This window comes from Hemiscyllium ocellatum, chromosome 5 (genome assembly GCF_020745735.1).
Source record: "Hemiscyllium ocellatum isolate sHemOce1 chromosome 5, sHemOce1.pat.X.cur, whole genome shotgun sequence".
Taxonomy (NCBI): Eukaryota; Metazoa; Chordata; class Chondrichthyes; order Orectolobiformes; family Hemiscylliidae; genus Hemiscyllium; species Hemiscyllium ocellatum.
In genome coordinates, this window is record NC_083405.1 from 61019487 (window position 1) to 61080870 (window position 61384).

General features: G+C 40.8%; 1 protein-coding gene across 1 annotated transcript; it reads right to left on the bottom strand.

Annotated features, from left to right (window-relative positions):
• Window positions 1-1147: 1147 nt before the first annotated feature.
• Window positions 1148-41033, bottom strand: LOC132816051 (uncharacterized). Its single transcript, XM_060825466.1, has 13 exons — window positions 39234-41033; window positions 38155-38380; window positions 36399-36529; window positions 36105-36264; window positions 32486-32625; window positions 31322-31456; window positions 24754-24911; window positions 20507-20633; window positions 18317-18502; window positions 7503-7652; window positions 5866-6020; window positions 4103-4229; window positions 1148-1627 (listed from the first exon to the last, which is right to left on the bottom strand). The coding sequence occupies exons 1-13, from the start codon at window positions 41017-41019 to the stop codon at window positions 1431-1433; spliced, it is 3678 nt and encodes a 1225-aa protein (XP_060681449.1). The 5' UTR covers window positions 41020-41033; the 3' UTR covers window positions 1148-1430.
• Between the last annotated feature and the right edge of the window lie 20351 nt (window positions 41034-61384).

Below are 61384 nucleotides of genomic sequence, written 5' to 3' on the forward strand. Positions count from 1 at the left end.
GTTGTGGTTGCTGGAAATCTGTCAGCTCCAGGATGTGTCTGGAGGGGTTCCTCAGTGTAGTGTCCTAGGCCCAGCCATCTTCAGCTGCTTCATCAGTGACCTTCCCTCCATGTTTTTAGGAACAATAAGTCTCTCCAAGGCCCACTGCCTGGAACTGTTAGTGGCCACCTTGGCCAGGCCGTGGAGCAGAGTCACGAGATAGCCCTTTGACTTGCCTGCCCCTTCCCACACCAAATGCCTGTAGATCAGGAGTGAGGGGCTGAAGTGTAACCAAAACTTTAGTAGCAGCCCCTTCAAATAAACTAAAAATGTGCTGCAAATGGAAACATTCTACATAGACCTGAAACACTCCAGGTTACAAAATCTACACGAGCAATTTATAGTGAATGTGAATCTGGATAAGGGCCTGAATAACATTTATGATAGAGATCATTCATACCTTTTTTGTGGAGCTGAAAAAGACAGCAAGTTAAAAATTCCCTGCTGATACATAATTTTTTTTCCAAAATGTTTAGATTCATAAAGCCCAGGGTTACAAGAAATTAAAACTTCACAAAGAGGGTCTACTTAATGAGTTTTGAGAATCCTTGTCCATCCTAGGACAAGCTAAACAGAGACACACACCAGACTTCCTAAAAGCATTGCAGTCCAACCTTCCTCTACCAACAAACACGTTGACTTGGATCCTGTTTACCACCCCCTGAGACAAAGAAAGGGAAATGATTTCATCACAGGAAATGACATCACCAACCCAAGGAAACCTAAACACAAATAGAAAGCCATGCCGCCAGCAATGATGTTACCTACTATGGTGATGAAACATCTGAAAATGAACCTTCCAGCTCAGTGAGCAAACCTACATAAAAGAGGGTATACCTGTCAAGAACAATTGAACAAAATCTGGCTGTTTACTGTAGAGAAGAGGAGACCAATGAGAGACCTCATGAGGTGTTTAACATCACAAAAAGATTCAACTGTTGGTATAGTAAAATATTTTCACCCACTGCTGAGATCAAAATTAGGGCCAAACTAAAATGTAAACATTAGTAAATTCAATAGGAATTTGGGAAAAATCATATTTGACTAAAGTGTGGTAAGATTGTAATATATGCACTCACATAAAATAGTTGAGGCAAACAGCACAGAGGAAGAAAATAATATAAGGAAATGTTAACAGGATTAGATGAGATGAGATAGGCAGCAGTCAGCCTGAATGACATCTTTATATGGTTTGCAAACACTACAAAGGCCACTAAATTTCATGAAGACATGCACACACATCTAATAAAGTTCAAGCCCATACTGGATCAATCATTATTTTCAAACCCTTATGTAAAGTCTATTTCTCTCTTGTCAGGGAACAAAGGTTCTGACAGATTAACTGTCTTTGGTGGACCATAGCAATGCTTTCACAAAGATTAGTAGATCTTCTATCTCCCAGCCTGTCCTTTGCACATGAGCTTTCCTATAGTATAAAAGGCCATCTCTAATGGTGCGCCTTTGGTATCGCCAAAGTGTACAGCTTGGATAGGCAGTGATGATTTATCACGTAGGATTCCTTCATCTGTTCTCCAAATGTGGTCATTGCTGTCACAATTGCAGAGCTTTCCTGGGACAGAACAGGATCCTAGAAGATCAATAAAAGAGGTTGATAACCATCAATTCATATAATGCTTTATATATTTTAACTGAAATATCTGGAACAGCTATATCTGAACACAGGTATAACCAGAGTTGAGTTCTTTTGTTGTTGACTTCACTCCATAACTTCATCACCCTTTTAGCGTAGTTTTTGGAAGTTTGTTCATCAACGTCTGTCTTAAATATAATTAATTTGCTCAGAACCCAGTCCTTCACTATGACTTCAACTTGGCTTCATGCTTCATTATTTTCAATCTCTCCATTCTATCAACTCAGGCATACCATAATATCTTTCTGCTTTACCAACAATAGCAAAGATGAAGTTAAAACACTCTGGAATTCTTTCAACTCCCCGGACTTGTGTTTTTCCCTGTCTCCTTACCATTAAAAATTTCTGCTAAATTTACTTCATTGAGAACATTTTCATTCATAGAATCTTCGATTCCCTGCAGTGTGCAAGCAGGCCATTCAGCCCATCAAGTCCACACTGACTCTCTGAAGAGCATCCCATCCTATCCTTGTAACTCTGCATTTACCATGACCAATCCACCTGACCTGCACATCTTTGGATTGTGGGAGGGAAACAGAGCACCCAGAGGAAACCCACACAGACATGGAGAGAATATGCAATTCAAAATTTGGGAGAAAGTTTGTAACTCGGGTGCTCGTTGTTGTGGTTCTGTTCGCCGAGCTGGGAATTTGTGTTGCAAACATTTTGTCCCCTGTCTCGGTGACATCCTCAGTGCTTGGGAGCCTCCTGTGAAGTGCTTCTGTGATCTTTCCTCTGAGGATGTCACCGAGACAGGGGACGAAACGTTTGCAACACACGTTCCCAGCTGGGCGAACAGAACCACAACAACGAGCACCTGAGCTACAAATCTTCTCCCAAAGATTCAAGCCACTACAAATGCCGGAGGAAATATCACAGAAGCGCTTCACAGGAGGCTCCCAAGCACTGAGGATGTTACCCAGACAGGAGATGAATATTTGCAACACAAATTCCCAGCTCGGCGAACAGAACTACAAGAACATGCAATCTCCGCACAGTCACCCAAAGCTGGAATCAAACCCAAGTCCCTGCTGCTGTGAGGTGGCAGTGCTAACCACTGACCCACTATATTGCCCGTTACTTCTAGTTTACTACACCTTCCTCTGCCATCACACTCACTCACAAACTTTTTCATAAATAAATAGCCTTCTTTTGAGCAGGCCTGTGTTTCACCGGAAGGGATTTTGTTACATATTTTGGTGTCATGCTGTTTCCAATACATTTTTTGTAACTGCAGGCAAATTGTAAATCAGAACAATTAAGGTCATGACTCATCTCAAACTTTGAATAGTCATGTTATCGTTTCATATTTTTAATATATAACATCAAGCCGAATTTAATTTCCCAAAGATCACATAGTAATTCTATGTAAACCTGTAGATGAGCAGGCTTTCTACAATGGAGTAATGAGTTTTACAAAGGCATTTACTATTTTAAGATCTTTAACCCAAGTTAGAAGTGATGTTCTTCAGGAGATAATTTAATTACTGTTCAAAGGTGGAACATTAATATAATAGGTGAATATTTAGAGTAGATGCAGTATGTTATGCTCAAAGTGAAATAGTATTCTCACTATTTTTCTGAACTATTTCTTGTTGAACTTAATGGAGTAATGGTCATAGCAAGTATGGGAGATTCTGAGGAAGGATCAGTCAACACAAAACATTAACTCTGATTTCTCCCCACAGACGCTGCTGGACCTACTGAACTTTTCCAACAATTTCTATTTTTTGTCCCTGCCTTAGATATTAAACCCCTACAGTATGGAAACAGGCCATTTGGCCCAACAAGTCCACATGAACCCTCTGAAGAGCATCCCTCCCAGACCCATCACCTTAACTGGTAATCCTACATTTCCCATGACTAATGCACATAGCTGACACTTCCCTGTACACATTATGGGCAATTTAACACAGCCAATTCACCTAACCAGCACATCTTTGGACCGTGGGAGGAAACCCACGCAAACACAGAGTAACACCACACAGATAGTGGTCTAAGGCTAGAATTGAACCTGGAACTCTGACACTGTGAGACAGCAGTACTAAACCACTCAACCACCATGCCATGCCACTTTAACTGAGTAAAGTGTTTTATTAGGTATAGATTGGTTCATCTTTAATTTGTAACAAATTAATCAAGTTATTGCAACATTTATATCACATGAGTCTGAATAAAACAGGTTTTAAACTTCATTTATTAAATCTAAATTAGTGAAATTATGATCATCAAAAATATTCTGCTCCCCGTACTGAACCAGTAAAAATGGTAACATTTTAACCTACCTTCATAAAGATGTTACACACCATTTTAAAACTTACAGTGGGTTTTATTTTTAATCCTGAAAATCAATAATCCATAGTCCAGAACACAGCCCTAATTAAAGCTGATGGTTTGGAGTTTCTCAAATACCTGTCATTCCACAAGCACAGCGACCACTCTCTGGACTCGCACCTCCCCAGTAGAACATTCTTCTTCCATCCCAGGATGTCCACCAGCCCCAGGCTGCTTGAATGAAGCGAATATGGCGACAGTCCAGCTATGGACACAATAGCACATTCTGAACAGGAGCAACATAAAATCATAAAGCACTTATTCCTGCAACCCTACTCAGGTTTATTTTTACTGAATTATATGCTCTTTTGAGAAGTTTTTGATGCATTTAGAACAGCTAGAGATTCTACCATGCTGTCTCACCAATTATCCCAGAAGACCCCTCTGATACACACACATTATTATCAGGTTGTAAGTTTGGTCACTGAGCTGGTAGGTTTGTTGTCAGATGTTTCATCACCATGCTCGGTAACATTATCAGTGAGCCTCCGGTGAAGCAGTGGTGTTCTTTCCCACTTGCTATTTATGTGTCTTAGTCTATTGTGGTGGATAGTATCATTTCTGGTTCTGTTTCTGAGAGGTTGGTAAATGGGGTCGAAATCAATGTGTTTGTTAATGGAGTTCGGGCTTGAATGCCAGGCCTGTAGGAATTCCCATGCATGTTTTTGTTTAGTCAGTCCCAGGATGGATGTATTGTCCCAGTCGAACTGGTGTCCCTCTTTGTTTGTGTGTGTGGATACCAGTGATAGTTGGTCATGTTTTTTGGTGGTTAGTTGGTGCTCATGTATCCTGGTGGCTAGTTCCCTGCCTGTCTGTCCAATGTAATGTTTGTTGCAGCCCTTGCAGGGTATTTTGTATATAATGTTTGTTCTGCTGGTTGTGGGTACGGGGACCTTTAAATTAATCAGTGGTTGCTTTAGTGTAGTGGTCGGTTTGTGGGCTACCATGATGCCTTGGGGCCGAAGCAGTCTGGTGGTCATTTCTGAAATGTTTTTGATGTATGGTAGGGTAACTAGAGTCTCCGGGTGTGTTGTGTCTTGCTAGGCAAAAGTGAGGACTGCAGATGCTGGAAATTAGAGTCAAGGTCAGAGTGATGCTCAGAGAGCCAAAAGGAATACAGGGAGAATGCTGGTAAGTGGAGTTGAAATGCCCATCAGCCATGATTGAATGGTGGAGTTGACTCGATGGGCTGAATGGCCTTACTTCCACTCCTATTGTCTTATGGTCTTATGGAAAGGCACAGCAGGTCAGGCAGCATCCAGAGAAGGAAAATCGACGTTTCGGGCACGAGTCTTCATCAGGAATCAGAAAAAGTGTTGTGTCTTCCTGTTTAGATCTGTTGTGGGGCCTTGTTTATTCAGCTCTATAATCTGTCAGTGAGTTCAGTTTTATTTAACCACAAAGGGATTTATTTTGGGAGGAGACAGGAAATGGAGAGTTTATTTCCATCATGTTGGATTGTACGTGTGCTACACAGTATCTTCATTTATTTAATGAATTCAAATAATAAAGCCTTTTTTTTTAATTTCACAAAAACAAAGGTGGTCAGAGGCAAGGCACTAACAGGTTGAATGAAAGGGAAAACTGGAAAGCTGAATGAATGGACGATCAGTCACTGTGGGTCCACGGTGCTATTGGAAATTATCAGGACAGGCCAACAATGGAATTAACCCTCAAATAGACTTAGATTTTGGACTGAAGTAACAATAAGCATAGGGTTTAGAAAAAAATTGCAATGTATAGGAGATGAAAGAACATAAATTTTGCAAAACTGTTGAGAAAGCTTAAAAATCTGCACTGATAATAAACTGTGTTCTTTATGAATTTTCCAGTGCTCTGACCTTGACATACTGCTCACAGGATTCAGAAATGCTTGTGAGAGCATTCAGCTGATTCAGCTCTGCTTCATATTTTATCTCTTTTGTGTAGCAGCCAGGATCCTCACAGGGAGCTACTCTTGTGCGTCTTTCACTGTCATGGCTCACGATGGTTATACCTGCATCAGACACATGGCAGTCAGTGTTTTTTTTTAAAACTCTTATGTAAACACCTTGTTATAATTTGTGGCCAATATTTTCTTCTTAGTTGCTGTTGAATTTGTGGCAAATTAATATGTTTTGGTGTTAAAGCATAATTCATATTTTCTTCTGAATCCCATTGTTTTATTATCATGCGATGAAGCAGAATAAATTTGCAATTGATTTAGCAACTTCAACCCCAGTTAACTGCCATTATGAGAAGGGATGCAACAAGACATTCTTTGTAATTTCAGCATGACAATTATTTTTCTAATTATTGAAATAGAATGTGCATAATGTGGTATAAATTATTAGATGGAAACATTGCTTCATTTATCAGGATACCCTTCTGGTGAGTTTCATCATTTTTATCACGAGGGCTGTGAATTAAAATCCTGCTCACAATGCCATCTTTTGGAATGAGATGGGTATGAAAGGGTTAACACAGTTTTGTTCTGGTACTTGACAAGTTATCAGTTGAATGTTAATACAGCTTCGATCATTCAATTTAACTGCTGCATTTGTGTATCACAATGCTGCCTGTGTAGCATTCTACTAATCACCACATCATTCAGACTGGTCGTAAAATCAGAGATGGGAAATTGTGGATTGAATTTAGATTGAGATGATTTTGGACCAGTTCAATATCCTAGAAATTTGCCAAGTTTTGATTGTAAAACTTGCAAAATTTGGACCAGTTGGGCCTATAAACTAATGTCCCTTTAGTTAATGATTCTGGACAGTAGTTTATCTGATTCTGCTATTCAGCGGGTTACCAATAAACTGAATGGCAACTGAGGACAGCAGCAGCCTTCCTGCCCTGCTACACTCTCCACAACAACCCACCTTTGACGGTCCCTATCCCCACCACCACTCATCATCATAAGTGGGATTTTAATTGGAAGTCACCTACAGATGTATATGACATGAGTAGAGCCCAAAATGTCAGTTTAAAACCCTGAAGAAATTCCAACATTCCCGAAAAATTTCAAGCACATTCTGCCTTTGGAATACATCTCTAAAAAGTTAACCTAAAGTTAGAATAAATGTGCTCTTAACAATGCCTGTAAAATTCTGATTCAATTATCTTAATCGAAACATGTTAAAATTTGTGTTTACTTTAAAGTTTACCATGGAGATTCCATCATTTAGCTGATATCGTTCTCTGACAATGTGACTGTGAAGGATAAACAGGATGTGTGCAAATAGGCAGGTGGAACTGGTTTCGTATGGAATTAGGGCCGGCACAGATTGGTTAGGCCACAGGGTCTGTTTCCATGCAGTATGACTCAATGAATGGCTGCGACTACGTTGTGTCTTAAATGTATTTCTGTGGTTTTGAATTTATTCATTCATGAGTCTTTCAATTACTTTAATAACAGCTCATTTGATTTTCGGCTTTTGTTCAGATCAAGAATAACTAGCGACAGTCACTTGTCATTTTGACAGAATCTAATTACCTGTTGATTGGTCAGAGGCCAAATCACAGAAAACTTCAAATGGTGCAACTCCCCTTCCAGCACCATCTGGGTCAATGACATAACGACGTGATTCCTGGAACCCTGCCTTTTTCAGTGCAGTACAGGACTCCAGCACCGAAACCTGGGAACCTATAAACCACAGGTAAATCACACAGCCAGTGTTAAATTGACTGCATGTAGAAAATATACATGGATAGCATCACCTCAAGGACAAAGGACTTGCCACATATGGTTTGCACTTTCACTCTGGTTTGTATGACTTTCAGCAATAACAATTCAACAACAACTTGATTTTTTTTAAATTAAAAGAAAGTCTCAAGTTATTTCACAAATAGGGTTGAAAGAGATAGATGTCAAACACAGGAGGAAGAGATTAGGGACTGAGGTAGGTTAGTGGGGAATTTGCATTTGTTCTGGGAGGTGGGTTTTAAGAAATTTCTTGCTAAGGAGGAACTTGTAGCAATTATAACCTCAACATCTGAGGGAGGGCTCTGTGACGAATGTTGTAGTGAAAGAGTGTGGGGGGATATTCCAAAAGTCCCAAGTAAAAGGGATAGAGGGAAGGAAATAGGTCTGAAAGAGATTATGGGATCGAATTAGGAAAAGCAAAAGGAAATTTTGCCAAGTACTTTCCAATCCTTTTATTAATTATTTAAACCTCCATTTCTGTATATTCATCAGTGCCGTGTAAAGTAGATCAAATCTTTTTTCAGCCTCCTGTTCTATGATTGAGATTGTGTTAGCTTACTGTTGTGAATTGGTGCCCTGCTAAATCTTCAATGCCTATAAGGTTAAAATTAAGCATTTTCCACTGGAATCTCCACACCATCAGAATTCATGCTTAATCCTAGCTACGGATTCAGAGCCCTTCACTGCACAGTCTCCAATGCTTAGTTATCCTTCATATAATTGATTGATTATACATTGTCTCCCACATGGGACTGAGCCAATGCATTATACAAACTCTATCACTGAGACATATATATACTACTGGTTTAGTTATACATCCCAAGATCCTACTTAACTCTATTCACTGCTGCTTTACAATGTTTTGTGGGCTTCAGCAATTTATCTACCAATGTCTGCAAATCCTTTTCTTGCATTTTTACTGTAAAATAAGACCTTGTGGTGCCACTGCTTATTAACTTCACAGCTAAAAAGATTGACGTCATTTCAGTGAAACTAGTCCTCGCTGAACAGTTTTCTCCTTCCCAAGGAATGGTCCGAATGTATCGTGGTTCCACACGCACCATCCTTTAAGCCTCACAATCTTTTTTTGTCTCTCCCACCCAGCTCAGAGTGTGGCACTTCTAGCAATTCTAAGATTACTACCTTGGGAATCTAAGGGCTATTCCTTTCTCTTTGAAACTGAATTTCAAAGGCTTGAGCCTGCTCTTTCATAATTACTTCCTATGTTAACCAACGCCTGTGGCTATTTTCACAATCCTTTAAGAAATGTTTCTCTACCTACTTATTAAATCTTGAGGCAAAGTACCATAGGGAACTCCTGACATGAATGCAAAAGAAAAATTAGCTATCTCTCAATTAATAGGATCTGTATAATGATGACCTTCCTATTTTTTTCTACTTCATTAACAATGTGTTTTTCTCTCAATATGCCCTGATGTCTGCTTCATAGCTATTCAGTATCTGGCAATAGCATTGAAAGTTTGGGAATGCCAAAGTTTTGAACTCTGTTTCTTCAGCTGTGACCTATTTAGTTAATTTTTCAATCTGTGGAATAGTGGTAACATGGAATGTGTGGAATTTAACTCTGCACTTTGGAAGTTGTACCCCTGATTATAAATGTCAGTACACACCTGCCCCCGTCCTGGTGATTTTCCTACAAACACTTTTGACTGACTGGTCCTTAACTGAATCAAGGCAGGTCTCTCAGTACCTTCTGGGAAGGAAGTCCCTCCTCTGAGATCTAATGAACAATCAAATGGCTGGCAGATCCCACCAGTGCCACCATGAGTGATGGTCACTACTGCATCCAATTCCCAATATGATCATTCTTGGAGCCAGTAACCAAGGTAACTGGAGGGGCTTCGTGAGGGCCAGACTATGGCTGGAGATAGGGTCTAGTATGGGAAACTGCGGTAGATAAGTCACAGAAGGAGGGAAAGATCTTGAGGAGATTGGCCTCCAAGAGATTTCACTCACCTCCAAAACAGTACTGAAAGGGCCAGACAGCAGACTTGATGCCAGCCTCTGCCTGCTGTGCATAACACTGCAGCAGGAATAGGGGAGGGTAGGTAGGTGCCAAGAAACATGCCCATAGTATTGAGTCCAATTTTTTTAAAACCACAACCACTGCCAACCTGCTCCGGGGAGAGTATAAAATTCAAGCTCAAAAGTTGCACTTTGCAGACATCAACTCGTCATTAAAATGTCGGTAACACAATTCTCTGATAATTCCGACAAATGTAACGTTCACCATGCACAGGATTACATGTGCTGTTCTCATTAGTCAATTATTTCCAAATGATGAATCCATCTTTTATATGCAATAGTTGACTCACCAATCATTACTAGTCTTGATCAAGCTTTCCCAGAGTAGTACGACTAAAGAAACAATGAGGAAAAAGAACATGCTTGTATTTTAGACTAGATTAAATTCCCTACAGTGTGGAGACAGGCCCTTGTTGTCACAAAAGTACCAAAGAGATAGTAAAGGCAATTAAGCCCAAGCCTGGCTTCCAGAAGTTAGAAACAATTTAAGGAATTGACCTGGGAACAGACAGTCTCCCTCTAACTTTAGTCCCAGAATTATACTTCAAAAAAAATTAAATTACAGTAATCACAGATGTTATTCTGTAATGTTTATTGTGAGCAAAGGAAGGCAATTCAGAATTAATAATTTCTTCAAATAGAAGTGATCTTTGTTTAAAATCTCCTTTTAGTAAGGTCATTGTAATACCATGTATTATGAAAGGATGAAATGTTTTCCTTGGCTAAAGATGTTTCCAATTTGTAACTAATCAGGCAACTTACCTAAACATCTGCAGTTCATAAAATCTGTCACTAAATCTACAAAAAGTATTGAACAGGTCATGCAAGTGGGAGTAAAACAATGTTTGTTTCAATTGCACCCAAGATGGTTTTTTTAACTATGGAAAGCTAAGTGACAGCTGGATTTCTTGTACTGCAAGAAATCTGTCAGGAAGCCTCCTGCTTTGTAACGGGCTGCTATCAAATCAGAGGCACCACCATCTACAAGGTTTACACAATATTAAAACTAACATATAATCTTAGCACTTTATGCATAAATCATTTCAACTTTTTTTGAGTTTTCAAAACATTCAAACATCGTAACTGTATTCCCCTCACACTGCATTTTTACAACTAAGATGTAAGGGCTGCTCGCAATGAAGCTGCTCACACGCCCGATGTAAGTGCAGCTGGAGTGCTGGGGATTGGTGGAAAGTTGGGCAAGAACAAGGTACCAAGATCTCTCCACAGACGCATCTTGGAGAACATTCACTGAGAGGCCAGCACAATCCTTTTGCCTATTGATATTCCCATAGGTTGAATCTCCAATCTACCCGAGAATTTCAGCCCAGGAAAGAAATCAACTTCCAGGTCTTTGCTAAAATAGATGTAAACATGTGGCCTATAGGAACATCTAGGGTAAAGTCATTGTCTGATCCAATTTTTATTTATGGTCAGCACTTTGATTCTTGCGCATTACAAGCAGGGATTTCAACTTTTATAGGGGACCCGCCATTGGTCTACTGAATGTTAATTTATGTATCTAATGTTGTGTATCATCCAAATCCATGCCTCACCCCAATGAGATCTTGGGACCAGCACATGCTGTTGAAGGTATATGAAGTTGAAATGGTGGAGGTAGTTCAAGGGAAACTAACCAATTTTCTGGCCTCTGCATTGGAATACCACCAACCCCTGGCAATGCCAGAAAATGGTAAAGATACACACAGCCCCTTTGTAGCCCCTATGTCAAGCTGCATCCCTCTACCCACAACCTCCCATCTTGGAGCTTTATGATTTCAATGCCAACTTATGTCAATCCATGTTCCCCTCACCATTTGCCCTTACAACAATCAGTTCATCCAATCCTAAAATCTACCATGGACAGACCTCAAAATCCTGTTGGATGCAGAGTGCAGGAGGACATGGCAGGAGCAGCATCAGGCATACGGAAAAAGGGGGTATCATCCTGGTGAAATTACCAAACAGGATGACTTGCACTCCAAACAGCACAAGCAGCAAATGGTAGAGCTAACTGAGTTCAAAACCAAAGAGTCAGGTTAGTGCTCTGCAGTGCTGCCACATCCAGATGAGAATAATTGTGGAGAATTAAACAACGCATTGTAGGAGGGGGCTCCACAAATACTTCCATCTCAATGATGGAAGAGTTCAACACACCAGTATAAAAGAGAAGGCTGAAGCATTTGCGGCAATCTTCAGCCAGAACGGCCAAGTAGGTGATCCATCTTGGTCTCTTCTAGTGATTCCCCAGCATCACATACCAAGTTCAGCCAACTGATTCACTCCACATGATACCAAGAAACAGTTGGAGGCACTGTATACTGAAATGGCTATGGGCCCCTGACAACATTCTGGCAATAGTACTGGAATATCTGTGCTCCAGAACTTGACGCACCCCTGGCTAATCTGTTCCAGTACAGTTACAACACTGACATTTACCCGACAATGTGGAAAACTGGCCAGGTATGTCCTGTATACAAAATGAAAACAAATCCAACCCGGCCAATTATCGCCCGATCAGTCTGCTCTCGATCATGAGAAAAGTGATGGAAGGTCTCATCAACAGTGCATCAAGCAGCAGCTGCTCAGCAATAACCTGCTCAGTGACGCCCAGTTTGGATTCCACCAGGGCCACTCAGCTCCTGACTAACATTTATGCTACTCAGGTGCCAGGCAATAACCATAAGAGGAGATAATCTAGCCATCATCCCCTAACATTTGATCACCTTACCATGGCTAAATTCACCATAATCAAAATCCCATGGGTTATCATTGAACAGAAACTCTATTGGAGGCAGTTCAGAGAAGGTTCACTGGATTAATTCCAAAGATTATAGAGATTGAGCAGTTTAAGCCTGTACCAGATAGAATATTGAAGCAGGAGAGGAAATTTAATTTAAGTATCTAAAACGCTAATCAGGGACATAGAGTCATAGAGATATACAGCACGGAAACAGATCCAACTCATCCATGCTGACCAGATATCCCAACCCAATCTAATCCCACCTGCCAGCACCCGGCTCATATCCCTCCAAACCCTTCCTATTCACATACCCATCCAAATGCCTCTTAAATGTTGCAATTTGTACCAGCCTCCACCACATCTTCTGGCAGCTTATTCCATACCACCCAATGCGTGAAAGAGTTGCCCCTTAGGTCTCTTTTATATCTTTCCCCTCTCACTGTAAACCTATACCCTCTAGTTCTGGACATTCCCACTCCAGGCAAAAGACTTTGCCTATTTATCCTATCCATGCCCCTCATGATTTTATAAAGCTCTATAAGGTCACCCCTCAGCCTCCGATGCTCCAGGGAAAACAGCCCTAGCCTATTCAACCTCTCCCCATAGCTCAAATCCGCTAACATCCTTGGCAACATCCTTGCAAATCTTTTCTGAACCCTTTCACGTTTCACAACATCCTTCCGATAGGAAGGGGAGCAGAGTTGCATGCAATATTCCAAAGTGTTTAGATTAGAGTGGTGCTGGAAAAGCACAGCAGGTCAGGCAGCATCCGAGAAGCAGGAAAATCGATGTTTCGGGCAAAATCCCTTCAACAAAGCCCTGATGAAGGGATTTTGCCCGAAACATTGATTTTCCTGCTCCTCGGATGCTGCCAGATCTGCTGTGCTTTTCCAGCACTACTCTAATCTGAACTCTGGCTTCCAGCATCTGCAGCCCACACTTTTGTCTATATTCCAAAAATGGCCCAACCAATGTCCTGTACAGATGCAACATGACCTTCCAACTCCTATACTCAATACTCTGACCAATAAAAGAAAGCATACCAAACGCCTTCTTCACTATACTATCTACCTGCAATTCTACTTTCAAGGAGCTATGAACCTGCACTCCAAGGTCTTTTTGTTCAGCAACATTCCCCAGGACCTTACCGTTAAGTGTATAAGTCCTGCTAACATTTGCTTTCCCAAAATGCAGCACCTTGCATTTATCTGAATTAAACTCCATCTGCCACTTCTCAGCCCACGGACCCAACTGTTTAAGATCCCATTGTAATCTTGAGGTAACCTTCTTCGCTGTCCACTATACCTCCAATTTTGGTGTCATCTCCAAAAATACTAACTACACCTCATGCTCACATCCAAATCATTCATATAAATGATGAAAAGTAGTGGACCCAGCACCGAGCTATGTGGTACTCCACTGGTCACAGGCTTCCACCTGAAAAACAACCCTCCTACACCACCCTCTGTCTTCTACCTTTGAGCCAGTTTAATATTCAAATGGCTAGTTCTCCTGTATTCTGTGAGATCTAAGCTTGCTAACCAGTCTCCCGGGGAACCTTGTCGAACGCTTTACTGAAGTCAATATTGATCATGTCTACTGCTCTGCCTTCATCAATCCACTTCGTTACTACTTCAAAAAACTCATTCAAGTTTGTGAGACATAATTTCCCACGCACAAAGCCACGTTGATTATTCCAAATCAGTCCTTGCCTTTCCAAATACATATACATCCTGTCTCATGAAGATTGGTGGAGTTGTCGATAGTGAGGAGGCTGTTGTCAACTGCAAAAGGACTTAGATATGATGCAGAGTGGGCTGAGGAGTGGCAGATGGAATTCAACCCTGTCAAATGTGAGGTTGTCCATTTTGGAAAGACAAATAAGAATGCGGAATACAGGGTTAACGGTAGGGTTCTTAGTAAGGTGGAGGAACAGAGGGATCTTGGGGTCTATGTTCATAGATCTTTGAAAGTTGCCACTCAGGTGGATAGAGCTTGTAAGAAGGCCTATGGTGTATTAGCGTTCATTAGCAGAGGGACTGAATTCAAGAGTCGTGAGGTGATGTTGCAGCTGTACAGGACCTTGGTAAGGCCACATTTGGAGTACTGTGTGCAGTTCTGGTCGCCTCACTTTAGGAAAGATGTGGAAGCTTTGGACAGGGTGCAGAGGAGATTTACCAGGATGTTGCCTGGAATGGAGAATAGGTCGTACGAGGAGAGGTTGAGAGTGCTAGGCCTTTTCTCATTGGAACGGCGAAGGATGAGGGGTGACTCGATAGAGGTTTAGAAGATGATCAGAGGAATAGATAGAGTAGGCAGTCAGAGAATTTTCCCCAGGTACAACAGAGTGTTACAAGGGGACATAAATTTAAGGTGAAGGGTGGAAGGTATGGGGGGATATCAGGGGTAGGTTCTTTACCCAAAGAGTGGTGGGGGCATGGAATACGCTGCCTGTGGGAGTGGCAGAGTCAGAATCATTGGTGAAAATGTGTTGCTGGTTAAAGCACAGCAGGTCAGGCAGCATCAAAGGAACAGGAAATTCGATGTTTCGGGCATAAGCCCTTCATCAGGAATGAGGAGAGTGTGCCAGGCAGGCCAAGCTAAAAGGTAGGGAGGAGGGACTTGGGGGAGGGGTGATGGAGATGTGATAGGTGGAAGGAGGTCAAGGTGAGGGTGATAGGCTGGAGTGGGGTGGGGGCGGAGAGGTCAGGAAGAAGATTGCAGGTTAGGAGGGCGGTGCTGAGTTCGAGGGAATCGACTGAGACAAGGTGGGGGGAGGGGAAATGAGGAAACTGGAGATATCTGAGTTCAATTGGTGACCTTAAGCAGCAGTTGGATAGGTACATGGATTGGTGCTTAAGCTAGGACAAATGTTTGGCACAACATTGTGGGCCGAAGGGCCTGTTCTGTGTTCTATGTTCTATTTCCTCCAACAACTTGCCCACCACCGACATCAGGCTCACTGGTCTATAATTCCCTGGCTTGTCCTTATCACCTTTCCTAAATAGTTGCACCACGTTAGCCAACTTCCAGTCTTCCGGCACCTCACTTGTGACTAGTGATGATATAAATATCTCAGCAAGGAGCCCAGCAATCACTTCTCTACCTTCCCACAGAGTTCTAGTGTATACCTGATCATGTCCTGGTGATTTTTATGCGTTTCAAGACATCCAGCACTTTCTCCTCTGTAATATAGGCATTTTTCAAGATGTCATCATCTATTTCCCTACATTCTATATCTTCCATGTCCTGTTCCACAGTAAACACTGATGCAAAATACTCGTTTAGTATCTTCCCCATCTCTTCTGGCTCCACACAAAGACGGCTTTGCAGATCTTTAAGGAACTCTTTATCTCTCAAGTTACCCTTTTGTCCTTAATGTATTTGCTATCTCATGTCCCCTTTTTGCCCTCCTGATTTCCCTCTTAATTATACTCCTACTGCCTTTATACTCTTCTAAGGATTCACTCAATCTATCTTGTACATATGCTTCCTTCTTTTCCTTAAACAAGCCCTCAATTTCTTCAGTCATCCAGCATTCCCTATACCTACCAGCCTTTCTTTTCACCCTAACAGGAATATACTGTCTCTGGATTCTCGTTATCTCATTTCTGAAGGCTTCCCATTTTCCAGCCATCCCTTTACCTGCGAACATCTGCCCCCAATCAGCTTTTGAAAGTTCCTGCCTAATACCATCAAAATTAGCCTTCTTCCAATTTAGAACTTCAACTTTTAGATCTGGTCTCTCCTTTTCCACCATTATTTTGAAACTAATAGAATTATAGCCTCTGGCTCCAAAGTGCTCCCCCACTGACACCTCAGTTACCTGCCCTGCTTTATTTCCCAAGAGTACGTCAAGTTTTCTCTAGTAGGTACATCCACATACTGAACCAGAAAAGTATCTTGTACACACTTAACAAATTCCTCTCCATCTAAACCCTTAACACTCTGGCAATCCCAGTCTATGTTTGGAAAGTTAAAATCCCCTACCCTATTATTCTTACAGATAACTGAGATCTCCTTACCAATCTTGAAAAAAATAGATACAAATTAGGTGTTTCTGCCTGTGGGGCAATCTCGAACAAGAGGTCATAGTTTTAGACTACATGGTTGGGGGGCGGGGGTGAAGGGGGTACAGATTTAAAACAGAAATGAAGAGGAATCACTTCTCTTGAAGGTCCTGAGTCACTACCCCAGGTTGTGGTGAACAATAGGACAGTGAATAAATTCATGTAGGAGATAGGGAGATTTTAAAATTAGTAGTGGGTTGAAAGGTTATGGGAAGCAGACAAAGATATGGAGTTAAGGCTGAGATGAGATCAACCATGATTGTATTAAGTGATGGAGCAGGTTTGAGGGGGTGAATAGCCTACTCATGTTCCTAGTTCTTGTGTTCTTATAGAAATACTGTGGCTATAAGAGCAGGCCAGAAACTAGGAATTCTGTGGCGAGCAAACTGTATCCACAATGTGGTCAACAATAGACAAATTATTTCCCCAATGCTGCCCTCCATCGACAAGATACAACTTTGGAGTATAATGGAGTACTCTCCACTTGCCTGGATGGGTAGAGTTTAAATAAATGGTAAATACATGGAATAAGCTGCCAGGTGAAGTGGCTTGGGTGGGTACAATTAAAACATATAAAAGGCATTAGGACAGGTGCATGGATAGGAAAGGTATAAGAGGGATATGGACCAAAAGCAGGCAAATGTCAGCATGGATGAGCCTGCTTTTGTGCTCTATGACTCTATTGCACTCAAAAAGCTTGACGCCATCCAAGACAAAATATCCCACTTGATTGGCATCCTATCCACCATTTTCAAATTCATATCAACACTCAGTAGCAGCAGCATGTACAATTTACAAGATGCACAGCAGAAATTCATCAAGGTTTCTTATAAAGCACCTTCCAAACCCACGACCATTTCCATTCAGAAGGACAAATGCAGTAGATACATAGGAACATCATCACCTGAAACATCCTCGCCAAGCCTCTCATCATCTTGTCTTGGATGTTCCTTCACTGTTACTGGGTCAAAGTCCTGAAACTCTATCCCTGAGGGCATTGTGGGTTAACCCACAATACGTGGACTGCAGCAGTTTAGGAAGTAGCTTACCATTAGCTTCTCCAGAGCAGTTAGAGATGGGCAGTAAATACTGACCAAAGCAGTGATGCTGTTATCCCATGAATGCACGAGAAAACATTCTCCAACCCAGCCATGCCCAATAAAATTGGAAAGTGCCATGCCTGCAGAAAAACTTGTGACTTTACTTTCTTGTGAAATGAGGGATTCCCAATTGAATGTGTCAGAAGAGTTTCTGAAAGGTTTTCCTCAACTTCAATGATGCACGAGCAAAGCTGTTAATGTTGACATTTTTCACCCATACTATACAGTCAAGAATTGGCCAATTATCAAACTCTTTGAGTTTTGACTAAGTGCAAAGCGACAGAGAGTTGAAATTCTGTTTCTTTAGCTTCTCCTGGCTATATCCCAGTATACTAATTCATTTTACAGTGACCTGCCTAGGGAGACTGGAATTTCTCAGATCCTAAGGCAACCTGTGGGATTCAAACTGAAGTTGCATTCTTGATTTGATGTTACAGTATTTTTTAACAGGATTTTATGGTCACAGAAATCCTGTTCAGTTGGTTATCAATACCTGTGCTATTCTGTTACCTCCATTTCCTCTACTAATCAGATACTGATCTGGTTGTATTGTTTTGCAATCCAGTTGAATTTTAAACTGCTTCATCATTCTTTAAGCATTAGTTACGAATTGAGATTCCCATTTGCTTTCAGGCATTCTCTTACTCTGTCCATAACAATGAAATGGGCCGATTTTGTGAAAAGCCATCTCGACAGGTGCATCTCTTGTATCTCCAAATCTCACTTCACGTACAGGAAGAATGGCTTTGTCTGTCAAATATCCTTTGTCTTGTCTCCAAACTCCATCATTTGCATCACAGTTGCATGTGGAAAGACCCAGGGCACAGTTGCCTGTGAAAAAAAATTTGCTAGATTTTTTTAGCGCCACATCATAATGAAACAATTTGCCACTTAATAAGATTTAGCATTTTAAAATATATGTAAGTCTACGTGGGTGTCCTAACATGAGCTCTAAACATAAACTACAGTCCTAAACATAAACTACAATTAACCATTCGGATGCTCACCAACCAGAAGAGTAAATGTAATACAATCCAGTTGATGTGTTGTTTCTAGCTTTTACATGGCTTGAAACAGCTTCAAATGATTATATTTCTTTCAACTGCTGGGGCTTGAAAGCTATTCCAGTTAGATTCCAGCATATCTTTTTCAATCAGAACTCTTATTTCTGACTGTGGACATTTCCAGGGCTTTAGGAAAGCTTGCCAGCAATATGAAGTTGGGGGAGTGGACCGGGAAACTTTAAAAAACTCAATATTTCAAGAAATTCTCCAATTACAGATTTGAATTGTGTCTGAGGGTCAAGAATACACCACACATCACCTTTTCAGCACCATTTGGAACATGAATACAAAAGCAAAGGGGAGCGATGTATTAAATTTATAACATCGGAACAAGTTGTAAAGAATGAAGATGACAGCAATTTGCATTTTCATCATGAATTTGACATAAATAACATTTCCCAAGGTGCTTGGAAACAATACATGGCAGTAAGATGCATAAGGAGACATTAGGTCAGATGACCACAAGTTTTGTTAAAGAGGTAGATTTTCAGGATGGTCTTAAAGGAGGAAATTTTAATAAAGAGGCAGAGAGGTGTACAGAGGGAATGCCAGAGTGTGAGACCTGAGCAGCTGAAGATATTGCCAGCAATGGTGGAACAATTGAAATTGGGATGTTCAAGAGTCCAGAAATTGTTGAGTACAGATATCTTGGAGGATTGTGGGGCTGGGGGATTTTAGAGAGATGGGGAGGGATGAGGCTATGGAGGGATTTGAAAACAAGTTGAGAATTTCAGAATGAAGACATTACTGTAATGGGAGCCATTGTAGGTCTACAGCCACAAAGGTGACAGGGTAATACATCCACAGCAGAGTTTTGGATGACATCATGGACATTATGTTGAGGTTGCACAGGAATTGGTGAAGCCTCTTCTGGAATACTGTGTCCAGTTCTGGTCACCCTATTAGAGGAAGGATATTATCAAGCTGGAGAGGGTTCAGAAGTGATTTACCAGGATGTTGCCATGAATTGAGAAGCTGGATTGGCTGAGCATAGGAGGTGACCTTGTAGAGGTTTATAAAATAATGAGGTGTGTGAATATGATATGGTAGTTGTCTTTTCCCTCAGTGGGGCATTCCAAGATTAGGGAGCATATTTTAAGGTGAGAGGAGAAAAAAATTAAAAAGACATGAGAGCCAATATTTTTACAAAGTGGTTCATGTTTGGAATGAATTTCCAGAGGAATTAGTGAATGTGGCTACAGTTACAATGCTTAAAAGATATTTAGAAATATATATGACTAAGAACTGTTTGGAGGAATATGGACCAAATGCAGGCAGGTGGCACTAGTTTAGTTTGGGAGTATGGTTGGCATGGACTGTATGACTAATTGACTCTATGACCTCAAGTCTACATAAGATAGAGTGTGGGACACCAATCATGAGTGTGTTGAACGACTCATGTCTAGATGTAACATAGATTGTAATGCGGGGACCATCAGTAGATACACAGAGAAGTGAACTAATGACATGCAGGTGGAAAGTGATGGTCCTAGTGATGGTGTGCATATATAATTGAAAAGTCATCCCCAGTAAAATACTGTACAATGTTTGTGAAGAGTCTGGTTTAATCTCAGGCTATTGCCTGGGAGATATGGACATCAGTATGATAGAGCTTGGAGGGGGCTCGTTTCAATCTTCCCAACATTTAATTAGAGGAAGGATGAAGAAACAGAAGACTGACTGGCATTTATTTTAAAAAAGGGAGTGTTTCAGGTTCAGTAACAAAAGAGAATTCATCTGTTTTTAATCATTAATGTGCAGTGGTTCTTACCATTCTCCCCACAGGCACACTTTCCACTGTCAGTTGAAGCTCCACCCCAGGAATTTATTTTACGCCCATCACGAGACACCCACCAACCCCAGTGCTGCTTAAGGAAACGGATATGGCGACATTCCAACTAAGCAATACAAGAAATAAAGTATTGTTAATTGGCTATGTTTCTATGAACGTTGCAGAAGTTAATATGAGCTGTTCCCATTTGTTACTTTCTCTATCTGTGCTCTTGTACAGTTTATATTACTATCCCTGATCCATCGCTGGCCTATTGAGAGTCAAATCTAGAAAACAGATCTACACCATCATTCTTTAACTCTTCAAGTACCGGTGTGGTCAAGTTTCCTACAAGAGACAATTGTACATTGTAAGTAAATGCTTTTAATACATTAAAGATTGGCACATCTATGTTCAGAACCTGTCAATCATTGCTACATTTCCCATTTGATGTTGCTTTACATTTAATTACATAGTGTGTTTTGTCTTTCCTTTCCACCTCTTGAATGGAATGGAAATAGAGAAACAGAAGAATGAATCGGCGGACTTCATTTTTTAAAAGATTAACACATAACGTATTTCATCAGGTAGAATTAGAAAACAGTACGAGTAAAGCATTCTTTGTTAAAATGGGAAAAATTCAGGCAGAATGTGACAGCCTACCTAGCTGCACCATCCTTCCAAGCAGGTGAGCTTGCTGGAGGGTGTGTAAAATTCAGGTGGGAGACCTGGACAAGATGTGCCTGGCATCGATCTAACTCCATGATTATTTTACCAGCACTGGAGTAGCTGACAGGCAGTGCACAAAATCTTGAGTCATTGATGGTAACCATTTAATGGTTTGCCTGCCTTAGGACTCGGTGGGAGCTTCCACCTGTTTGGGAACCCTGTATCCCAAGGAGGGAACTCCTTCTAGTGGAAAAAATTACCTTGTTCAAATTTGCATGCCACCTTGGCCTCCCCTCCACCCTGGCTGACTGGTCCTGGTGAGGCTGCCCCATTAATGTTGAACTCCAAGCCTCAGCAACAAACTTACCTGAGGTGTGACTGCAGTTCTAGCAGTCACCACTGTTTCTGGTTTAGGGTGTAGGTTTGCTCGCTGAGCTGTAGGTTTGATATCCAGACGTTTCATTACCTGGCTAGGTAACATCATCTGTGGCGACCTCCAAGTGAAGCGAAGCTGTTGTCTCCTGCTTTCTATTTATATCTTTCTCCTGGATGGGGTTCCTGGGGTTTGTGGTGATGCCACTTCCTGTTCATTTTCTGAGGGGTTGACAGATGGCATCCAGATCTATGTGCTTGTTTATGGCGTTGTGGTTGGAGTGCCAGGCCTCTAGGAACTCTCTGGCGTGTCTTTGCTTAGCCTGTCCCAGGATAGATGTGTTGTCCCAGTCGAAATGGTGTTATTTTTCATCCATGTGTAGGGCTATGAGGGAGAGGGGGTCTTTTCTTTTTGTGGCTAGCTGGTGTTCATGTATTCTGGTGGCTAACTTTCTTCCTGTTTGTCCTACGTAGAGTTTCTGGCAGTCCTTGCATAGAATTTTATAGATGACGTTAGTTTTGTCCATGGGATGTACTGGGTCCATGGTTGTACAGGATTCATAGCAGAAACGGTAATGCAAAGACTAGAACAAACAGCCCTACCAATCATCAAACCAAAAATCTGGGTTCGCTATGTAGATGGCACTTTTGTCATCACAAAATGAAACAAGATAGAAGAGACACTTAACATCATCAACAACACCCTCACAGGCATAAAGTTCACCAAGGAGGAAGAAACTGACAACAAACTCGCATTCCTGAACGTCACAGTCGAAAGAAAGGACAACAGAGAACTACAAACCTGCAAATACAGAAAACCGACAAACACTGACCACATACTCAACTACACCAGCAACCAACCCAACACACACAAACAAAGCTGTATCAGAACACTATTCCAACGAGCCACCATGCACTGCAGCAGACGAACTTCAAAAAACAGAGGAGAACCACCTATTCAAGAAGAATGGATACTCAAAAAACACAGTGTGCAGATTCCTCAAGAACAAACCACGACAAGCAGACAGAACACAGCCAGAAACCCTAACTATCTTACCATATATCAAAGAAGTTTCAGAAATGACAGCCAGACTACTGAGACCCCTCGGAATCCTAGTAGCACACAAACCCACCAACACTCTCAAACAAAAACTAACAAACTTAAAAGATCCAGTACAACCCATGGACAAAACCAACGTCATCTATAAAATTCCATGCATGGACTGCCAAAAACACTACGTAGGACAAACAGGAAGAAAGTTAGCCACCAGAATACATGAAAAAAGTTAACTACCAGCTAGCCACAAATGAAAACAAACGGATGAAAAAAAACACCATTTCGACTGGGACAACACATCTATCCTGGGACAGGCTAAGCAAAGACATGCCAGAGAATTCCTAGAGGCCTGGCACTCCAACCACAATGCCATAAACAAGCACATAGATCTAGATGCCATCTATCAACCTCTCAGAAAATGAACAGGAAATGACATCACCACAAATCCCAGGAACCCCATCCAGGAGAAAGATATAAATAGAAAGCAGGAGACAACAGCTTCACTTCACTTGGAGGTCGCCACTGATGGTGTTACCTAGCCAAGTAATGAAACGTCTGGATATCAAACCTACAGCTCAGCGAGCAAACCTACACCCTAAACCTCAACCTGAGCTACAAACCTTCACAAACCTTGCACTGTTTCTGGTGGCACTGTTGGGACTAGTGAGCTGCCAGTCATCTGATTTGCCAGCAAGTTTGGAACCTCCCAAATGGGGGCGAAAGCAACTCACTCAGCCACCAAATCTCTATGACCACAAAAATTGTGTGTGGCTTTCCAGTGAGTGGGGCCATTGTATAAAGTTTGGCCCAATATTATAGCACCAAAGTGATTCCTGATTTTAACACTTCTTTTATTAATGAAATCACAAATCATAAGCTGGAAATGAAAGCTACCAGCCTAGGGACACTTTTTTTTTTATCCTTGCTTGGGATTTGGATGTCACTGGCAAGGCCAGCATTTACGATTCATCCTTAAGTCTCCCTGAACTAAGTGGGTTGCTAGGCCAGCTCAAAGTCAGCCATATTGCTGTGGTCTGGAGCCATCTGTACGTCAGACCAGGTAAGGACAGTAGATTTCCTTCCCTTCAGGACATTAATGAATCAGATGAGATCTTTAGAAAGTCAATGATAGTTCATTGTCAACATTACATGGACTGCCTTTATATTGTAAATTTGATTACTGGGTTTAAATTCTACCAGCTGCCATGGTAATTGTTTCGACTGCTGTGATATTCAGTGATATTACTGTTAGACCAGCACCTTAATCATCTTCCTGATCTGACAAGTGTCTAAAAGTTAACATTTCTTAAAAAAAAAATTTAATGGAGGGTCAGAGTGGATCATCCTGATGGTTGAAAGCATGTCAATCAATGCCGGAGTCAAGGAAGTGGTGATTGATTTGAAAAGTCAAGTCTCAATAATTGACTGATTTCAAACAGCTCACACAAATATATGAATTAGGTATAGTTTGAGATCATTCAGCCCCTCTGAGCCTGTTCTATCATTTAATAAAATAAATGTTGATCTGATTGTGGCCTCAAGTCTACTGTCCTACCCATTCTTGATACTGTTTTACTCACTTGTTAGTCAACAATCTACCTATCTCTAAAGTTTCCCATATCTTTAAAGTATTAATAACCCTGCTTCCACACTTCTCGAGGGAGCAGAATTCCAAAGACAGGGTAAAAAATTGATCCTCGTTTCTGTCCTAAATAGCAAGCTATTATTTTTTAGCTGTGTTCCCTAGTTCTAACACTTCAGTAAAAAAAGTTGTTGCCTGAGTGACAGAATCTAAATGTAAGTAAGACAAAAGAATAACTAAATTGATGATTGTGGAAAAACATCAATATATTATCATTCAATAATGTTATTGTAAATCAGAGATAAGGAAAAATGAAGCAAGTTGAAAATTGATAAGGGTAGACTTTCATTTTCGCTCTTTATGTGACAATCTGCTTTGACAGGGGACACACAGGTATCTATTGGACTTTTTACACTAGCTTCACAATTATTCCTTTCTAAGTATAATTTTTTTTTCATTTTGCAGAACAACTAAAATACTTCAACGAGAAAAGAATCTAGCATGTTCATTTTTTTTTGCATTACCTATGACTAAGAAAATGATTACCATGATGTATCAGTTACTTACACTGATATATTGCTTACAGTACTTTGATGTCTCAGTTAAAGCCTTAAGTTGATCTAAAGATATCTGATTGTAATGTATAGTTCGAGAATAGCACCCAGCATCTTCACAGGGAGATACACGGATTCGATCCTCTGAATCGTGACCGATTATGGTAATGCCTTAAAAAAAATTGTAATTTTCACTAAGCAGCTTGTTCACTTAAATATGAAATTGTTAGTCTATTAGTGTTCAACTCAGACTAGTATGAATTTGTGTTCATTACTGAATTAATTCTTAAAGATTAAGATGATGCATTCACTTCCACACAAATATCTGATACATTATTTTTGACTGAACAGTTCCATCAGATTCCCCATCATTTCAGTGTTTTTGTACAGAAATTCTTACTGAAGTATAAATTTTGAAATGAAGCATCCCTCACTGGTACTCGTCCCAGTAAATACACAGCTTGTAAATCACCTCCCTTTGTTGCAGCAGGGAATAGCAGAACCAGAAATGTGAATCATTTTTCTTTCAAATGTAACTGAACAAAACTTGAAAAAAACTTGAAGGGAAGTACTCATTGAAACAAAAACTGTTTGTGGTGTACAACTGGTTGTGGTGTACTCTTGTGGGAGACAAGGGAGTGAGTTACTGGGGCCCCAAAGAAAATTTTATTTGCCTGGGGAGGTGCCAGAGCACGGGAGGTGAGCTAATTTGCAAGGGTGGTAGAGTGAGACCAGAGAACCATTGACCAGTGATTTTAATATCAACGTTAGGGAAATTATTGAAGAAAATAATGAAGGAGAAAATTAATCTCCATTTACAGGGATAATCAGCTTAGTTGGGACAGAGGGAGGTCATGCCCAACAAATCTGTTCGAATGCTTTGAAGAGATAAGGGTATGCAGTTGGTGTAATTTATATGGATTCCAGCAAAGCCTTTGAAAAAGTCCCACATGGGAGACTGATAAAGAAAGTAAAATCACATAGGATCCAGGGTAACGATAAAATCGATCCAAGATTGGCTTAATGACAGGAGACTGAGGGTGGTGGTAGAAGGCTTTTTGTGTGACTGGAGCCCAGTGTGCAGTGACAAACCACAGGGATCGGTGCTGGGTGCCTTACTGTTTGTGATAATCATACAAGATGGAGATAAGAATATGAGGGGATGATAGGTAAATTAGCGGATGACACAAAGATTGGCTGGGTGTTCGACAGTGAAGAGGAAGGTGTTACGTTACAGGAGGATATTAACAGAGTGATCAGATGGGCAGATCAGTGGCAAATGGAATTTAACCGTGACAAATGTGAGGTGATGCACTTTGAAAGATGGAACAAGACAACAAAGTCCTCAATGAATGGCAGGACAGTAGGAAGTTCAGAGGAGCAGAGAGGGATCTTGTGATGTTTGTCGACAAAACCCTGGAGGTGGCAGGACAGATTAATAGGGAAATCAAGATGACAGAGAGGACACTTGCTTTATCAGTCATGGCAAAGACTTTAAGAGCAAGAAAATCCTGTTGGGGCTGAACAAAAACTTTGGTTAGGCCACAGCCGGAGTACTGTGGGCAGTTCTGGTCACCAGACTATAGGCAGGATGTAAATGTACTGGACAGGGTGCGAAGGAAATTGAACAGGATGTTAGATGGACTGGGGCATTTTAGCTATGGGAGAGGCTGGAGAAGTTCACATCTTTTTCAGAGCAGAGAAGGTTGAGGGGGGAAACTTGATAATATTATGAGGGGCACAAACAGGATGAACAAAGTGTCAATAACAGGTTGCATAGATTTAAAGTGATAGGTGGGAGGGTTAGAGGAGATTTGAGGAAAATCCTTTTTACCCAGAGCGTTGTAAGGTCTGTAATGCCTGGGAGAGCAGTTGGCACAGCAACATCGCAACCTTTACGAAGTATCTGGAGGAGCGTTTGAAGTGGCTATGGACCTAGTGCAGGCAAGGGGTACGTGTGTAGGTTGTACTATATTATTGGTGGTACAGACCTGATGAATCAAAGGGCCTCTTTCACACTTCACAAGTGTGTATAACATGCAAATTGGCTAAAAGCTGACAGGGGACAGATGTTCACAGGTAAAGGGACGGCTGGAAAATGGTAAGCTTTCAGAAACAGTAGTTTCTGAAAAATACTGAGTCCAGAGACAGTATATTCCTGTCAGGGTGAAAGGAAAGGCTGTAGGTGTAGGGAATGCTGAATGATTAGATTACTTACTTGCAATGTGGAAACAGGCCCTTCGGACCAACAAGTCCACACCGACCCTCTGAACAGCAACCCACCCAGACCCATTCCTCTACATTTACCCCTTCACCTAACACTACAGGCAATTTAGCATGGCCAATTCATCTAACCTGCACATCTGTGGACTGTGGGAGGAAACCCACGCAGACACGGGGAAAACATACAAACTCCACACAGACAGTTGCCCGAGCTGGGAATTGAACCCAAGTCTCTGGTGCTGTGAGGTAGCTGTGCTAACCATTGTGCCACCGTGTCACCCATATAACAAAAGAAATTGAGGGTTTGGTTAAGAAAAAGAAGGAAGCATATGTCAGGTATAGACAGGATAGATTGACTGAATCCTTAAAGGAGTATAAAGGCAGTAGGAGTATACTTAAGAGGGAAATCAGGAGGACAAAAAGGGGACATGAGATAACCTTGGCGGATCGAGTTAAGGAGAATCCAGAGGGTTTTTACAAATATATTAAGGACAAAAGGGTAACTAGGGAGAGAATAGGGCCCCTCAAAGATCAGCAAGGCGGCCTTTATGTGAAGCAGCAGGAGATGGGGGAGATATTAAACGAGTATTTTGCATGAGTGTTTACTGTAGAAGAGGACATGGAAGATATAGAAAGCAAGGAAATAGACAATGACGTTTTGAAAAGTGTCCACATTACAGAGGAGGAAGTGCTGGATGTATTGAAATGCATAAAAGTGGATAAATCCCCAAGACCTGATTAGGTGTACCCTAGAACTCTGTGGCAAGCTAGGGTAGTGATTGTTGGGCCTCTTGCTGAGATATTTGTATCATCGATAATCACAGGTGAGGTACTGGAAGACTGGAGGTTGGCTAACGCGGTGCCACTCTTTAAGAAGGGTGGTAAGGACAAGCCAGGGAACTATAGACCAGTGAGCCTGATGTCAGTGGTGGGCAAGTTGTTGGAGGGAATCCTGATGGACAGGATATACATGTATTTGGAAAGGCAAGGACTGATTAGGGATAGTCAACATGGCTTTGTGCTTGGGAAATCACGTCTCACAAACTTGATTGTGTTTTTTGAAGAAGTAGCAAAGAGGATTGATGAGGGCAGAGCAGTAGATGTGATCTGTTTGAACTTCAATGAAGTGTTCAACAAGGTTCCCCATGGGAGACTGGTTATCAAGGTTAGATCTCATGGAATACAGAGAGAACTCGCTATTTGGATACAGAACTGGCTCAAAAGGTAGAAGACAGAGGGTGATGGTGGAGGGTTGTTTTTCACACGTGAGGCCTGTGACCAGTGGAGTACCACAAGGATTGGTACTGGGTCCACTACTTTTCGTCATTTATATAAATTATTTGGATGTGAACATAAGAGGTATAATTAATACGATTGCAGATGACACCAAAATTGGAGGTGTAGTGGACAGCAAAGAAGATTACCTTGGATTACAAAAGGATCTTGATCAGATGGGCCAATGGGCTGAGAAGTGGCAGATGGAGTTTAATTTAGATAAATGTGAGGTGCTGCATTTTGGAAAAACAAATCTTAGCAGGACTTATACACTTAATGGTAAGGTCCTGGAATGCGTTGCTGAACAAAGAGACCATGGAGTGCAGGTTCATAGCTTCTTGAAAGTAGAGTCAGCGATAGATAGGATAGTGAAGAAGGTGTTTGGTATGTTTTCCTTTATTGGTCAGAGTACTGAGTACAGGAATCGGGAGGTAGTGTTGCGGCTATATAGGACATTGGTTAGGCCACTTTTGGAATATTGCATGCAATTCTGGTCTCCTTCCTGTCGGTAGAATGTTGTGAAACTTGAAAGGGTTCAGGAAAGATTTACAAGGATGTCACCAGGATTGGAGGATTTGATCTATTGGGAGAGGCTGAATAGTCTGGAACTGTTTTCCCTGAAGCGATAGAAGCTGAGGGGTGACCTTATAGAGGTTTATAAAATCATGAGGGGCATGGATAGGATAAATAGACAAAGTCTTTTCCCTGGGATGGGGGAGTCCAGAAATAGAGGGCATAGGTTTAATGTGAGAGGGGAAACATATAAAAGATACAGAAGGAGTAACTTTTTCACACAGAGGTTAGTACGTGTATGAAATGAGCTGCCAGAGGATGTGGTAGAGGCTGGTACAATTACAACATTTAAAAGGCATTCGGATTGGTATATGAACAGGAAGGGTTTAGAGGGATTTGAGCCAAATGCTGGAAGTTGGGACTAGATTAGTTTGGGATATTTGGTTGGCATGGACGAGTTGCATCAAAGTGTCTGTTTCTGTGCTATACATCTCTATGACTCTATAACATGATCAACAAATTGTGGATGCTGTTTAGATAACACAAACTTTCTACTGAACAGGTATAGCAGTTTTTAATAGCGCAGTTACAGAGGAATGCAACTTTCACGTTATATCAGAACAATCTGTACAATTCTGAGAATAAACTGAACAGATTTGATCTGTTACAACATTTAGAGACAAAACATAGCATATTTTAGAAATCTGTTTGATGTAGAGTATTAACATTTAATAGAATTCTTGGAGTTGAAATTACCAGAGTTCATAAACACAGACTATTTTTACTTGGGGGAGGGTGGGGTTTCACTTCTGTGTTTTTTCTGGTGAGCTGTTTAATCTGTGATAATGTGACAGAACGTACTTTTCAGATGGCAAGGAATAAAAGCTGAACTGATCCCATTGTGCCCAATACACTCCTCAAAACCTGGCAAACCTAATTTCTATACTCCAGTATGAAGGCAAAATATTGCAGGGGTTAAAAATCTGAAATAACAACTGGAAGTATTTCAAATAATTTAAAAATGGTAAAGCCATGGGTGACTCAGTCTGGGTAAGACTGAAAACATTTTGAAGCCATCACTGTATTTGTTTTTTGAAAATGAAGTGCAAATAAATCTTGCTCACTCCACCTGATCTGGGGGATTTCAATGTGACATGCTGAGAGGCTTTGGCAGTGAGAGAGTTCGGAGTTTTTACCCTCTTGATGCTTGCTGATTATAATGTTTTATGAACTTCTCCCCATCACTGGCTCCGGGTGTGGCATGTGTCCCACATTAACTTGATGCAGTCAGTAAACATCTTTGACAGCTCCAAGTGAGGGAAGGTTCCCATGGGCAGCAGACACCATAGAGTATTTATTTTGAACGATCCACAGATCTGACTGATCGCTAGGACCTCCTCAGAATCTTAGGAACTGCAAACATTTAAACAGAATCTGAAAGGCTGAACGTAAGGAAACAAAAGTTTAAGCGATAAAACTTAAGGAGATCATCATCACTGACAGCTCAGTGTGAGGCTAGGTAAGGATGGAGTTGCTGAAGTTTAAGTGGCTGTAGTTTATAAGCTCGAGCTATTTTCTGTTTGTATCATGCGTATCTTTTTCATTTGTGTGTTCGCCTATAAGCAATTGATAGGATGTGATTTCCAAAAGATAACAGTGAGGCCAGGAGTGATACAGACCCAATAAGACTGAGAATGTTTTGAAGCCAGTGTTATAATTGTCCTTTTAGAATTATGTATAAATAAATCTTGGAGAGAGAAGCTGAGGGATTTAGAGGGTGAGTGTGACTTTAAGAGGGTGCAAGCATGTGTGTAAGAGAGAGAAAGAGAATTAGGAGTTTGATCTTCTCGTCTACTTGCTTGTAATAAAAATCTTTGGACTTGAAACATCTCTAACTCTAGGTATGGCATTTGTTCCACAAAATAATCATCACTTGTTTTACCTGCTTAAAGACATCTCCAAGATCATTCTTAAGTTTGCACACATCTTTTTCATATCAATTTATCACAGGATTAGCCAAAAAAACTTTCAATTTTTAAACATGACTGCAAAAACTAAACAATTGAAGAAGCCATTTTTTGACTTTTCGAAAATTAGATGATGGAACACCTCGTGTCCAAAATTAGTATTTATGAGATTAGTTTTGTCCATCATGAAAGATAATGCTGACAATAATAATATAACAAAGCCCAGAATCACGGTTATTGCAGCAAAATGTAACAGCACAGCATTGTCCCACAAAAAGAAATGAGTTGAAAGCTGGTTGGTCTGTTTTGAGCGGTGAATATTATCCCAATACTGTATATACTTCCAGAAATTACAAAGGAAAATTGGAAATTTATGACCATAGCTGTTTTGAAAAAAAAATCACAAAATTAACTTTATCAACAAACTCATTTGACGTTAAGCGGAAATTTTACCTTGGAATTTCTTAATTATCAGTTTAACACCACACAATACTTGTAAAATAATGTGTGAAACATTGTAAGCATGAATTGAAGAATGCTCCACAACTTCATTGCCAATGTTTGAAATATTAAATAAAAAGCTGGTTATGGTGGATTACTAACCTGTTGCTGGGTCAGAGACCATGTCACATTCAACAGGAAAAGGATCAACTCCACCATCCACACCATCAGGATCTATGGTGAAGACCCCAGACTTCAGAATGCCTGCACTTTTTAAGGCTGCACAGGATTCCATGACTGTGGCAAATTCAAAGGAAAATATGAGTAATTTAATTTCATCTGACTGCTTTTATTTCTAAAAATGTAATCTAACATTATCAATTAGTATTCAGCTTCAAGTTGGCAAGGTTTATTTGTGATTATAATGGTTTGAAATTTCTACACTAAATAGTTTCTCAGGTTCAATATTCCTTATCAATCTTGCAACCCATCCTTAAGTTCCCTTCAACATCTTTTTTCTATCAAGGAATTCCTTGTGAGACAATAAGTGCTCATCCCTTAAGTGTTGTTACTAACATGTACCACAAGAAATTCAGCACCAAGGAATAAAGTATATCTCATGTTAACATTGTCTCTCTCCACAGATGCTGCCAGACCTGCTGACTTTCTTCAGTGTTCTATGTTTGCTTATGCTTTTCTTGTTGCAGAACCAGCACCATAGGTCTAGTTTGTTCATGTTGCATAAATTTTAATTCATGGCAAGTTCAATCTTCCCTACAGATGTCCATTTATATGGTAAACAGGTACAGACTACCGGGAGGAAACCTAATAAAGGCAGTATACTTTTGTGTATTGAAGTACTCATTGAATAAGACCACAACATGTGTCCACTCCACTTTTAAAAATTCAATGTCTGTGTCATGCAGTCAAGTTACCATGGTCTTAGCAGACTGTAGGGGTACTCTTTCATTATAGAGAGAGTGTGACACACAACCAGTAGTAGTTTAACCTGAGGATTACCACAGGTAAGGGAGAGTTTGAGAACGAGAGTCCTTCATAGTAACCTCAGCAGCTGCAGAAATTTAATCCACACTGTTGGCGTCATTTTGTGGTGTAAACCAACTGTCTAACTAATGGAACTAAACTGACCCTCCTCGTGTCATGCGATGCTTAATCTAAACATATTTACATGATTTATTTTTACATCAAGGAACAAAAGAATTATTGTTTTTTAACCTTGTTTTTATAAGCCCATCCTCTATCCCAATAGTAAGGTGTGAGTATCAAATCTCGGAAGTTGGCAATATGGTATGACAAACAACTCACCTTGGCAGATGACTGCGGCATGTTCATTGCTTGAACATTTACCAACCCTTTTGATATCACAGTCCTGCAGTACCATTTCATCTCCTTTGCATTTAATGTAAGGAATTGTTTGTGAAGTATTTTGCTGACTCACATCAACCCTGAGAGAGAGAAGGCACTATTAATTTCCAGTACCATAAACTGTCCATCACAAATAAAGCTCGTGTAATGGTAGCTAATATATCAGTATGGATTGAGGATTGGATTACAGACAGGAAACACGGAGTAGGAATAACTGTATCATTTTCAGGTTGTCAGGCAGTAACTGGTCAAGTAGAGTAAGGATTAGTGTTTGAGCCTCTGTTGCATTTATGGGCAGAATGTTTGGGGGTCTGAGTGAAATGGGCCATGGCAAGATGAGTGATGGCCTCACTAGACCTCTGATGTGATTCTATCTCAAATTCAAAGATGAGTGTATTATATCCACGTTTGCTGATAATACAAAGTTAGGCTGGAAGGTAAACTGTGAGGAGGATGCAAAGTAGCTTAAAAAAGTTAAATGAGTATATAAATATGTAATAGTTTAAATTTAAAATAGGGAAGTATGAAGTTATCCATTTTGATAAGAAAAATATGAAAATAAAATACTTCTTAAAGCAGCATGGTATAGAGAGGGATTTGGGTGCCCTTATATGCAAACTGCAAGCATTTAACATAGAGGTTATAGGTTTTTTTTGAATTACTTGTGGGACACGGGTGATGCTGACTGGCCAGTATTTATTGCCTGCCCCTTGTTGCCCTTGAGAAGGTTGTGGTAAGCTGCCTTCTTGGACCACTGCAATCCATGTAGACCCACAATGCAGTTACGGAGGGAATTCCAGGATTTCAATCCAGCAACAGTGAAGGGATGAAGATATATTTGCAAGTCAGGATGGGGACTAATGTGAAGAGGAATGTGTGGGTGGTGGTGTTCCCATGTATCTGCTGCCCTTGTCCTTCTCTATAGAAACGATTGTAGGTTTGGAAAGTGCTATAGAAGATCCTTAGTGAATTTTTGCAGCGCATCTTGTAAATAGTACACACTAATGCTGCCGGCAGTGGAGCGAGTAGATGTTTGTGGATGTGGTGCCAATCAAGTAGGCTGCTTTATCTAATGGCAATTTGGACAAGAGTTTGCTAAATAGTTGATGAATCCAACAAATCATTGCACAGCCATTACATCTGTTGGTCACTGCATTGCTGCTACAGCTCTGACCTTTATTCTTAAGCAAGTAGTTGTACTTGGATTTAATTGACATGTACCAGGAATAAGGGGAAGTCAGAGAAAATATAATAGAGTAATATAAGTTAAATATAAGTGAGTTAAGGAGAGCAGGATGTTCCAATCTAGGACAGAGTCAATTTAGCTCGAACTATGGAATGTAAAGAATGCATTACCTTATTCAGGGTAATCTATGGACCACTAACTAATGCGGAGGATTTGGTGAGCAAATCAGCTGGGAATCACAGAGAACAAATTACAACAAGTTACAGAGAAATACCAACTTTGTAGGATAGTTCTAACGGAGATTTTAATTATGCACAAAGTCTGGGATATTGGTGGTTTATGGGGTAGTTAGGAGCAAGTGTTCCTGGATTATACTCAGGAGAATTTCCAACAGCAGTATGTGACCAGTCCAATACGAAATAATGCATTGTTGAACCTGGTTCTTCAGAAATGAGGTAGAATGAGATAGAGTGAGTAAATCAAGTGTTAGTGGGGAAGCAATGAAAAGATGGTGTTCATTGTATTGCAAGGTTCAGGATAATGGTACAGAATGACATTAGTCAATCCAGTGAAAGAAAAATCAATTGGCAGAGTATCATTTTCAGTGGGGCAAGAACAGAACTCAGCAGGATGAACTAGAATGAAAGTTTGACGTGAAACAATTAACTGAGCAATAGGCTACCTTGGAAGGTGTGATGTTTCAAGTACGCTCAAGGTATATTCCCTCAAATGGGGAAGGCAGGGCAAACAAATCATGCCATAAATTCCTCCTCTACCTTATCATCATAATTCAAGCAAGATGGATAGGCAGCTCATTCAGGACCAAATTGTAACCAGCTTCAAGAACCATTGAGAAATATGAACCAGAAGTCAGAAACCAAAATGATATACAAAAAACTAATTTCAGATGTAAGGGCCTAGCTTAAGCATTTCCAGATCGTGTTGATTTGGGCAGCTGCCAGGGTGCTAAAAAGATGACACATTGGCCTGTTCACCCGCTCAGATTAGGTATAGGTATGGGTCTCTGCAGGAAAGTAAATACAGGATGCATGTTCCCAATGACCAGGGAATCCAGAACCAATGTGAGGATACAGAGATTTCCATTTCAGACTGAGATGAGGAGAAATTTCTTCACCAGGAAAGTGGTGAGCCTATGGACTTCTCTGCCACACAAAGTGGCTGAGGCCAAAACAATGCATGTTTTCAAAATTGAGTTAGAACTAGTTCTCAGGACTAAAGGGATCAAAGAGTATGAGGAGTAATCAGGAACAAAGTAATGAGTTGGATAATCAACCATGAACGTGAGAGCAGGATCAAAGGACTGAAGGGCTTGCTTCTGTTTCTAGTTCCTATGTTTCCAATTAGGCTACCTTTGTGTATCTTTCATATCTGGAAAGTAGGCATAATGATGGTGAATTTAGATTCCAGTCAATTTTGAATTAGAATTGAAAAATCCAACATTAGTCACAGGTTCATAGCTCCTTGAAAGTGGAGTCGTAGGTGGATAAGATAGTGAAGAAGGCATTTGGTATGCTTTCCTTTATTGGTCAGAGTATTGAGTACAGGAGTTGGGAGGTCATGCTGCGGCTGTACAGGACATTGGTTAGGCCACTGTTGGAATATTGCGTGCAATTCTGGTCTCCTTCCTATCGGAAATATGTGAAACTTGAAAGGGTTCAGAAACAATTTACAAGGTGTTGCCAGGGTTGGAGGATTTGAGCTATAGGGAGAGGCTTAAAAGGCTGGGGCTGTTTTCCCTGGAGCGTCGGAGGTTGAGGGGTGACCTTATAAAGGTTTACAAAATTATGAGGGGCATGGATAGGGTAAATAGGCAAAGTCTTTTCCATGGGACGAGGGAGTCCAGAACTAGAAGGCACAGGTTTAGGGTGAGAGGGGAAAGATATAAAAGAGACCTAAGGGGAAACTTTTTCACACACAGAGTGGTACGTGTATGGAATGTGCTGCCAGAGGAAGTGGTAGAGGCTAGTACAATTGCAACATTTAAGAGGCATTTGGATGGGTATATGAATAGGAAGGGTTTGGAGGGATACGGGCCGGATGCTGGCAGGTGGGACTAGATTGGATTAGGATATTTAGTCAGTATGGACGGGTTGGATCGAAGGGTTTGTTTCCATGCTATACATCTCTATGCCTCTATGACTCTGTTTTTCTGGGATAACAGCTCTCAGAGTGGGAGAAATGGGCTGTGTCAGTTCTTACATATTGGAGGCAAATATCCATGTGTAAAGTAACTGTGTGCTAGTACTTCCAAAAAATTCAACTTTCAGATCTGAAGGATTATCTTTGTAAATGCAAACAGCAAACAGATTGATAATGCATATCACTCGACACTCAGCTCACATTCTTATTGACCTTGTTGCTAACGCTGGTCCACCGAAGCCTAACTGACGGCACACCACCATGGCATCTCTATTGGTCCAGTGTTTGGCACATATTCCTCCCCAGTGCCCACTGGACATCATTTTTATTATGCCACCATATTTATTATTTCCTCTATCCAGGTGGATATAACCTATGGGGATCAGAGACAGAACAAGAAATGAATGTGTCAGAGGCTTCAGACCCTGCTAAATTAGTTGGCAGTTCCAAATTCTATCATTTGTGCTTTGACAAACAAACAAACAAAGTCCATTCCGAGCCATCTACCTTCTGGAGCTTGAAAAGTGCTAAACTGGGCTGAAAATCCCTCTAATTCCATCGACGAGTCTGATCTCATTGTGATGCTCATTGTGTTGGAAGAGCCCTGGAGCTGTGGTGGCACTTCAGATCCACAGAACCTGATTCAATGAGGTTGAACAAGAAAAGTAGAACTTTAATTTGCAGCTATTACTTTTCTCATAATTAAACAACAGTATTTTATACAAGTTATATGACACTTTGTAATATTCATTCTCCGGTGGCCGAATTAGCGGTTACAGCATTGTGTTGTTTTTACAATAAATGTTACAATAAATGGGGGATACCACTGATGATACAATATTTATTACCCACCCTTGGTTACCCTAAATCCCTAAAGCCCCTGGGTAAGAAGCATGTAACACAGGATTAGAGTTGTATGTAAATCAAAGCATCAGATGACTCCTTGAAAGATGTTAGTGAGTCAGTTGTGTTCTTAAAGTTGTGTTCAGCATCTTTTATAGAGTCAGAGAATCGTTACTGCACAGAACAAGGCCATTCAACCCATTTTATCCATGCTGACTCTCATAAGGACCATTTCATGAACGGCCACTTCTCCAACTCCTTACACATGCCTCCTTCTCAGATATTTAGAAAGTGTAAAACAATTACAGTGGAGAAACAGGCTATTCCAACATCACATCTTTGCTAAAATCCATGCAGACCACGTCCCCAGCACTGCAGCTCTTTCACCAGCTTCATCTCTGGAAAACAAAGTCCCCCAAATGTTGGACTTACTAAATACTGACCGAAAATGTTCTCCTGAATGCAATTCAAGAATTCTGTTTCTCCATTCATTTACACTAAACTATCCCAGGTAAAATTGCCAGCTATAATCCCTTATTACTGCTTTCACGTTTTTTGCATTTTCACAGATTTGTTTATTTATTTGTTCTTCTATCTCCCTCTGACTGTTTGGAGTTGAAACTACACTCCAAAAGTGTTGTTGTCATTTTACCTTTGTTTCTTAGCTCAATTAATATGGCCTTGTGTGATGATCCTCCTAAAATATCATCCTACCTCACGGTTGTAATTATTTCTTCAATCAAAATTGAGACCCTCTTCTTTTTTTAACCCTTCATGAACAGAAACCTCTGTAACCGAGCAGCTCTTCCTGTCCCTTTCTAACCACATCTTTCATCTGTAATTGCTATGACATCACATTGCCATGTTTCTATCTAACCCTTGAGCTTGTCTGTTTTATTTTCTAAGACTTTGCACTGAAGTATATTTCCTTGAGCAATACCAAGACTTTTTTTTTATCTTTCTACTCTTTGTTCCCTCCATTGTCCAGGCTTATTGACTAATTAGGATAATTTTCTCGTGCAAATCCACAAGTGGCCAGATTATTAAATTTAATTTCATATCTTACTGCAGTTTGTCTTTTAAAATTCACAGCCTCTGAGCTGCCAGTGAAACATCATAACCATTAGGCTGTAGCATAACTGGTAGTTGGGGTTACAGATTTGAATAACATCACTTGAGGGTTATTAAGCAACTAAATATAAAATAGTTCCCTGCAACAAACATTTTGGCAAATTCATAAATAATGCATGAAAAACAGTTAATCCCAGCATGCATTTCATTTATGCAGCACATGTGACTCCTAAAATGAATGTTCCATTTTACAGAAATTATTTATCTTCTCACCGTATCTTTTTTTTTAGAACTGTTCTGCCTGTCTTACAATCCTCCTTGTTTATTATGCAAAATTTTCAATTCTTACCTGCCCATTTCTACTTTGTCAGGTCCTTTGCCGTCGTAAACAACCACATAATCATATTTGCATGTTCTGTGTTCTTCGATAAACAAGGAAGTAAAATCCAAACGGATGAGATATCCAAGAGGTGCTTCGATCTCCCAGGTGCAGTCCATGTCCCTCGGGTAGGATTGTGGATAGTGTGGGGTCTGAAATCTTCCTTCAATCTGTCTCATCACACCACCACATGAATCTAACATGAAGCAAATGTGCTAGGAGATTTGTGGATTGCTTGCAGGGTGAATCCCATTATACTTTACATTATGAACTATTTAATATTAATCCAAAACATTCAAAATGATACACCAGAAGTTTTGTTTTATTCACTCACAGAATATGGGCATCTCTTGTTATTGCCAGTCCCTAACTGCCCAGAGTGAAGTTAAGAATCAACCACATTCCTGCGAGTCTGGTGTCACATGTAGGCCAGACCAGGTAAGTATCACAGATTTCCTTCCCTAAAGGGTATTAGTGAACCAGATGGGTTTCTCCAACAATCAACAATGGATTAATGGTCATCATTAACCCCCAAAATTCAGATTCTTTAGTGAAATTAAACTTCACTATCTGCCATGGTAGGGTAAGTCCCCAGAACATGAGCTCAGCAAAAAGTACTACTACACTATAGTCTCCTGAAGTAATTACCATTTAACAATGACAGGTTTTATGTCATGTCAAAGAACTGGAGCCTAGATTTGTCCAGCACTTTCTTACTGAAACTTTTGTGAATCAAAAATGATATATTTTACCAGAGGCATAACATTTATGAATGATTGAATCCAATAATATTGGTAAAAACAATTTAACAGAAAATGTTGTGAAGAATAAACAATATAACCAATAGCAAGTTAAACAGCATAGGGTGCAGGTTACTTATTAGAATTCCATCTTCATTGAATAATTTATAACCTTTCAGGAAGAGCCATGAATCAAAAGAAATATTTATATAGCTGTGATATCTGATTGATTCAAATATAAACAGATACTTTACAACTAAAAATACTAATGCAGTACATTTATTTAGTTTGAAATAAATTTTCACTTACCTGGATTTACAAATGAGGAGGTGGATGAATGTACATTATCTCCCCTTGTTGGTACTTTTGTGGTAATGACAGGAAAAGCTGATATGGACATGTCTTCAAGATTTAATGGTGAATGCGCCGCAGATGTTTGCATAGTAACTGGACTTATAGATGAAGCAACTAATGATAAAAAATCAGTGACAACTTTTGCGATGTTGGCAACATTTTTTCTATGGAATGAGGGAAGGGTCACTGTTTCAGTTAAATGTGACGCATAATTTTGACTAAATTCCTCTTTTGGGAATGGAGCCCCTTCTGTGCCTTCGACGACCTGACCTCTATATACTCCAGTAAATGTGTGTGCAATGGCTTCATGAACATCCTCAGAGGAGTTTTGTTGCATTGTACTCTTTTCACTTAGACTAAGTGATGGCTCAAAGATGTCAGCGATAGTTGTAACTACTTGCAGTATACTTGTATCTTTGTCGACAATGGGCTGAACTTTGCCATCTTTTCTAGTCATGGGTAAAAAACTCTTAGTGGTTGTTACACTTACAGGAATTTTATCTTTTGCATTAGAAGTGATGGATTGGGATATATCACCTGGGGAGTGAATGAGTGTCTGAACAAGACTATCTTTGTTTAGACTTTCTTTCTCATAGACCAGATTCTTCTGACTTATTCCTGCAACTCCACTGACTGTGGTTGGTTGAACAGTAGATGTGGTAAGTTCCATCCTTTCGCTGTCTGTGAATTGCTGAAGTTGACTGAAGGGTGTAGTTATTTTGGACAGGACAGAACTATTTACAGTTGGCACAGGTTCAATTGGTTGGAATGTATTTATTTCACTGGTTTCATCTACATTTGCATTTCTTTCTGTACTCACTGTTGCTTGTGAATCTGAATTGTGTGTAACAGGTTTATCTAGCATAATCACACCATTCACTCTGGATCTAAATGATTCTTCTTCATTCTTATTTACAAACAGGTTTGATTTTATATTGACATTTCCTGGTTGGTCTATGCTGGGTACGGCTGCTTGTGAGAAATCTTGTGTTTTGAATGTAATTAGCTCTACATTTGTGCTTGTACTGGATGCCCCTGGAAAATCTGTTACATTCTGACTAGATACTACCAGCTGTGTTTTTTTGTCCACGTTCTGGGGAAGAACCATATCAGATATCTGCAGATGTTTCATCATGGCTTCAGAGTTCTTTGTTCCTGAAAAGGTAGTTTCACCTCTAGTTAAATCAAGCTGATGGTTCTGATTCTTTCCTGTGGGATATGAAATGTCTTCTATTTTACGTGTGATAGGATGAAAATTCTCCTTAGTGGTGGTCACCCCTAACAATGCAGCATTATCCAAATTCAGCACATTTTGTGAAGGTGGCAGGTGCTTATCTGGAGCTGATTGGTGGACTGCACTATCCTTAGCAACATTTTCCAAAAATATTTCCCCTTTTGTATTAACTAGATATTGTTGCTCTACTTCCCCTTCTTTAAAATATCCCCCTAATTGATAGGGCAGGTCTGACTTATCGCTTTTCCTCAAGTCCATAACAAACTTCTTCAGGCTCACCAAAGAATGTGTTGTGATTTCATGTTGGTATGGTGTATTCATGGAGAGCACATCTCTTCCATCAGGGCTACTTTTGTAACTAAGGTGTGAAGCTTGAGGGGTTTTAGTGTCTTTATATCCTGAATCATCATCTATTTTCGAGCTTTTAGGTTTATCAATAGTCATATTCCAAAGTTGCAACCTCACTGCATTTATTTCAGAGGAAGTAGTGATTGAACTGCTTGTCATTTCTGAATAGTATTCTTTCTTGGTCCCATTTGTCAAGTTGTTCGTTGTTTCAAACTTGGACCAATTTACACTTAATTGAGAAGCTGCATTAACTTTATCACTTTGTTCCACTTGCAGTGAATATTTATTATCTGAACTTTTCACAAAGTTTTCAATTAAAAATGGTTTCACCAATTCCTTAAAGTTGTCCTTTTCTGAACCATTGACTGAGGAGGCAATTGAAGTTTTTGCTAAAGCAACATCAGCTGACACGAAAGTTTCTAAGAAATGTAGATCTTTAGTCTGCTTGTTATGAAAGCTTGGTTTTACCACATTTGGGAACTGATTTGTTTGATTTTGAAGCTGGATCAGATCTGCTTTAGCAATTTCTTGTTTCTTGGAAGCATTATTCTGAGAAGAAGGCATGATCGATCCCAATGATAGATCCATTGATTTGCTGTCAGAACTACTTCCTTCTAATTGTAGCGACTGATTATGAGCAAAACAGTCATCACCAGGTTTGTAGCAATACACGTCCCACTTTTCCAAAAGGTTCTTCCTAACTCCGTATGAAATAATGCCGACTCTATTTTGGCCACAATTCCAGTTTCTGTGTCTCCTTGGATACGCTACTTCTCCTGATGAAATCCAACCTGCTCTGCATCCCTCTAGTCCAGCAAGGTAGGCAGCATGAAGCTGCTCCCTTGTTGCCACCACAGCACCAAAGTCTTGCTCACAAGCCACTTTAGCAGCAGGGAAAGTCAGTGAATATCGAATCCTCTGATCATAATGAAAAACACCACTTAGACTCCCTGCAGCAAAGAAAACATATGGTTTGAAAAGTTATAGAGCTGAGAAAATGTTCTATTTTGACACACCTCCAAGGGTATTTACTGTCACCAGTTTCTCATGGTTCTGTAATACAGTTAATTCTTGTTAAAGTCCAGGTTGTCTTGTCATATGCAATACTGATTTTTAATGCTAACTGCGGAGAAATCAACAGCAAATTCAAATGATGCATACTAAATAGACATCTTTAAAAGGAAGATAAAATGAGACTGCAGATGCTGTAGAGTCAATCGAAGTGTGGTGCTGAAAAAGCACAGCAGGTCAGGCAACATCCAGACAGCAGGAGAGTTGACGATTTTGGTGTAAGCCTTTCATCGGGATTGTGGAGGGAAAAGGGGGTTGAGAGATATATAGGGGGTGGGGTGGGGTTGGGGAGAAGGTAGCTGGAAAGTCAATAGTTAGATGTGGGTGGGGACGATTGTGATAGGTCAGTGGGGAGGGTGGAGCATATAGATGGACAGGTAGGACAGGTCAAGAGGGCGGTGCCAAGTCGGAGAATCTAGGATGAGGTGGGAGGAGGGGGCATTTGGAAACTAGTGAAGTCAATGTTGATCCCGTGTGATTGAAGGGTCCCAAGGTTGAAGATGAGGCGTTCTTCATCCAAGTGGCAGGTGCCTTGGATTTGGTGATGGAGGAGGTCCAGGATTTGCGTGTCCTTGGGGGAGTTGACGTGGTTTGCTACAGGGCAGTGGGGTTGTTTGGTGCATGCGTCCCAGAGAGTGAGTTGGCGTCCTGGCCCCACAATGTAGAGGAGACCACATCGAGAGCAACAGACAAAGTAGATGAGGTGTTTGGAGGTGCAGAAAAATCTCTGCCGGATGTGAAAAGATCCTTTGGGGCCTTGGATGGAGATGAGGGAAGAGGTGTGGGCTCAGGTTTTATATCTCTTGTGATGGCAAGGGAAGGCTCCGGGAATGGAGGGTGGATTGGTAGCGCATGGACATGATGAGGGAGTCACACAGGGAATGGTCTCTGTGGAACGCAGATAGGGATGGGGAGAGAAAAAAATCTTTTGTAGTGGGTTTTGACTATAGGTGGCAGAAATGGTGGCGAATGTTGCGCTGTATATGAATATAAGTGGGTTAGAAGGTGAGGACCGGGGGGGGGGGTGGGTTCTGTCCTCGATGTAGGGGTAAGATTCAAGGGTGGAAGTGCAGGAAGTGGAGGAGATGCACTGGAGGGCATTGTTGATCATGTTGGAGGGGAAATTGTGATCCTGGAAGTACAAGGCCATCTGGGAAGTCCTGGAGTGGAATTGCTCCTGTGGGAGCAGATACGGTAGAGGCAGACGAATTGGGAGTAAGGGATCGCGTTTTTACGGGGTGGGGGTGTGTGAAGAGGTATAGTCTAGGTAGCTGAGTTTGAAATAGATATCTGTGTTGAGTTAGTCATCAATGGAGAGGTCCAGAAAGGTGACAGAGTTGTTGGAGATGGTCTGTATGAACTTACGGTCAGAATGGAAAGATGTTCGTAAAGTTGATGAACTGTTCAACCTCCTTGTGGGAGAACAAGGTGGCGCCGATAGAATCATCAATGTAGCAGAGGGAAAAGTGGGGGATAGTGCTAATGTAGCTGTGGAAGATGGTCTGTTCCACATATCCTACAATGAGGCGGATATAGCTGGGGCCTATGCGGGTGTCCATGGCTACCCCTTTGGTCTGAAAGAAGTGGAAGGATTTGAAGGAGAAATTATTGAGGGGGAGGACTAGTTCCGCCAATCAAATGAGTGTGTCAGTGGAGGGGGACTGGTTGGGTGGATGGGAGAGGAAGAAAAGGAGGGCTTGGAGGCCTTCGTCATGGCGGGTGGACGGGTACAGGGACTGGATGTCCACGGTAAAGATGAGATGTTGGTGGCTGGGGAACCGAAAGTCATGGAAGAGATGGAGGGCATTGCTAGTGTCCCAAATATATGTGGGAATTCCTGGGCCAAGGGGGACAGGACAGTGTCGAGATATGAGAAGTTTGGTGGGGCAGGAGCAGATAGAGAAAATAGGTTCCCCGGGGAAGTAAGGTTTGTGGACTTTAGGTAAGAGGTTCAATTGGGTGGTGCAGGTTGTGAAGCTCTGAGGTGGCACACTGTGGATGGGAGATCGTCTGAGGTGTTGAGGTTATGGATGGTCCGGCGATGGAAGGTGAGGTCGTGGTCGAGGGGCGTGGGCACACAATTACAAATTAAAATTCCTGCCTTTTATTTGCAGTCACCCTGTTTAGAGTTGTTATTACACACCTCTGGAGCAGGTGAAACTTGAACCAAGGGTTCAACACAGCCAAGAGACAGGGACACTTCCACAAGGACCCTTCACTCCTGGCTGTTTTAAACAGCTGTACTGATGTAAACCACACATTATTGGTTTTAATCCACGAGTAAACGACAGCTTAAAAAGTTATGAGTTGCATCGTCGGAAGACTTTTGGTGCAATGTGAGAGGGCAGCAGTAAGCCTAAAATGCTCCATTTATGTCACACAATGGTAACATTTTTTAGTGTTTTTCTTTCCTTTGCTTTTCAAAAATAGAATGAGTACATTACTACCTCGTGAGATGTCAGGTTACCATGTGTTCAGATGAGACCTGGGGATCCTTGTCATATTTCTGCTTTTATCACATTGACCTGAGTATAAAAAAAACAGGCTGAAAATGTGTTGCTGGAAAAACGCAGCAGGTCAAGCAGCATCCAAGGAGCAGGAGAGTCGACGTTTCAGGCATGAGCCCTTCTTCAGGAATCCTCACTTTCTCCTATAAAAAAATAGGCAACATACACAAAGTGCTGAACTTTCCTTAGAGAGTCCAAGCAAACTTGTGACAGGGGACTCTCTACTCAAGGGCACGACAGGCTGCTACTGTGAGTGAGACTTCAGGAAGGTGTGTTACCTCCCTGGTGCCAAGGTCAAGGCTATCTCAGGGCGATTAGAGGAAATTCTCAAAGTGGGAGCGTGAGCAGGCAGAGGTCACCGTACACATTGGTAACAACAATGTAGGTAGAGAAAGGGATGAAGTCCTGCAGAGTGAATATAGGGAGTTAGGCAGGAGGTTAAAAAGAAGCCACAATCACCTGATGAAGGAGCAATGCTCTGAAAGCCAGTGCTTCCAAATAAACTGGAGTAATCTCTCTATTACTCCTGGTGCCACGTCTAGTGAGAGTAGGAATCGGAGAATAGGGCAGATGAATGCATGGCTGAGAAGTTGGCGGAGGGGGCAGGCATTCAGATTTTTGGATCACTGTTATCTCCCCTCAGGCAAAAGTGACCTGTCCAAGAGAGATGGGATTACATCTGATCTGAACGGATCCAATATCCTGGCGGGGAGATTTGCTCGTGCTACAAGGTAGGGTTTGAACTAGGGGAGGTGGGAACCTAATCAGTAGTGAGACAAGAGAGAAGGTTGAGGCTGATACAAAAGTTAAAGAGATCAAATTACATAGAAACTACATGCAAGAATATGGCAGATAATGAAGGAAGACTGACTAAATTATACTGCATTTATTTCAATGCAAGACAGCTGACATGTAAGGCAGATGAACTCAGGGCATGGATGGCAACATGGGATGAGGATATCATAGCTATCACGGAAATATGACTGAAGTAGGGATGGGAGATGGGACTGGCAGCTCAATGTTCTGGGGTATAGATGCTACAGGAAAGATAGAAGGGGAAGAAGGCGGGGGGGGACTGGTATTTTTGATTAGGGAAAACATCACAACAATTCCTATATACAATAAATAGAACATCACAACACAGCACAGGCCCTTCAACCCTCAATATTGCGCCAACCTGTGGAACAATCTGAAGTCCATCTATCCAACACTATATCATTCTCATCCATATGACTATCCAATGACCACTTAAATGCCCTTAAAGTTGGTGAGTCTACCACTGTTGCAGGCGGTGTGTTCCACACCCCTAATACTCACTGAGTAAATAAGCTACCTCTGACATCTGTCCTATATCTTTGACCAGCAACACATTTGCAGCTATATCTATTACTCCTCAACTTGAAGCTATGTTCCCTCGTGCTAGTTATCACCATCTGAAGAAAAAAGGCTCTCCCTGTCCACACTATCTAACCCTCTGATTATCTTATATGTCTCAATTAAGTCACCTCTCAACCTTCTGCTCTCTAATAAAAAGAGCGTCAAGTCCCTCAGCCTTTCCTCATAAGACCTTCCCTCCATACCAGAGAACATCCAAGTAAATCTCCTCTGAACCCTTTCCAAAGCTTCCACATCCTTCCAATAATGCAGTAATGTACGCAATACTCCAAGTGCGGCTGCACCAGAGGTTTGTACAGCTGCAGTATGACCTCATGGTTCTGAAACTCAATCCCTCTACCAATAAAAGTTAGCACACCCTATGACAACCCTATCAACCTGAGTGGCAACTTTCAGGGATCTATGTACATGGACATCGAGATTTCTCTGCTCATCTACACTATCAAGGATCTTACCATTAGCCCAGTACTCTTTTTTTTCCTGTTGTTCCTTCCAAAGTGAATCACCTCACACTTTTATGCATTAAACTCCATTTGAGGAACTTGAAGGACTTTTGCTCGAAATGTCATTTTTCCTGCTCCTTGGATGCTGCTGTGCTTTTCCAGAACCACTCTAATCTAGACCAGTCGACTGGGGGATGGCTGTTTGCAGGTAAAAGGATGGCTGAAAAGTGGGAGGCTTTCAAAAGCAAGATAACAAGAGCTCAGGGACAGCATGTTCCTATCAGTCTGAAGGGCAAGGCTGTCAGGAGTAGGCAACAGTGGATGATTAGAAATACTGAGGCTCTGCTCAGGAAAAAGGAATATGTCTGGTATAGCCAGTTGGGATCAAGTGAATCACTTGAGGAGTGTAGGGAATGTAGGAGTACACTTAGGAGGGAAAGCAGGAGGGCAAAAAGAGGACATGAGATAGCTTTGGCAGATAGGGTAAAGGAGAATCCAAAGAGATTTGACAAGTATATTAGGGCAAATACGTAACTTGGGAGAGAGTAGGGCATCTTAACAATCAATGAGGCCATGTATGTGTGGAGTGATATGAGATGGGTGAGGTCCTATACAAACATTTTGCTTCAGCATTTAATGTGGAGAAAGACATGGTACTTGGGAAAATAAATAGTGATGCCTTGAAAATAACCCTCATTAAAGAAGAGAAGCTGCTGAATATCTTATAACACAAAGGTAGATAAATCCTAGGGGCCTGACCAAGTGTATTGCAGGACATTGTGGGAAGCTAGGGAAGAAATTGTGGGGCTCCGAGCAGAACTATTTGTACCACTGGCAGCCACAGGTGAGGTGCCAGAAGGTTAATGTTGTATCACTAATTAAGCAAGGCTGCAAGGAAAAGCCAAGGAACTACAGACCAGTGAGTCTGACGTCAGTAGTGGGTATGTTGTTGAATGGGATTCTGAGAGACAGGAACTTTATGTGTGAAAAATCATGTCTCACAATGTTGACTGAGTTTTAGTAGAGTTGACCAAGAACATAGATGAAGGTAGAGCAATAGGCATTGCTTACATTGACTTTAACAAGTTCTGCATGGTAAACAGGTTTGTAAGGTTCGATCACAAGGGATCCAGGGAAAGCTAGCCAATTGGATACAAAATTGGCATAATGGGAGGAGACAGAGGGTGGTGGTGGAGGGTTGTTGTTCAGACTGAAGGCCTGCGACAAACCAGACTGGGACTTACACAGTTAATGGTGGGGCCCTGGGGAGTGTTGTTGAACAGAGAGACCGAAGGGTGTACATACAAAATTCCCTGAAAGTGGCGTCACAGGTAGACAGGATGGTGTCAAAGGCATTTGGAATACTTGCCTTCATTGTGTACAGGAGTTCAATTGTCACATTACAGCTGTACAGACATCGGTAAGGCCACATTTGGAGTACAGTGTATAGTTTTGGTCACTCTGCTACAGAAAGGATGCTATTAAACTGAAAAGGGTGCAAAAAAAAAGCTTTACAAGGATGCTACCAAGACTGGAGGGTTTGAGTTATAAGGGGAGGCTGGATAGGCTGGAGTTTTTTCACTGGAGCATAGGAAGCTGAGGGGTGTCCTTAAAGAGGTTTACAAAATCAGGAGGAGCATAGATAAAAGAACAACCATGGTCTTTTCCCCAGAGTAGGGAGTCCAAAACTGGAGGGTATAGGGTTTAACATTTCAAGTCCGGTGACTCTTTATCGAAATTAATTATTCAGATGAAGAGTCACCAGTCTTGAAATGTTAACTCTGTTTCTTCTCACAGATGCTGCCAGATGTAATGAATTTCATCAGCAATTTCTGTCTTTGTTTCACACAGTTCTCTGTTTTACATTAAACATGCAGCCAGACTCAACTTATGGAATGAACCTGACACTGCACTGAAGGTAACGCAGAGCATGCTGGAAAAACTTAGCAGGTCAGGCAGCATCTGAGGACTCAGAATGCATTTCTCTTCATGGAAGCTTCCAGACCTACTGAGTTTCTCCAGCATTTGTTTTGGTTTCAAATGTCCAGCATCCACAGTATTCTGCCTTTACTACTACACTGAAGATAAATGTCATGTGATTTAGAATAGAATCACAGAATCCGACAGTGTGTAAGCACACCATTGGAGACCACACCACCCTTTCAAAGAACATCCCACCCAGACCCCTACCCTGTCCCTATATCCCTGCATTTTCCCATGGCCAATTTCCCATTACCTGCAAATCTTTGGACAATGGGAGAAAATCCATGCAGACACAGGAAGAACATGCAAACTCAGAGACTGTGATTGTGGTGTTAGCTACAAACAGTTGGAGATACATTACTTAGATATTAGAATTCAGTCAGAAAGTAACGGAACTCAGAAATCTCAGGTTGCAGGCCAGGTTTTATCTAACAAAATATCATTACAGGTATATTTTTTATTTGATGTATTTATGTATTGTGTACTTTTACTAAGAGGTAGGCCGAAATCACCCTGAATCACATAGACCATAATCCTTTTACAGGAAATTACTTTTCCGTTTCACAGCAGCTTATTTTGTCATTAAACACATCATCCCTCACTTATTATCCATAATTCAAAGGGATTTCTAAAACAAATGTTGGGTTTTATGATGTCGCTTAAGAACTATTTCTATTTTAAGAACTTGTAATCCTTATTTTCAGAATTGCAGTCTTTCTAATTTGAATTAACTAACTTCTGTGCATTGCCATTTTTGGTAACAACGCTGTCATATTGTGGGGGGAATGCAACTTCCAAAAAGGCAATCATTTCCATCTGAGAAGACAATGTTCATCTAGAAAAACACAGACGTGGGATTAAACTACTTACTGCTCAGGTAGAAAGCACAGTTCAGCCCCTGTGAGGAAACACAGCGAATGACGAACGGCACCAACAGGACGGCCGCAATAAAGAACATTTCTGGTGAAGAAAAACAATCTCAATAAAGACCGGGTGGGTACAGTGTGTGGAACGTGACTACATCAACAGTAATTCGTTTTGCCTGTATCGTGCGCAGATGCATTTTCGTTCAGGAATGTCAAGGAGGAAATGTGGAATCCTGAAATAGCACTGACCTGAACAATTCCTCTCTCGAAGGTAACTTTTGGAAAAAACGATTGCTCAGCACAAAGTTCTGACTGTAGTGCTGCTGTCCAGGAAGGAAGGGAAACTTTGAAGAATCCGCGGTTCCCTCAGGAACATCACCCTGAGATGAACTCGGAATGGACTGTGGGGGTGTATGGGCTGAACAACTTTCAACTCCCACTCACATTCATTCGCTGCACTGATTCAAATATGACACAGGGGAGTGAGAGAAGGAATAAAATTATCCCAGCCGCCAATAATAAGGGCAATTTCTTTTTTAAAAAGTTTTATTTATTTCCTTCTGAATTTTAGTTCCCTATTTTGTTTTTTAAAAGAAAAAGTGACCGAGAAACTACGGACACTGTTCCTGTTAGTCGAAGTTTCCTATCAACTCTGTCACTGAGCGACAGTTTCTAACCCTAATGAGGAAATGAAGCAAAATTCCACATCTGTCGCCCCTTCCGTAACATGTTCTGACAGTAAGTTGAGCTTTGTTCTACAGGCTGTTAACTTGTTAAAGAAGTTTCATCAAGAAGGCAGAGACAACATGTTGAAGAAGATAAAAACAGAAATTGCTGGAGAAACACAGCCGTTCTGGCAGCATCTGTGCAGGGAAAAGAGTTAACATTTCAGGTCCAGTGACCCTTCTTCATAACTGAAACTCTAGCTGCATTCAGATGTTTCGGAAGAAAGGTCACTGGATCAAATATCGACAGAGCTTTCTCTCCACGGAGGTTGCCAGACCTGCTGTGTTTCCCCAGCAATTTCTGTGGGAGTTTTTGTTTCAGATTACCAACACCCCTGTTCCTTTTCTTTTAATTTAAAGATGATAGCAGATTATGTGACCAAGGCTTCCAGCCCATTTATTAATTCCACAATTTGCAAAGCCAGAAATAAATATAAAGACACCAAGAGCAACTTTCACATTAGAGAGAAACAATAGGTGGTAGTTTAACGCTGGGTCACCAGAGCTCAGGCAAGGGAAGAAGTTTAGAAGGAGAGTCCCTCATGGTACCTCAGCCTGAGTGGAGATTGGAATTCATGTGGTTAGGCACGGTGGCATAGTGGTTAGCACTGCTGCCTCACAGCGCCAGAGACCCGGGTTCAATTCCCCCCTCAGGCAACTGACTGTGCGGAGATTGCACATTCTCCCCATGTCTGTGTGGGTTTCCTCTGGGTGCTCCAGTTTCCTCCCACAGTGGAGGAAAGATGTGCAGGTCAGGTGAATTGGCCATGCTAAATTGCCTGGAGTGTTAGGTAAAGGGCAAATGTAGGGGTATGGGTGGGTTGTGCTTTGGCGGGTTGGTGTGGACTTGTTGGGCCGAAGGGCCTGTTTCAACACTGTAAGTAATCTAATCTTAATAACATAGGAAGCTAGCCATCCAACCAACTGAGCTAGGAAGTGAGGACTAAGGGAACAGGGACCAAATCCAGACTCAACAAAAATGCAATCATTGAAATTAAACATTTAGAAATGAATAACATTTTTAATTGGTCCCATCATTTAGATGGAAGTGGGTATTGCAGATGCTGGCGATTAGAGACAACATTATAGTGGCGCTGGAAAGGCACAGCTGGTCAAACAGCATCCAAGGAGCAGGAAAATCAATTCTAATCTTGACTCTCCCCATCATTTGATCTCTGATATTTAAGGTGTTGAAGCAACAGCAGCTGAGGAATGATAATTTTAATAGTAAATTGTAAATACTGTATTGTATTATTAGAAAGTCATCAATGTTAGGTTTGGGGTATTTGTACACTTACTTTTAGGTTCATTTTGAAATCTCACTCAAGATCCTTTTATTGTTATGGACCAGGCCAGATGCCACCGCCGCCCCCCACCCCAAAATAAAACATTTCCAGAAGGTAGTCCACACCCATGTCCCAGGAGTGATGCAGCTGGTCAAACCACTTAGTTTTAAACAAAACAGAGTTTATTTACAAGATTACAGAATGAAACACGAACAAAAGAGAACAGAATATTGAACCTATCTGAAAAACCAACAGATCATCCCAACTTAAAGATGCTGTTCCAAATAGCTGCAACAATCTCCATAAACACGCCTTGGGACCACATTTGCCAACCTCCAGTCTTCCAGCACCTCACCTTTGACTATTGGTGATACAACTATCTCAGCAAGAGGCCCAGCAATCACTTCTCTAGCTTCCCTCAGAGTTCTCGGGTACACCTGATCAGGTCCTGGGGATTTATCCACCTTTAATCATTTCAAGACATCCAGCACTTCCTCCTCTGTAATGCGGACATTTTGCAAGATGTCACCATCTATTTCCCAACAATCTATATCTTCCATATCCTTTTCCACAGTAAATACTGATGCAAAATATTCATTTAGTATCTTCTCTATTTTCTATGGCTCCACACAAAGCCCGCCTTGCTGATCTTTGAGAGGCCCTATTCTTTCCTTAGTTCCCTTTTGTCCTTAATATATTTGTAAAAACCCTTTGGATTCTCCTTAATTGTATTTGCCAACACTATTTCATGTCCCCGTTTTGCCCTCCTGATTTCCCCCTTAAGTATACTCCTACTTTCTTTATACTCTTCTAAGGATTCACTCATTCTATCCTGTCTATACCTGGCATATGCTTCCTTCTTTTTCTTAACCAAACCCTCAATTTCTTTAGTCATCCAGCATTCCCTATACCTACCAGCCTTCCCTTTCACTCTGACAGGAATATACTTTCTCTGGATTCTTGTTATCTCATTTCTGAAGGCTTCCCATTTTTCAGCATGATTTAGATGCAAGCATAAGAGGTACAGTTAGTAAGTTTTCAGATGATACCAAATTGGAGGTGAAGTGAACAGCGAAGAGTCCAATGGGCTGAGAAATGGCAGATGGAGTTTAATTCAGATAAATGCTAGGTGCTGCATTTTGGGAAAGCAAATCTTAGCAGGACTTATACACTTAATGGATAAGGTCCGAGGGAGTGTTGCTGAACAAAGTGACCTTGGAGTGCAGATTCATAGCTCCTTGAAAGTGGAGTCGCAGGTAGATAGGATAGTGAAGAAGGTGTTTGGTATGCTTTCCTTTATTGGTCAGAGTACAGGAGTTGGGAGGTCATGTTGCGGCTGTACAGGACATTGATTAGACCACATTGGAATATTACGTGCAATTCTAGTCTCCTTCCTTTCGGAAAGATGTTGTGAAACTTGAAAGGGTTCGGAAAAGATTTACAAGGATGTTGCCAGGGTTGGAGGATCTGAGCTACAGGGAGAGGCTGAAAGGCTGGGGCTATTTTCCCTGGAGCGTCGGAGGTTGAGGGGTGACCTATGATGGGCATAGATAGGATAAATAGACAAAGTCTTTTCCCTGGGGTTGGGGAGTCCAGAACTAGAGGGCATAGGTTTAGGGTGAGAGGGCAAAGATATAAAAGAGACCTAAGGGGCAACTTTTTCACACAGAGGGTGGTATATGTATGGAATGAGCTGCCAGAGGATGTGGTGGAGGCTGGTATAATTGCAACATTTAAGAGGCATTTGGATGGGTATATGAATAGGAAGGGTTTGGAGGGATATGGGCCGTGTACTGGCAGGTGGGATAGATTGGGTTGGGATATCTGGTCAGCATGGACGGGTTTGACCGAAGGGTCTGTTTCCATGGCTGTACATCTCTATGACTCTATGGCACAAAAGATAAAATCAAACACAGGGTCTTACAGGATAGATGTCACAGAGAGAGGGTCAGCAGGGATCTGCAACTTTGGGTCCAGCAGCTTCAAAACTGCCTGACTGCTTTCAGTGAATAATCAGACCAAACCAAACCAGAGAAAAGCTGAAGTGGGAGAATTGGCAAATCTCCTTTCAATGTACAAGTGTTTTTAAATTTAAAAGCCTTTATTTCCATTGAGCTAATACCTACAGTCTATATCTGATAGATTCCAAAAGGACGTAACAACTGAGTTCTCCATCTTCTTTAACACCACAGACTTTCAATTAATTCAATTAAGCTTCTTGAAATGGCTGTGGTCCAAGGCAGGTTTCTAAAGTTTCTGATATCTATTCCAAAAGAGTGTCTCCTTCTCAGAATCTAAGTCCAGCTAAACAAAGGTTGGAGGATTTGTGCTATAAGGAGAGGCTGAGTAGGCTGGGGCTGTTTTCTCTGGAGCGTTGGAGGCTGAGGGGTGACCTCATAGAGGTTTATAAAATCATGAGGGGTATGGATAAGATAAACAGACAAGGTCTTTTCCCTGGGATGGGGTAATCCAGAACTAGAGGGCACAGTTTCAAGATATAAAAGGAACCTAAGGGGCAACTTTTTCACACAGAAAGTGGCACGTGTATGGAATGAACTGCCAGAGGAAGTGGTGGAGGCTGGTACAATTACAGCATTTAAAAGGCACCTGGGTGGTTATATGAATAGGAAAGGTTTAGAGGGATATGGGCTAAGTGCTGGTAATTGGGACTAGATGAGGTTGGGATAATTGTTTGGCATGGATGAGTTGGACCAAAGGGTCTGTTTCTGTGCTGTATATCACTATGACTCTAAGACCAGAAACCTTTAGCATAATCTAAGAATTTGCAAACATATACTGAACAGGGAGTTTTCCATTGAATTTGCAATATTTTAGTCTTATAAAGTCCATGACATAGAGTCATAGAGATGTACAGCCATGGAAGCAGACCCTTTGGTTCAACTTGTCCATGCTGACCGGATATCCCATCCAATCTAGTCCCACCTGCCAGCACCCAGTCCATATCCCTCCAAACCCTTCCTATTCATCTACCCATCCAGATGCCTTTTAAATGTTGCAATTGTACCAGCCTCCACCACTTCCTCTGGCAACATATTCCATACACGTACCACCCTCTGCATGAAAACGTTGCCCCTGAGGTTTCTTTTATATCTTTCCCTTCTCACCTTAAACCTATGCCCTCTAGTTCTGGACTCCCCCAGCCCAAGGAAAAAGACTTTGTCTATTTATCCTATCCATGCCCCTCATGATTTTACAAAACTCTATAAGGTCACCCTCAGCCTCCGACACTCCAGGGAAAACAGTCCCAGCCTATTCAACCTCTCTCTCTATCTCAAATCGTCTGACCTTGGCAACATCCTTGTAAATCTTTTCCAAACCCTTTCAAATTTCACAACATCTTTCCGGTAGGAAGGAGACCAGGAATGCACGCAATAATCCAAAAGTGGCTTCAGTGATATTCCTCAGTGGAATAACTGTCTTGTCTTTTAAAATCTACCAAAGTCTGCCCATTCCTCAATGGCATTTAATAGACTATCGTTCTTCTCAATTTATATCCATTAACTTAATAGAAGCACTAAACATACCTTGGTTTCCACCTGAAGGCCTTTAATCTGATAAAATATTTTGCATCCATGTATACTCTTGTTAGGAAGCTACAGTGCCAAAGGCACACCTTGCTTTTTTCCATTTCAGTTGGGTGTATCTCATGTTTATGCATCTACCTCACGTTTCTATAAATAAGGTAGAAATTCAGAGAACATCAATGGGAAATCATTCGCTTGATTTTAGCCATTGATCACAAAATTAATTCAAGTTACAATCCTCTATCTGAAAAAGAATTACTTTCCAATCTTTACCACATTTTTAAGATCATCAATTCACATCCATGTCAGCTGTCCTCAATGAAACATGTACCTGTTAACATGCATGGTGAAGATGAGGCCTGCTTTCATAGTTCAGAAGCGTTACAGCAGAAAAGAAGATCAATCAGCTCATCATGTCTGTGACACCTTTCCAGAGCTGTAATTTACATGGAGACATTCCCCTCCCAGTACAGCTGCACATTCTTCCTTCGGAGGTAAAAATTTAATTCCCATGTGAATGCCTCCATTGACTCTGCCTCCACCACACTACATTCATGGCTGTAAACACTCAATACATGATAAACCCTTTCTTCTTGTCATCATTGCTTCTTTTGCTAATTAAATCTATGTTCCCTTGCTCTCAACCTTTCTACCAATGGGAATAGTATTTTCCCTGTACAATATGTCCCGATCCCTCATAATTTTGAACATCACTATCAAATCTCCTCTCAACCTATATTCACTGAAAAAAGTGGTTCCAACTTCTGCAGTTTTCTACATAGTTGAAGCTTATCATTTCCAAAACCATTCTTGTGAATCTTTTTACCGAAGCTCTAATGCCTTCCCATCTTTCTTAATATGTGGCAAGCAAAACTGGATACACTACTCCAACAGAGGTCAAATCAATGCTCTATTTAATTTTATCTATACATTTTATTAACCATGCTGTCAAACTGTCCTGCCACCAATAATGAATCATGCTTATGTACTTTTGAATCCCTGGCTCTCCAGCATGTTTTAGATTTGTACCCTTTATTTTACATTGTACATTTCATTCATACATTTTATATTTCATTCTTCATGTTAAAGTGAATTACATTGCACTTCTCTGAATTTTTCGCTGTTATTTCTATCCCATTCTATTGATTTGTCTATGCCTTTTCAGATTTGACAATATCATCTTCACAGTTCACAATGATTTCAAGTTACATTTCATCTCCAAACTTTGAAATGATGTTCTGCACATCAAGGTCTGGGTCATTAATTTATATCAAGAAGAGCTGGTCTCAACACCAACACCTCCGGTATTCCAATACAAATCTTCCTATGGTCTGAAAGGTTATCCACGGCTCTCTGTTTTCTGTTATTTGGTCAACTTTCTATCCATATTGCTAATAACATGTTTGTTCAAAGAGCTATCACTTAGTCCACAAATCTGCTGAACAGAACTTTATTAATGGGGTGGTACGGTGGCTCAGTGGTTAGCACTGCTGCCTCACAGCACCAGGGACCTGGGTTCAATTCCAGCCTCGGGTGATTGTGTGGAGTTTGCATGTTCTCCCTGTGGCTGTCTGGGTTTCCTCTGGGTGCTCCAGTTTCCTTCCACAGTCAAAAACTGTGTAGGTCAGGTGAATTGACCATGCCAAATTGCCCATAGTGTTAGGTGCATTAGTAAGAGGGAAATGGGTCTGGGTGGGTTATTCTTCAGAGGGTCAGTGTGGACTTGTTGGGCTGAAGGGCCTGTTTCCACACTGTAGGGAATCTAATCTAATATTATCAAATGCCTTATGGAAGTCCACTTACACCACATCAATGGCATCATCCTATCAACCTTCTCTGTTATCTCATCAGAAACACTTCATCAAGTTACTGATTTGTTCTGAACAAGTTTGTGCCAGCTTTCCTTAACTAATCTGTTTTTTATCCATGATGTGGAGGTGCCAGTGTTGCACTGGGGTGGACGAAGTTAAAAATCACACAACACTAGGTTATAGTCCAACAGGTTTATTTGGAAGTACAAGCTTTCGGAGCGCTGCTCCTTTGTAAGGTAGCTAGTGGGGCAGGATCATAGGACACAGAATGAAGAGTAAAAGATCAAAGTATCATACAACTGATGCAATGTATTGAACAAACCTGGATTGCCGTTAAGTCTTTAATCAGTTAGAATAAGATTGCAGGTTTTGGTTCATTAGTAAGTAAATTTTAAAACTAAACCTGCGATCCCATTCTAAGTGATTAAAAACTTAAAAGCAAAGTAGATTTGTTCAATACATTACATCAGTTGTATGACATTTTGATTTTTTACTATAAATGTGTCCTATGATCCTGACCCACTCACTACCTGACGAAGGAGCAACACTCCAAAAGCTTGGTACTTTCAAATAAACTTGTTGAACTATAACCTGGTGTTGTGTGCTTTTATCCAAACATTCACAATAAATTTACAGACATCCAGTTGTTCCACATAGGTACCAAGGACACAGATTAAACCAGAAAGAGGTTCTGCTGAGGGAGTATGGGCGGTTTGGTGCTAAGTTAAAAAACAGATCCTCAAATCTCTGGCTAATCACCTTAGCCACGAATAAAATGGTCTGGGGTAAATAAGATTTAAGAGCTGAATATGTGGCACAAGTATTAGTGTTGGAGAAATGAGTTTGATTAATGGGCACTGGCACCAGCACTTAGGAAAGCAGAAGCTATTTCATTGGAGTGGTCTTCACCTGAACCGTGCTGGGAACAGTGTTCTTTCAAGTGATATAACTAGGGTGGGAAGTGAGCTTTTACCTTAATAGTGGAGGAGAAGGGTCAAATGAAAGAATAAATGAAAGTGAGAGGACAAGGCAAGAAATCAAGGTAGCAATAAGAGTAATGATTATCAGAATGTGGGGGCAAGTGACAGAGTATACAAACATAAAAATATGCCAGGAGATAAGGCCAGAGGTTGCAAAAATAGGAAAAGTATTGGTTTTGTTTTGAAATATGTGTAGTATTTCTTATAAAATAAATGAGTTAACAGGCCAATTGTCCAACATTCACAATGATGTATCATAGTGAGAGTCGAACATAGTTCTAAAGACCATGATGTAGACTCAATTTAGGTAGAGATACAAATAGCAAAGATAAGAAACATATGTTATTGTTGTTTATAGATCCCTGCATAGTAATTTTGGATGAGGTGATTTGTCAGGGGAGTGGTGAGAAAAGTACAGCAATAATCGTGGGTGGTTTTAATCTATATGTAGATTGGATGTCTCAGATTGGCAAAGATAGCCTGGAAGATGGGTTCATAGAATATTTTCAGAAACAGCACATTCAAGACCCACCTAGACAGCAGGCTATTCTAGACCTGATAATTTGTTGCAAAACAGGGTTAATTGATGACTTCATAGTGAAGGATCATCTAGATAGCAACAATCAAATCTGAATTTCTCATTGTCTTAGAAAAGAGAAGGCTAGGTCTGAGACTAACTCTTTAATCTTAAGTAATAGCAATTGTATGGCTATGAAAACAGAGATGGAGTAATAGAGTCATACAGTACAGAAACAGAACCTTCATCCAATTCATCCATGCCAACCAGATATCTTTTACAGGGTTTGGAGGAATATGGGCCGGGTGCTGGCAGGTGGGACTAGTTTGGGTTGGGATATCTGGTTGGCATGGACGGGTTGGACCGAAGGGTCTGTTTCCATGCTGTACATCTCAATGGCTCTATATCCTAAACTGACCTAGTCCCAGATGGCTAAAGTGAAGGAGGAAATAACATCAAGAGGCAGGTCAATAGAGATGCAATGGGAAATGTTTAAGGAGATGTTTCAAAACATTTTCAGCAAAAATATATTTCAATAAGAATGGAAGACTCTTAGAAAAGGAAACATCAAATGTGGCTAAATATAGAAATTAAACATTGTATTAAATTGAAAGAAAATGTTGAATAACAGAGAGAACAGAATATAAAAACCGACAAAGAATAATTAACAAAAAAAGAATAAATTAAAGCATGAGAGAAAGTTAGCTAGAAATTTAAAATTGGTATTAATAATTTCTAAGCATTTAGAAAGTAAAAGAGTAACTAAAATAAATATTTGTCTTTTAAAGTGAGGACCTTGAGATTAGAAGTAATAAAGAACAAAATATAGGATAAATTGAACAGATATATTGATCATAGGACCATAAGATGTAGGTACAGAACTCAGCCATTCAGCCCATCAAATTTACTCTGACGTTCAATGAATTTGACTGATCTGAGAATCCTCAACTCCACTTTTCTGTCTTTTCCTCATAACCCATTTCCCTTGTTGGTTAAAAATCTACCTATCTCAGCCTTGAATATGCTTAATGACACAGCCCCAATGGCTGTGAGTTAAAAAAATCCATAGATTCACTCTTCAATTCAGATTCAATCCTCCTCATCTCTGTGTTAAATATGCGATTCCTTATTCTGAGACAATGCCCTCTGGTCCTAGAGCTGTTGCATTGGTTAAAAACATTTTTGCTTCTACCCTGTCAAGTCCCCTATATTTTGTGTGTTCCTTCACTATGGAAGTTACAAATAACAACTCAGAAATAATTGCAAATCTAAAAGGACTGAAGAACTTAAAACAACTAAAGTCACCAGGGAAAACGTACTGACAAACCTATTAGAAGAAATGGTTGACAAGTCTCAAGATCATGATATAGTTCAACTGGAGTCTTAAAAGAAGTGGCTGCTTAATAGTAGATGCATTGGTTTTAATTTTAGGAATCTCCATAGATTCTGGAAAGATTCCATTCAAAAATGATGAATGTAACTCCTCTACTCAAGAAAGGAGGGAGACGGAAAGTAGGAATCTACGAGCCAGTTGACATCTCATAGGGAAAATGCTGAAATCGATCATTAAGGATGTTATATCAGGACACTTAGAAACTCTCAAAACAATCAGGTAAAGTTGACATAGCTTTGTGATTTCAGGTTGAAAACAATTAGGCACATGAATGCCACAGGAATTTCTGCTGGACCTCAACTATTTACAGTTGAAAAGTGTGGTGAAGGAAAAGCACAGCACAGCACCACATTTTTTGACTCTGATCTCCAGCATCTGCAATCCTCCCTTTCTCAACTATTTGCAATCGATGTAAATGACTTGTATGAAGGGATCAAATATTGGGTAGCTAAATTTGCTCATGATACAAAGATAGGAAAGTAAGTTATGAAGAGAATATAATGATGAAAAGGTCATTATATGAGCAAAAATATTGGCACATGCAGTAATGCATCCAAAAGTATGAACTTGTCCTCTTTGAATAGGAAAGCAGCATATTATTTAAATGAAGAGATATTACGGAATTCTTCAGTACAGAGAAATCGGAGTACTCTAATCAAAATATTAGCATACAGATACAGCAAATCAAGAGGAAGTCAAATGGAATTTGTTTTTTATTCGTTCAGGGATGACTGGGTCAGCATTTATGGTCCACCCGTAATTCCACTTGATATATTGATGTTGTGCTGTCTTCTTGAATAATTGTAGTTCTGGAATTGGAGATACCCATAGTGCTATTAGGGAGTGCCAGGATTTTAACTCAGTGACTGACAAAACACTGACAAAGAGCTATGTAAAGATTGTGTGTGCTTTGAGGGGGAGTTTGTAGACTGTAATATCCCTATGCATTTTCTGTTCTTGTCCTTCTAGATGATAGAGATCACCTTTTTTTTGTTTATTGCAAAGAGAATGTGAGATAACAGTGAGGTGGTCTTTCTATGTTGTGTAGGGTACTACTGAGATCATATTCAGAGTACTCTTACAATTTTGGTCTCCTTATTTAAGATAGGAGATCATTGCACTGTTAGTAGAGAAAATTCACTCAGATGATTCTTGATATGAAGGAAAGTTGAAGAAAGGTTGGACATTTTGAAATTCAGAAGAATAAGAGGTGATTTTATAGAAATCTTAGATTCTGAAGGGACTTAGATTAGATTACACACAGTGTGGAAACAGGCCCTTCGGCCCAACAAATCCACACAAACAAACCCACCCAGTCCCATTCCCCTATGTTTACTCTTGACTAATACACTTAGTACTACGGGCAATTTAGCACATCCTGTGGGAGGAAACCAGAGCACCCAGAGGAAACCCACACAGACACGGGGGGAATGTGCAAACTCCACACAGACAGTTGCCCGAGGTGGGAACTGAACCCAGGTCCCTGGCGCTGTGAGGTAGCAGTGAGGTATTCACTGAACAAACGTGACTTGACATGATGAATCTTGAAAAGATATTTCCCTTTATGGGACAAAGTTAGGAAACACCATTTAAAATAAAGGGTGACCCATTTATAAGTTTGACGAGGATTTTTTTTTCTCTCAAGTCATTAGTCTGTGAAATTCTCTTTCCCACAGAATTGTGGATCCAGGGTCATCCATTACCTTTCAGAAAAAGGTTTTTGATTAACAAGGGAGACAAAGGGTAGACAGGAAAGTGGGATTGAAGTTAAAAACTGGACGAGACACGAAGTAAAAACAAAATACTGTGATGCTAGAGGTCTGAAATTTTAAAAAAAATGGGGGAGAACTTCAGTAGGTCTGGCAGCATCTATGTAGATAGAGTTAACATTTTTAGCCCAAAGTAAATTAAAGGCAGTACTGTAGCTAGCACTGCTGCCTCACAGCACCAGGGACCCAGGTTCAATTCCAGCCTTGGGCAACTGTCTGTGGGGAATTTGCAC

Coding starts and splice junctions, on each gene's coding strand:
- LOC132816051 (XM_060825466.1), bottom strand. CDS start 41,019: ATGACAAGCAGTTCAATCACTACTTCCTCTGAAATAAATGCAGTGAGG. Junction 36,530..38,154: donor GACAAAGTAGAAATGGGCAG/GTAAGAATTGAA, acceptor TCATTGAATCAG/GTTCTGTGGATCTGAAGTGC. Junction 6,021..7,502: donor GGCCTCTGACCAATCAACAG/GTAATTAGATTC, acceptor TGTCTGATGCAG/GTATAACCATCGTGAGCCAT.